This window comes from Rhinolophus sinicus, chromosome 15 (genome assembly GCF_057876585.1).
Source record: "Rhinolophus sinicus isolate RSI-liver-muscle chromosome 15, RSI-T2T, whole genome shotgun sequence".
NCBI classification, from domain to species: Eukaryota; Metazoa; Chordata; class Mammalia; order Chiroptera; family Rhinolophidae; genus Rhinolophus; species Rhinolophus sinicus.
The window spans coordinates 10556251-10626615 of NC_142515.1; the positions used below are offsets into that span (position 1 = coordinate 10556251).

The following is a 70365-nucleotide window of genomic DNA, read 5'->3' on the forward strand; positions in this document are numbered from 1 at the left end:
ATATACTATTGAGTGCCATGCAAAATTTTTATACATTTTTAAAATGTTTCAAAGAAAGACATTATTCATAATATTAACAAATAGCCAAGACTGAAAATTACTGTGGGCCAGGTAATAGATTAAAGGCTTTATGTGTATTTTCTCATATAATTGCTACAACACTTGAAAATAGGAAATAGTCTTCTTTTCATTATTACAGCACACTATTTCAGAATATGGGAAGCCTTTCTAAAATAGCTCAACTTCTATCATGGTCACATTATTCTCCTTTATGTTCTTCTTAGCACGTTTTTTTCTTCGTTGTTTTCTCCTTGCTTATTTTCTATGCTACCCCAAGCCCCTCCTCAGGGCCCAAAACACTGGCTGCCACGAAAAAGTTCAACAAGCTTTTGGCCGAGGCCACACGGCTGGCCAGCGAAGCAGCTTGGACGATAACCAGATGGTAAGCTCCACGAGAGCAGGCATCGGACCGTTTTCTGCTAAACAGAGCCTGGCATGATGCCTGCTCAACAAATATGTTCAGCAAGAAAAAAAGGGAGGGAGGAAAGGATGAACGAATGGAAACGTTCCCAGAAGGGCACTGAGCGCTTCTGCAGCTATGCTCCCTCCTTGCGGAACGAACTCAGATCAAGGTCTAAGCCAGCACCAGCGTACGGCAGGGAATGGACAAACAACAAAGCTGTAGGAAAAGACCAGAAGAAAGGCAAAAACGGTGAGAGGAAAAAAAAAAGTAGAAAAGAACGAATCACTCTCTCCAGCAGATTTAAAAGCGGAGCTGAGCGCGGCCGGTTGCCATGGCAATTCAGAGGCCAGAACGGCCCTACCCCATTGGCTGAGATGCGAGAGCCAATGAGTAGGCGCGATGTTGGCGGGGTCTTAAGATGGCTGCTGGGAGTCTGTCTTCTAACCGGTGAGTGGGGCTGATTGCGGGGTTGGCTCCCGTCTGGCTCGGGCTCAGTCGTGAGGGGACAGGGAGGGCCCGGTGCGGGAAACGAGGGAGCTAGTGTGGGCGGCCTCACAGCCTTTCGACCGAGCTGCCCCGGCGCGAGCAAGCAAACCCCCCGGCCCGGCCCGGCCCACGGGAACGCCGGCGGGTCTGGCCTCCCATTTGCTTGGAAGGGGTGTCGCAGCGCCTTCCCCAGCCTGTTGGTGGGCGAGGGGTTCTCCCCTCGAGGAGTCACACCCTGGCCAAAGTGAGAGCGTTGAGGAGGCTTTGCTATCAGGGAAACAGGCTCCAGTTTACAATTGCTGTATCCCGGGAAAGAGCTGCAGGCAATGGGAGTGTCAGCGGGCTAGACATCCTGAACCAGGACCTTCGGTGTTAGTGCTGTGCCCGGGACGGGAGTCCTTCGGTTTGGGGATCGGAGTGTGACGCTGCCGCCCAAGAGCCTGCAGAGTTCCGGGCTATGCAGCGAAGCAGGAAAAGGTGTATCTTTCTAGAGCTACCCTCTTGCAGTCTTAAACCTTGTAAGTATTTTACAGTGACATCCGACTTCAGATGAGCCTCGAAATGTTACTGCTTAACTGTAAATCTTGAGTGTGAGGAAGTATTTTCCAGGCCTTGACTAAACAGACACTCTTTAATGAAAACACGCAAACATGCAAAATCCTGGTTAATACATAAATAGTTTATCTGGGTAATTGGATTGGTAACTTAAATCCGGTGATTTTTAAGTTGCACTTTCTGTATTTTTTTTAAGAGGAAACACGTTTATTTCGTGAAAGTAAATAGGATATTTACATTAATGTTGATGATACTTGTTTAAAAGCATTTTAGTTCAGTAACTAATTCCATGTCACAGAAACATTATCGTGTAAATTATTTAACATAATCTTCAGATTGATGGGTGGTGGTTTATAATTATTGTACAAGTAAGATTAAATTCATATCAGACAAGGTTCAGATTTCTGTGATTATTTCTAATTGAATACAAAATACAGAAAATAAGACAACTTCATTTGGTGAAAACGGAATTTAAATTCTGGAATATTAGAGATAGGAGACATTTACTCATTAAATGGCCCAGATTATATCTTTTGGGTTTTGGTTATAAGAAGCTTCCTGGTCACCCAGAAAATGTGACAATATTACCTGAATGTGACTTTGATATATGCAATTTAGGGTAGCATCTTACATAACTTTGTGCGCTTAAAAGGTGAGAAAAATTTTTTCTTAATCAGATTTTAACAAGGTTAGAATTATAGGCTAGAGTCATTCTTCAGACTCACTTTCACATCTTTGTCTCTGAGAATATATTGCTACTTAAAACTCTGTCCTCTAAAAGTTTGTCATTTGAAGCCACAGAGTTCCATTTCTGTAAAATAAGTGGATCACTGTGCATTAGGCAAGTCAGTTACCTTATTTATAAAAGGTAGTAATTCCTAATGGAAGGATAGTTGTGAGATTAGTGGTAAATCAGTGCCTGTCACATTGTTTGTATACCACGTATAGCAATGACCTGCTTTGTTTCCTTTTTCTGGTTGTTTCTTCTGTCATAGCTGGGGTTTCCTTCCCTTTCTCCAGAGCACCTTTTAGGTGTCCTGGGTGAAATGCCTAGTCTAACTGAAAACTAGCAATCCAGGCTATGGCAGCTAGGTTGAGGAGAGAACTTATTTACTCGGGTATTGGGGTTTAATCACTATTGCATCTGGTTGGGAGAGAATGGAATGTTAAAGCAAAGAGTGAGTTGACTTAGGGTCTTTGGGCACATAACAACATTAAGATCCATAAAGAAACATTTTAGAGCTGCAAGACATCTCAGAGGTCATCTGATCAGACCTTCATTTTATTGCTTAAGAATGGAGGCCCAGACAAAATACAGTGGCTTGCCCACAGTTATGTTGCTCAGGACTAGAAACCTGTCTTCTGACTTTCAAAACCATGTTTTTTCCTGCTATACCAACCGTTCCCCAATCCTTTCACAACCTAAAACCCTTTTATTATAATTTGGTATATCCACGGGTCCCATATTTTGAAATATTGTGTCTACTAAAGTATATTCATTAGTTTTTTAAAAAAATAAAAATCAGATCTGTAACTACCAATCAGAGCCTCTGATCAGCAAATACGTCGTGAAGAATAAAGCTTCATTGAATTTAAATCTCCTCACCTAAAGGTGGACAATATTGTTTGAGAGGGAGAACTGTGTTGGGCTTTTTGAATATTGAAATTTGTTTAAAGACCTTCATTACTGTCTTCTTAAAACTTTGTGAAAACCTTAGATTAGGAATCTGTCATGTTCTTGATGCATTGCGATCTGCCCAAGTGTGCTAGATGAATAGTGACTATGGTTGGTTTTCAAGGGCAAAAGAAAACCCAGCCATTCAGACTAGAATGATACATATTTTGCAGCTCATAGTAAATTGTGTCAGCCCAGGACTAAAGTGTTCTGTGTACACAGAATTTTTAAAAAACAATAATTGTGGAATGGAATGGAAAAAATCTTAACTTTAAAAGTAGAGAGTATATGAAATGAAGGTGATATTCAAAACCATAGAGAAAAGAAGGAGTTCTGAATCATTTACATCTTTGGGGCTAAAGATGACTAAATTAAAATTATTTGAGTTATAGGCTAAAAAATGAAAGGTTATATACTAATACATGGACTGTTGTATAGACCTGGCTAGAATCGACACTAAAAAAATTTAAGAAATTTCTGATTCTTTAGTATACCACATCTCTTGAGAATAGCTGAGTGATTTTCATATATAAGGAGTAATTTGGAGTGATCTGCTTTAAAATAAAAGTGTGGAGTGAGAGACACTTCCAGAAATAGAGAATCCTCCTTCAGAGTAGCTAAGACAGAAATAACGTGAGGCCTAGCATAGCACCAGGTGGTACCATAGTACAATGGGAAATGTGAGAAAGACATGTATATGCAATGAATGGAAAAATGGTGTTTTCTAGCATGAGCCCAAATCATGTCACAAAACAGCCGCTCCATATTGGCTGATTTGCAGTTAAGCTGCTTCTCAAGTGGGCGGTTCCACTTTGCAGGCTCCTCTGTTACTTCTCTGTGTTTATCAGTAGCCACTGAGTTGTGCTTGTATTTAGGGGTTTTGGTTTTTTTTACAGTTACAGGAGAATGGCACATTAAAGATGTTCAGGAATTGGGTTATGAAGCATACTTTATTTGAATTTTGCCTTATGGATTTGGACACGGTCCAATTTTTTAGTTATTTTAATTTTTCTTTTTTCCCATGGGCATACAAATGAAATCGTACCAGCCAATGCCACACCAAAGGGAATTTTTTGTTTGTTTGTTTGTTTTTGTTTTTGTTTTTGTTAGGGAGGGCGCAGCTCACAGTGGCCCATGCAGGGATTGAACCTTGGTGTTATCAGCACTGCGCTCTAACCAACTGAGCTAACCGGCCACCCTGAAGGCAATTCTTAATGCCACTGAGAGATGAAAAACATGATTTTGAGAAAGTCCAAAAAGCGATAAAAAATACATAACTGCTTGAGGGCTGCTGAGGAAAGAAAGGCATGCCCTCTCCAGGATAACTGAGAAGCACATTTGGGTGCCCAAAGCATAGACTGTCCTTGGAGGTGCTGAAGTAGCGGGCCGGTGGCAGAGCTGTGCCTGTCTGAGAGCACATGCCTTTCCTGAGCAGCCACAGCTGGAGTCTGGGCTGCGTCGTACTGGCTGCTGATGTACAGAAGCTTGCCGTGTAGATAGAATGTCAGCTCCATGAACTGAGGCATTTTTGCCTGTTTTGTACACTGCTGTCCCCATGTCTGGAAGGCACACAGTAAGAATGCAAAACGCGCTGTGGACAGGGAAAAGACAGTGGTTTCGAACATAGAGCCCCAATTATGCTAAGAAAACTAAATCTGAAATTTGTTACTATCCTTAAGTCCTGAAATAGATACTGAGCCTAAAGGTATATTATATGCCAGTGTTAAAGTCATGTTGGAACTGATTATTGTTCCCCTTCCCCGCTCCTCAGAACAGTAGACATATTTTTGTTAATAGCATAACATTTGTTTTTCAGTATTGGCATATTTTACATGATGTCCTTTGTGCCAACAGAGTATCTGAAGTTGACCTCCATTCCAACTTTTAAAATCCTCAGGCCTGGTTTAGGGATGGATCCAGGTATTCTGAGACCTGGAGCATATATAATTTTGGGTCTCCTCTTTTAAAAAAAAAAAAAAAAAAAAAAAGGAATCCAGATTCTAAATAGATAATTAGGTATAGGTATAGTATTTTGGGTCTGTGCAAATGAGGAGCCTTGAAGTTTAAGTTCCATTATCTTCCTGGTATTTTGTTTCTGGTTTTATTGCTCTTCAGAAAACCAGATAGCAGTATTTTTTCTAGAAACTTCATGTCAGACTGTGGAAATCAGGGAAGTAAATGATTTGCATTAGGTGAATGCACTTCAGACATTAGAAACTTCAAAACGACCTTATGAATGCCTCCCATAGAAATGAGAAGAATGTAGTACACAGCCACAGAAATAATAATAGCAAACAACTTAGCAATGACTGAGCCCCTAAAACGTCCTATACACTGTGTTGAATGTTTTCATGGCTTATCTCATTTAGTCCTCAGAATAACCCCATGTGCAGTATGATTATCCCCATATTACAATGCAGAACTGAGGGTCAGAGATGTTACAAATGATTTTCACATACCCCTGGTATATGGTAGAGTCAGGATTCCAACTGGAACAGTTTGTGTCAGAGTCCTTCCTCTTAAAAAGCCAGGAGAATATTTTGGTTTCAGAGAGCTAACAACTGATGAGTCTGCACGAAAGCAGCAGAAAGTAAAATCTGATTCTTTGGACCTGGGAGGAAGTCCTTCAAATTATCAGGAATCTGTTATCAAAATTACGGAAAAGCCCATGATCCCTTTGTCTCAGAGACAAAGATGGTGGTTTTCTTACGTCATTGGTCACAGTAGGGGACAGAAAACTCAGCAAAAATGATTTCTAGCCTTCCATTTTTATTCCTTCAGGTTGATAGTAAATCATGAGCAGTACAAGCAACTTCTCTATTTTAGGCTTTTTTTAAACAAACTGTTTTTGGCTCAATGTATACGCTAAAATACACTGTGCCATGGAGATTAATAGTGAAAATGTACTCACTTATGATAATTTTAGCAAATGATTACAATTTCAATTTTCAAAAACCATTTTTATTATACTTAATAGTTAATGGTTCTCTCTACAAATGGGCAGTATAGCTAATGCTAAATATTATTCTGAACTTTACCATTAGTTTCCCAAATATAGTATTGTTACTAACAAAAGCTTTGTTTTTGTTAAAGTGTTAAGATCATAGTCCATTTAGTATTTTAGCGAACAGCATAAAATTTTAAAGTAGGACATCTCTTTTACCACCATACTTGCCTCAAACTGCTTGTATGGATTTAAAATTTTCCTTTGAATAATTGTTTTTCTGCTCTGTAGGCAGTAAGTCCCATGAAAGTTTTATATATTTAAATACAGTTGAAACATCCAATTTTGTTTTCTTCTCTAATTGTTATAGCTTGAAATACAGTATTATAATTCTTAAATTGCCTGCGTTGTATGTTAGGCTCTTAACATTCTTGAGCAATGAATGCTTTTAATGGGTTTTCCTTTTTTTTTTTTTTTTTTTTTTTTTAGGTGAAATTACGCATATAATAGAGAATCAAGGTCCTATTTTCTTTAGGTCATTCATCTATATGTTTGTCTTGTAACAAACTTGCTTAAACTACTTTATACTTTTAAAATTTATACAGGCAGAGATTTTAATTATTTTATTACGGAGGGCACATCCCATTATAGATTTTTAGAAAGTTTAGTCGGACTGTTCCAACTAACCATAGATGTAATTAACCATTGGTGTAATTATTAGATTCCTGGGGCGTCATTTAATGGTTTTAAAATTCTTTGCTTGTCTAGTTGAAGTCTAAATTCCTCTTTTCCACTTCAGAAGAAAGGATGTGGAGTGGACTGCTACCTCCTGGCCTAAATGAAAGTGATGTTGAGTTGAATTCTGAAGATGAAGACACACTGGAGAACGCCGGGCTTCGCTTAAAGGAGGATAAAGAAGATGGGACCGTTACAAAAGCAGAGCCCTTCGATCCCCCTCCAGATGGACCGGAAGCTGAAGCAGAGGCAAATGTAAACGCATACGAAGAGTGTCCTTCAGGAATTCCCTCACACATGTGGAATGTAGGTTTTCTCTGATGTGTCCTTACGAAAGCCATTGTTTGTGCATACTCGTGTGTGTGTCTCTGCCGTCATCAGAATGTGCATGTTCTTGGCAGGCAACGGGCAGGAAAACTGGACTAGAATTATTTTATTCCACTGTAGGTCTGTGGGCTGCCCACATCAGGTACGGTGGCGTTGGCCACTCCGATACTTGCTTTCATGTTTGTTTTGTTTTTCAGAAAAAGAGGAAGAAAACATTTAGTAAGATTAGCTACTTTGCCTAAGGGGATATAGGAGGAGTTTTTATCTTAATTTTATCTTTTCATTATCTATATGAGTCATTGACTTTTACTCTCAGATTATCAGGTTGACTTATTTAGAAATAAATGAAGATAAAAACTCAGATTGAGAAAATCTGGAAGAATGGAGTTGCTCAGGAGCTGAACTACTTTCATTAAATATATGTTTATAAATACTAGAATATAATTATTGTTTAATGTGTTTGTTAGTTTTTGAATATATGCTTTGCCCCCAAATATATTTGCTCCTTATTTTATTTTTTTTGACTTTTGTATAGAAATTTCAAGAATTGCATAAAAAACACTCTGAACAGAAAACCTCATCTTCAAGATTCAGGAGAAAAAGGAAACGCTCCAAAAAAGGTGTTTTGTTTTAATTCAGGTTAATTGTCAGTAGTGCTAATGCTAAACTATAACTGAGCTCAATAATTTTTAATAAACATAATTTTGAGAGAACCAAATACTTAGGTATTAACATTTTGTGGAATTTTTTTCAGGTAAATTGAAGAATGAAGAAGAATCTCAGAGGTAGGTAGAATTAAAAATATTTGTCTATTCTAGACAGTATTATAGAATTTGTAGAAATTCTATAATAATTTGTTGAATTACCTCTGAAACATAAGAACTGGTTGTTGTAATATAATTGTAGTTGTAATATAATTGTAATTTGTTGAATTACCTCTGAAACGTAAGAACTGGTTGTTGTAATATAATTGTAATTGTTGTAATATAATTGTAGCAACCAATTAAAAACAGTAAAAATAAAAGTGAGTACATTTTGTATAAAATGTAAGTTATTATTTATCTTGTAGTGAACAGTCCTCAAGTCAAACCCAGTGGAAGGAACTTACTCAGTATTTTGAAGTCAACGACAGATTTGAACCCCCTGTTAAAAAGAAAAAAGTTGATAAGGTAAGATCTTTTTTATTGCATCTTATGTTACCCAGTAGGAAATGTTTGTAATTACCTTGCCCAACGTATTTCTCCTCACTAAGTCATTCAGTGAAAAAGTTGAAATGCCTGCTATGTGCCAAATGAGGTGCTATATAAACAAGTAAATATATAGTTACAAATCATGAAAAAAAAAAAGAAAACTTAAGGAAATGAACAGGGTATTGGCAAGAAGTTGAAACGGAGGCCAGCCCAGTTGTGTGGTAAGGGAAGGTCTTAGAAGATGCCATTTCATTGAGACGTGAAGGATGAGAAGGAGCCACCTATATAGAGAATGCTAGTGTAGAAGTGACAAACTGGGGAAAGATCCCAGGGAAGAACGTTACCATGGGACATTTGTGTAACTAAGAAGGTCAGTCTGGCTGGAACGGAGTCAGTGAGGAGGAGGGTGGCCAAAGAGACGATTGGAGAGGCAGGGACCAAACTGTGTAGGACCTTAAGGGGCCTAGTAAGAAATAGGGTTTTAGTCACAGTGCAGTTGAGAGTCATTCAAGGGTTTTAAGTTAAGGGAATGACGTGATCTAAATTATGTTTTAGAAGATTGCTGTTATGTGGAGAATGGACTGTGAGACAGCAAACATAGGTGAGAACAGAACAGTTAAGAGACTCTTCTAGGCCTGAGATGAGGCGGCTTGAATGGTGCTGCTGAAGATGGAGAAAAGTGGCAGGATTTGAGGTCTACCAGAGAAGTAGAATTGATGCTCTTTGCCTCTGGAGTGCTTGTGAGGTGGTGGGGAGGATTTGGGCATAAGCAGGGAAAGAGCCATTCAAGGTTTTACCTTAAGCGGTGGTGTGAATGGTGATGCTAGTTATGAAGATGGGAAAGCTTGGGAGGGAAGATGATTTAGCGTGGGGCCTCTCCAAAATTCAGTTTGGAGCATGGGTGATTCAGCACGCGCGAATAGAATAGACGGTTGGTAAAGTGAGGCAGGAGCTTGGAGGAGCGTCTGAGCTTCAGAAACACATTTGGGAGTCATCAGTGTATAGATGATATTAATACCGAGCAGAGGCTTGAATGAAGGAGCAGCTTATGTCCTCACATAGGCGCATGTTGACAGACTCCAGAAGCATGACAACTGACCACTGAGTGATACGGCTAGAGGTACAGGGCCGCCTGGGTGAAGCTCGAGTATGTTGTGCCTTGCGTGTATAGACAGGTTCCTCCTTCCTGGGTCATTGCTGTGGAGTACTGTGTGTACATAGATAACATTCCCATTTTCTGATTCATCAGTATTTCTCCTGAAAGCCCCTCATTTTAAATCCAACATTGGGTAGTATTGTGTCATCGAGGGCCTGTGCATTAAGGAACTGACACAACAGAATTTTGCTTGTGAACCTTTTGATTCCAACTTTGCCAAGTGTTGTTGTCGTTTAATTCCCTAGAACACTAGGGAATTGGAATCAAGATCGCTTTCCGCCACAACTAATTACTGCTGCTGAGCAGTCTCTTTTTAATAAATGTTCAAGCAGGTGCAGAAATGCTAACTTTCTTACAAAGAAAGATGACTGTAGAGTTGAATCTAAAACTCAGTCTGCATTGCACCATTCTCAGTTCTCTGGCTTCCCTGCAGAAGGGGCTAGTAAGCATTTTAAAGTGTGTTTATCGTGCACTTGACTCCTGTGATTCTGGTGGGCTGGGAGGAGTGCTCATGCTCTTACGGGCCCAAACCTAAAGTGCTCTGAAGCGTCAGGGAGGAGGGCCGTGGGCCATCTCTGTCCTGGCTGCTTCAGAGTCCCAACCTCTGACTTGGTTGTTCTTTTGAGGGAAGAAATGGTTAACTCTTGGTTCTCATAGGAAATATTTTTTAAAGTTTTACTTGTGAATTAGGTTGGTCTTTGATCTTCAATTCTTTACAGTATTTGTTATATTTTCTCATAGCTATACTAACTTTAGAATGTCTAAATTATTTCTTAGTGAAGTTAAAGCCATGAAATTAAATTTTTAGCTATTCTAAAAAGTAGAAATTTTGAGAGTATTTTTACAATCTATCTGTATTATAACTTTATTATTGCCCTATATATGAAATTGTGTCTTCTTGATATTGGCCGGATATGGCTAACTCTTTATTGTCTAAAATTTGCAATTTGTATGGAGTAACTTGAATAAAGAATTTCTCATGCAAAATCTTTTAGACAACTCAGTTTTAGGAACTAGTGTTCTGTTTCACATTATATATTTGATGTATCCTAGAAGAAAATTATAAGTCAAACACCATTTTAAAAATGAGATTTCTGTTTAAGGCTTAAGGGAAGACCACTGTAAATTTTTCTGTTATCGCCCATTGATCTGTTTTATGTTTGGATTTTGTTACGGGTAGACATTCCTCTATATGAATGACATCTGGTTAAGAAAGTTATGGCAGTCTTTTAAACAAGGATGTTGGGCAGGCATATATCTGCCCAGGATTTTACCAGGATTTAATATTCTATAAATAAATGTAAACGTGAAAGGGAGTATTTAGTGAAACCAGAATATTTCATTTTCTTTAGTAGTTCAGCATAATTGCATGCCAGGGGGTTCACACTCATTCTTTGGTTTGGGATCGCTGTTTTACACGCAGCCCTTTTACTGTCATGCTAAAGCCTCTACTGTAAATCCAACAGAGTATACAGACATTAAAGAAGGTCCACAGTGCAGGCATCAAGATGGAAGCTAAGAGTAAATATAAGTCCATCAGATGATAGCTACTACTCAAGAAACCCAGACAGGATACTGGACAAACTAACATAGATTTCTAGTTCATTGTTTTATTTCTGTAGAGCAGAGACTGGTATGTTACCATATCTCAGAGGGCCTTTTTATTCTGTAGTCACCTGATCCTCAAGAATGGTAAAACAAAACAAACTTCTTAATCTTGTATCTTATCATGCAGTTTTTGTTTTTTGTTTTTTAACTTTTTTGTGGTGGGGAACACCGCCAAGCTAAAACTTGCTCAACCAAGGATGTGCATTTATTTACCACACTGCTGTCACCTGTTTCCATGACAAGGCAGAGAGGCTTGTGTTTTTAAGTGTAATCTTCCTAAGATCCAAAGCTGTTTTAAAGTGTTCTTTGTATTAAATACAACTGTAATTGTGTTTCTGGCAGTGGTTCTGGGACTTAATAATAATTCTGTAATCATGACATAATTATTTTGAATCTGGGAATTTCTTTAGAATAAATTTCACTCATTAATTCATTATAAATGTTTCAAGTATTATTTAGTTGAACCAATTTGATTACTCAGCAGTCATTATTGAAGTAGTTTTATGTATACTTAATGGATACTTTTTGGCATGAAAAACCAGGGGTACTTTTAATTTTTGGAGTGATTGCACAGTGTCTTTGATAATTTTTTTTTGGTTTGTGAGAGGAAATTGCTATTGTATAGTGTAGCTTTTTTCAAACTAATTTTTTTTAGCAGAATGCTTTTTCCAACCAGAATTTTACATGGAACTCCAGTACACAGATCAGATAAAAGGCTGGCTGCCTTGAGTGGGCAGGGAGGTGGGGAGGATTGTGGAGGGGGTGGAGTGGGGGTGGGGTTGCAGTGGTACCATGATGTTACTCTGGTATCAATTATAAAGTGGTTTCTCCTGATCCCTGTGACTCCTGTGCAGTGGGTAGGTAGGGCCAGTATTATTCTAAGAATATAGATGAAGAAACTGAAGGCCAGCATGATTTGTCTAAGAAAACAGACAAACAAGGTAAGAAATGAAATGAGACTTTAACTCAAGTCATTTGGTACCAAATCTAGAGTTTTCTAAAGTAAAACCCAACTTAGTTTTTACTTACCTGACTCACATAATTTTAACTGGGTAGGATCTGTATATAAAGGTAACAACACTAATTCTTAGCTCCCCGCCTCCCCTTTCTTTATGGAGAGATTGCCTAATTTTTTTTCTAGATATTTAGGTCTAATCAGAGTACAGCAAACTTTAGTGGATAATTCACTTGTATTAAGCTTTAAAAATTGAGTACATTACATACCCAAATAAACAAATACTTAGTAGCAAAATTTCTGTAGAACTATATTATGGTAGTTTGACGTAAAGAGCGTTAATCACATATTGAAAGATATTCTACGTATGCACATATGGAAGGTTGATCCTTCGTGTTAAACCTAATGTTAAAGCCATACATTTCTTAGATATTTGTAGTACCGCCTTCTTGGCAACTGCAGCAAAACTGTTAATTAGGGGTTACTTATTGCCTCATGGGAACCTGTTAGATGCTGGCCTTAGATGATTCTCCACCTGTGGCTAAATTGTCATCCCTAATTTTGTTTGTAGTAAGATATATCTTAAGCTAAATTCTGATTCCTGCCAAATGCATCTGAAAAGCGCACGAAGACCCTGACGAGTATGAGCAGTGCTTCTGTGCCTCCTGCACTCCCGTGGCTGAGAGGCGTCCTAGGTCATTCCTAAAAGGTCACTCTAGGTCAAACTTAAACCTTTTCTACTCTTACTTTCTGAGGCTTCTTGCTGACTCAAAGTTGAATTCTTGGGTCTTGTGCTTTGGTCTGAGCCCCTGATGAACTCTGATGAGGTCTGTAGCCATAGAGAGCTAAGCTTTCTCTTTGTTTTAATAATGTCCTGATGTTTAGATATAATAGTATGCGCAAGTTACTTATTGAATGACTGCTATACTGTATCGTAAAAACTTTGCCTGGTATTTTAAGTATATTTTGTTTGACCCTTATCATGGCCTTGCAGCGAGTGTGGTATTAGTCTCATTTTACAGGTGAGATCATTATGACCTAGAGAGGTTTAGGACTCACCCAGGGTTGCTTGGCTGGTAAGTAGAGGAGCTGAAATATGAACCCAGGTCTGACCTTAGCAGCCATGCTCTGTAAACTGCTGTTAACCTTTGGTGGTAAGGTGATGGAAATGTTTTCCCTGAGAGTGGTTTTGTACCAATGTAAGCATTTGGAGTGTTAATACCTTCTTACAGAAGCAGAAAGATTGGATATGCAAATGGAACTGGAAATTTTTCAGAGCCGAAAAGAACTAGATTTTACTTAATTTCTAAAAAAGAAAAGGGAAGGAAGAAACAGTTATATCTAGTGAAACTTCATGAAATAAAAATAAAAAAAACTTTTAAAAGCTAAAAACCAAGTTGGACATACAAGTGGAATTCGAGGATTTTATTTTTAGGAGAGAATTTTGGTCAGCCAAGCCAATACTCTGATTTTCTTTAAGAAACTGACACTTAGGAATTAAGTACCTCATTTACCCAGAGCTGTGACCACATTTCCTGACTTCTAGTCCCTTGCTCTCTCCTATATTATGTATCTCCCTTAGAGGCGGCTCCGAATGGCTGGGGAATGGGAAGTTAGTTGACAATGAAGAGATACGTTTATAATTTTAGTTGACTTATTTTTAAGTGAAAATTATACTTCTAAGCTCAGCAGTTCATACAAATTTCTAAAAAAAAAAAAAAAAAAAAAAGGAATGTTCTTGTTTTCCCCGTTGTGACATTAACTTGTAAACCGAGGCTCCAAGGTAGCCAAAGGGAAGGAAGTTAGCAAGTTGATGCAGCAAAATGACCGATAAGCGGACTGCTGGTGTGTTCAGGGGCATTGGCGGTAAAAATAGGGTGGATTCCGTTTTGCTCCTGCCCTGTGATGATTCGAGGTTCCGGAGGGAATGCAGCACCCAGATCTGATGGAAGCTCAGGAAGCCTAGATAATCGGAGGGAGACAACCTGAGCTGCGATGTAGAATAAGGAAAACAGGCTCAAGAACGGGCACTGTTATGTTAGTGATCAGGCCGCTGAGGTGAAGGTTGGAGCAGATTAGTCAGCGCCCAGGTGGCTTGCGGCCCCGGGATTTGAGGTCCAGGGAAAATTGACGTTTGATATTAGTATTTTGTTTTCACGTATCTCAGTGGCATTTGAGGAGATACCTAATATTCTATGCAGGAAGGAGAGGCCGTTGTTTTAACATTTCTTAAGTGAAATGCTTTATTTCTACTATAAAAATAAATACTAAGTAAAAAGTTCCAGGTGCAGGTACGGTGCCGTGCTGAGATCTAGGTGCGCAAGATGGGGAAGGTATTCCCCATGCCCTCGAGGAAGACATGATCTAGTAGTGGGAAGATTTATAGATAAGTGTGTTAAACCACAGGGCTATTAGTACCCTAATGTTACTGTATGGAATTCTCTAGAGAACTTGTGAAAGCAGTGGATATGTTTAAATGTTCCCCCTTTGGGTGGGGTTCCTTCAAGTACAATGGCCCGTGGTTTATTGCACTGAATATTAACTCAGTTACTCAGGCTGAGTGAGCGCCTCCTGTGGGAGAGAAACTGGCCTAGATGCCGGGACACCCCAAGCTGGTAAGACACGGGGTGCCCTTCGTGAGCATAGGACCCAAAAAGGCAGACAGACACACAACTCACTGCAGTGTGTCAGGTCGGCAAGTCCTGAAGAGAGGCGGGGAGCACAGCGACAGCACACAGGAGCAGTTAGGCGCTGGGCCTGGGGAGGGGGGAGGCAGGGTCAGCAGGTATATAGGGAGGAGGGCACCTGCAGAGGTAAGGAGCTTTGACGTGACATGACACTTACAAGGATGATCAAGGTTTTTCAGGTGGAAACAGCACAGGCACAGGGACGTTAAGAGAATGGTAGATGTGGCCAGAGACGCAGGAGGAACAGCATTACCCAAGATGGGGCTGAGAAAGCATTTGGGGGCCCTCTTGTGAAGGGATTGGGATGCCACCCAAAGGGAGTAAAGAAGTGATGCTGTTAAGATGGGTGATGACACAGTATCGCTTTAGAAAGACAGGAGACCAAGTTGGAGATGGTTATAATCTTTCAAACAAGAGATGATAAGGCCCTGAAGAAGCACAGAAGGGAGAAATGAGACACTACAGACAGAGTTAAAGTCAGAGCAGGGGCTTGCAGGCTTTGAAGATAACAGGATTCTGTCAGGGGTGAGGGACTAAGTGGGTGGTCAGCGCTGAAGGAGAAGCCGGCGGGACGTGATGAGCTTGTTTTTAGACATAATGAAAACGGGAGACCCTACCTTCCCTATGAAGGCCTTTGGTCTGGAGGTAACTAGCAAGCAGCTCGGGATGTAGAGCTTGACACAGGTAAGAGAGAGGTCAGGTGTTTGGACTTGTTTAGAGATACAAAGCAGCTTATAAGAATTAATTGAAGCCCTAGGATTGAGTTACTGGGCGAATGAAGAGCGAGAAGAAAAGGGGGCGAGTCACACACAGAAGCTGGAGGACTGCGGTAGTAAGGGGCAACAAGAGCGGAGGGGCTTCAGAAGAGACTGAAGATAGATATTTGGGGAGGTAGTTTTAAGAACGAGGATGTAGTTAACATAAAAAGTCAAGTGGAAGGAGGACAAATGGTGTCACCAGTGACTGTGGACGGAGCAGTTTCAGAAGAATGATGACAAAAGGAATAGAAGATTGAAAGAGAGACGACATCGGGGCATCTGATACAGTGATTTAGAAGAGAGATGAAGTACTATTAGGTTCGGGCAAAAGTAATTGCAGTTTTTAAACTGCAATTACTTTTGCACCGACCTAATAACATAAGAATAAATCAGTTTGAGGAAAGAAGGCTGAGTCATTCCATCTAGCCCCTGGTCCAGAATGGGGACGACAAGCTTGTTAGGGTGAGAGGAAGATGAAAAGAGGAGACAGTTTAAAGAGCAGGGTTCTAATAGCATGTAAGCAGGTGGGTAAGTGCAGGTGGTGCGATTTGTCTTGCTGAGGGAGATGATCCTTTTGTGGAGGCAATAGTGATGGAGGAACAGAATAAATGAAGGTAACTCCTTTTGATGTGGATGAGAGGAAGATTATAGAAAAGAGATGCATAGCCTTACTTCTTCTCTTCCTTCCCTTCCCCCTCCTCGGCCTTCCACCACGTAGGGGGTAGTTATAATCTGCTGAAAGGGAAGGACGTAGGGTTGAGGGTATTTGGAAAACTAGAAAAGACATGTAACCGTTTTTTACAGGAATGTGGGAACTTTCAAGGGCAGAATTGAGAGCCCACCCAGATGAGTTTGAAAAACAGCTTTTAGTAAAGCCATTGAATTGCTTGATTTTTGTCTGACATTGCTGAGGTAACTGGACATTAATGTAGTAGAAAGAAATGCTTGGGAATAGCCAAAACAAGATACAATGTGGAGGAAATGGAAGGTATTGCGCAGGGCAGTGGTTCTCAAACTTCAGCAGCATAGAATCAGTAGATTACTGGGCTCCACCCCCAGAGTTTCTGATTCAGAGAATTTGCGTTTCTAACAAGTTCCCAGGCAATGCTGATGCTGCTGGTCCAGGCTCACGCTTTGCGAACTCCTGGCTTAGAGTCAAGTTAGAGAAGGTTCATCATGGGTTGCAGGCCAGAGAGGGAAGACGAGAGAATCCAGGAAGGGACTAAAGGATTGTGGTAATAAGTATGGTGGTGCCAGGGTATGTATGGGGTTCCAAATGAAGACAAGGCAGGTCCCTGGCTGCAAAGACTTGGGGTACGTGGGAGGACTGAAACTTGTGCCTAGAGAGAATTCCAGATTGTAAAGCTTTGGCAGTGGAGTTTTCAGGTGATTTCTATTACACGGCCTAGACCAAGCCTCTTCCAAGAGAGAAAGCGCTCGTGTCCAAATGCAACTCGGTGTACTACTTCCTTCTTTGGAAAGGTCTTGTTCTCATCCCTTACCTCTAAAAAAAGTCAGCTGAGCAAAACTGTGGGTAGGCGTGTAGTTGGTTTGCAGTCTGGCACAAGCTCTATTCATGCACTGGCACTATTTGCAAACCAAAGCAGGTACACAGACCACACTTGGAGTGGCAGTGTCTTAGCCTATAGGCTACCGAGGAAGGTGCAGTTAGAGGTCACTGAAGAGGAAGGATGTTGGAAAAGTCAGTCCAGGGTGTTGTTTGGGACCATCTGGAGAAGGGTTCTGCAGATATACAAGAAAGGGAAATTTCTGGAGACTGATAGATGGTCACAGGACCAGAATAAGAAAAGGGCAGTAGAGCTACGGGTCCCAGGGTCAGAGACTCCGAGAGTCCCTTGAATGAAGGTTCTCAAGCTACCGTTGGGACAAGGAAAAGAAGTTTATCGTCTTCTCAGGTCCTTAGGAGGAAGTAATAGTACTTTGTTAAAAAACTTATTTTTCAGTGACAGTTGATATACAATATTGTATTAGTTTCAGGTGTACAACATAGTGAGTAGACATTGATATACCAGGTGAAGTGACCACCCCGGCAAGTGTAGTACCCAGCTGACACCATACATATTCATTACAGTAAGTGTTACTGACTATAGTCTCTATGCTGTACTTTACATCCCATGACTTTTTATAACTGGCAATAACTTTCATCCCATGTTTAATATTCAATTTAGTACCAGTAATCAAAGACTAGAAGAGGGTGTTGAATGGAGGTCTCAATATATAGGAATGGGCAGTAGAGAAAAGAGACAGAGGGAAATCATTGAGAATACAGGCTCTGAGCAAACCTTGATTCATGGACCTTACCACTTACCGACTCTATGACCTTATCCAAGTTAGTGAGTCTAAGTCTCTGTTTCCTTCCCTCCAAACAGGATAACAATACTATTTCATAGAGGATAAATGAGCTTTTTATAGTACTAACTAAGCCTAGGGTCTGTCATAATAAGCGTGCCATAATTTCCATTATTATCAACATTATTATTGTTATTAAGAGAAAGCATAGGCCTTGGAGTCACAGAAATCTGGACTAGCAGCTCTTTTTCTTAGTTCAGGAAGTTGCATGACCTTGGATAAGCCACGTAATGTCTCCGAGGTACCTTCTCCTTGTCAGTAAATGGGAGTGGTACCAACTACCGTACAGGGTCGTCATGAGAAGCAGGTGGTCTGAGTATAGAAAGTATTTGGTGTAGGCCCGAGACAGTCTTTGCTAGCAAATGTTTGTTTGCCTTTGTTTCCTGCCTTTAAGTTTTAGGTTTTGTTTCTTTCCAGTCAGGCCTTGAAAAGAGCATAGACCAGGCTGTGGAAGAGTGGAATATTGAGAAAGCTGAGGAACTCAGCAACCAGCTCGCTACCCGGGAGGTAAGTCCGACTGATGGCACATTTTCTGTATTTCCAGATTTTCTAAAATGAATGTAGATTGTTTTTATAATCACAAGTGAGTTGAATATTCAGATATTTGATCTAAGATTTTCCTTTCCATCCATTTCTTCCCTCTTATTCTTCCATTTATTTTGAAGTGCTATGTTTTATTTTTGTCTTTAATGTTTTAAAATGATGCTGTTTTTAAATTAAGTCTAAAACTTATGGTGGAAATAACCCATGATTAATATTCCACCCTAGATTTCACCTAATTCAGAGAGCTTTTTGCCAGTTATGATTAAAAGGGTAGCTTTCTTTTTCTGTTTGCATCTTTAACTCAGTTTAACTCTCCCTGAGGGCACAGTGTGTTCTAATGTCACATCTCAACATTTTTCTAACCCTTACTCCCCCAGATGCTTTCTTACTTCATATTCTGCACATTTCCCTCAGTCCTAAAGAATTCTCAGTCCTTTTTTTTTTTTAACCTGTAGTCTATAGTATAAAACTAAGAGCTATATTGCATATTCTTTTTCCAAGTGCACAAGGCTTCTAGAAGATTCCGACTTGCCCCTTCTGGGGGGAATGTTCCTCCAGTTGGGAATCGCTGCTAGGTGTCAGTAGGCAGAGGGCAGAGTCACACAGAGTAAAGAGCTCACATTGGCATATGTTTTGTTATTGTTGTTTTGTGATTCTTTTTTCTAGGAAAAAAAAGCTCTACTCTAGCTTTCATTTTTAGCATATCTCTACCTTCGTTTCATTCTTAAGCTAACTACTCTGTGGTGTTTGATTACCTAGAAAACATCATTGGTCATGTGTGTAAACTGTTGGCCACGTGTACTATTCTTTCTTCCTCACCTTCAGGTGAGCATGTTTTTTGACTGAGACCAGTGATGAAATTACTATTTCAGTAAATTCTTCTGTGGAAATACTGTTTCACGCTTTCATGTCAGATGTCAAAAAATCTACCGTTGATGGCTGTTTGTTTTCTGGTTTTGGCTGACGGCCATAAGTGTCTTGCGAGGTTTATATTTTTATGTAGGGAAAAAAACAAGTCCAGAAACGAGGCTTAGGGAGGGACTCAGAAATTACTTTTTTTCCTTCAGCTTAAGCTATGCACTGGGGGGAGATGGGGTCACCAGTGGCCTCATCCACCAGCAGTTGCGTGTTAACTCCCACCATGGCTGCCTCACCGGCGTTCCCTTCTCAGCGTTCCTCTCTCTGCCCTTTGAAGCTGCTCGTGAGAACGTGCAGACGTAGTTACGCCTCGGAGGCCTCAGAAATGTGTGTTTCCTTTGAGGATATTAGGTTTCTGTTTTTGTGTTTTGTTTTGTCATACTGCTATTTTAGAAATGGGAATTGTATAATACTGACTAGGTATTTTCCATTTTAAGGGTCCTTATTTTCTGTCACAGTTTATGACAAATGAGATTGCTTTAGAAATACATATTTTCAGCACTTGTAAGGCTAGTAAACATTTTTCTCAAGTGTTCTTTTTACTTCCATACAAATGTAATGCTTTGTTCTAGTACAATAGATTAAATTTATTTAGTGTGGGGTTAAAGAATTCTGATTAAAAGAAAAACAATAATTTGGGCCCTATTCTTGTCTTTGTATAAGTGGAAACACATCTGGAAAGTGTTTGCTGTTCAGACACAGACATTGGAAAGATACTGATGCCATGTTAATTAAGCACCCGTGAAGAATAACTAAAGTAATCAAGATGGAATTCTTGAATAAATAGTTTAGTTTGAGATTTAATTTTTTCATATTTATCCCTTTGGTGTCAGTCACCGCGGAGATGAGAGATGGGATTTTGAGAAGTAATTGTGAGTTTGGGGCAGAAACCCTTTATGAATTAAATGTATATGTGCGTGGTAGGTGTCCTTTTGGAAATCAGGTATATTGGTTTTTCATCAGTACTGTTTCCTTTTTCTCAAGAAGCAGTGACTGGGACCAGCTGATAAAGCCTTTGCTCAGAGGCACAGATCCCAGAGTTCTTAAAGCCTTTTCTAACCATAATAAGTGAAACTAATTTTTGATGTTTAGCATTTGTAAGCCCATGAAACCAATCGGGCAGCATCAGTATTGAGAAAAACGAAGCCAAAAGTAGAACCATGCTTTGAGCAGGGGCCTTGAACACAGTTCCTCAAAAAAAACACCAAGAAAAGGTACGACAGAATAAGGCTGTCAGTGCACGGTTGTCGTGACACAGCAAGTGCATCGTTTTCCAGAGTCATATTCCCTTAAATCAACGATGACAGGATGCGTATCATCTGGTTTGCGGGGCGGGGCTCAAGTTCACGTGTTTGAAGCCTACGTTGTGCTGTCGTCTTTGGTTTTGCCGTGTAGTCAGTCATGTGCTTGCTTTTGGACTGCCCCGCCTGTTGTTTTAATACTTTTTTGTTGCTCATTGTGGAGGAGAGAGGAAGTGAAAAAATATACTTAAGTGTGTGTCATACTAATGATACTGTTGGGGAAAAAAAAGTTGTTTTTAAAAAAATATCACACACACACCATCCCCCCACCCCCCACCCCAAGTACTCGAGCATATCTGTGGCTTGTTAACCTGAGGCCTGAACTGGAAGTACGTTCCATTCATTGACAGTGGTCATTTCAAAGTGTTATCATCACATCTTTGTTATCCAGATCATACCAATTTCTAGAAATCAGTAGAAGCCACTATTTTAAAATGAAGTGCTAAAGCCTAGATTTAATTAAGTAGTCAGCACTTAGGTTGAATCTCACATTTTGGAAAGAGAATTTTTTTCCCAGACATCTTCGTGTTAGCCTGCTGTAGATAAAAACCAACTTGGTTTGTCAGCAATTTCTACCAACAAATGAGTCACACCTACATTAACTACTAGATATACTGTTCAGGAGAATTTTAGTGATGGTTGGGCAGTGTCAGAGCTGAAATGAATGGGAAAAGAGGTTGCCTCTGAATTTTGTTGGAGCTTTGTGTGGCTCATGCCCTTAAAGATTACTTTTTCTGCAAGTGACTCAAATAGGATGGTCTTGGCACAGCAGCTAAACTGAATTCCTTGAAAACACAATGTTGTAACATTATACTCATTTTGTATAACCTAGAAAGAATAGACATTTTTTATAATTTGCAAGTTATCAATTTTCTCATCTGAGATATTTTATTTACAAACTGTTGCCATCTTTGCTGAGGCCAACCACCTTCAATTTGGAGTAATGATATAAAGTGTTTTCTATTTTAAAGCTCTTTGCTTGAGTTGATGAGTGCAGGCCAAAGGCAGTGATTTCTGCCATTCGTGCTGTTAATAATGTTGAAATAATAATAGTCTGTTAATATTTAAATAAAGGTAGGAATGTCCTTTTTAAAAAACGAATGTTGGAATTGATTGAGTTATAGGCTGTCCTCGCTGAATAAGTGCTGTCTAAATTCGGTCAGATTATTAATTTGTAGCATAAACTTTGTTTTTAGAGCTATTTCGTAGAAAGTCTGAAGGTGTTCTCATTGAAGAGGGATATGTATACATTTGAGGACATAGTTTCTGCATTTTATGTTCACATCTAAGAAGTGGTCCTTTCCCAGAAATGCTTTGGATGCTACAGCACTTCCTCTTGCATTTAGAATTTTTCCAGTAGAGTTCATTGTTGCACTTTAGTTTCTCTCAGAGGATTCTGGCTACAACTTACCCTTTTTATTTAGGTTATTAGTTTTATGTTGATGTATAATGCTCTGTTGTCTTGATGGAATAAGAGCTTGAATCACCTCCTCCTCCAGAACCCTTTCCAAATAGTGCAGGTTTGACAGGTTTACGTATCAGTGTACCTGGAGCATTATCACATCTAGAGTTCGTAATTGAAACATTTAAATTTTTGAAATAGAGATGCTGCCAAAATTAGTAAATTTAAAATTACTTCTCATCCATGCTGTTTTCAAAGCTCGAATATTTTAGGGCAAGTGTTTCACCACATACAAAAAAAGCTGAATTGAAAGGCATATTACAGTGAAGGAAGTCATGTGGTTCTCATTCCTTCATTCTGTAATCCAGAGAGCAAAATTATTTTCTTCCGATTTTTGTGAATACTTTCCTTGGATAGAAATATCTTAACAACCATGTTTTCAACATAGAACAATTCATTCAGATATGAACCTGAACACATATTCCAATTAATTATTAGAAGAATGTCGCACTGGAACCTGTGACCCTATGAAGGATGGCAACTACTTTTCATTTTCTTAATTATTGTGATTTCTAGATGCTGAAGATTGGGTAAACTAAGTAAAAATGCATTAAATATTGTTTGTTTATATTAAGAATTTAAAATTAAATATCTCCATTTCAGCATTGTATTGTTATAGAAAGGAGAGTATTTTGGTAATCTAGTACAGGGGTGTATAGAATACATCATTTCATACAAGGTCATCTAATACCTGTAAACTCTAGCAAAATATATTTTATGTCCTTCGAAATTTTACTACTCCGCCTTCAGTCCTTTACTTTTTCTTTCTTTCTTTTTTCCTTTCCAGTTTGACAGTTGAGTTCAGGACCATTTTCTTTGTGGTGTATTTCACTGAGTAGCAGTGGGAAAGAATATAGGACCCTGGGGGGGAGAGAAGCCCTGGCTCAGTAGGCTTTTGCTAGTCAGCAGCGTGGTCGGCTACCTGGGGAAGTTGGGTACACACTGCCACGCGAGGGGTGCGTGGGTCTGTTAAGGGTCATCTAGAACTGACTCACTTTCATTAACTGGTCATTTCTCAGTGACTTTTTAATTTCAATGTTCCTCTGTGTATTATTTTGTAATCTGTGCATAGTCGGAGGTGGGGGGTGCTTTTTTAAATGGTGATTTTAATTCTTTGAAGCCTTGTTCTCCTTAGTTCTTAGAAGTCATTCCGTTATTTCATATAGATGAACAGTTAGCACAATGTATGGAAGATAAGCTCTGCCTGTCGGGTAAGGGAAGGCCTCATCAAATTCCTTTGCAGCGAGGTTCCAGATACGTACATTCCCATAAAAAATTGTGTGCAGCCTTGAAGTGGGAGCATTTAAACATGAGAAAAATAAAAATGATACTGAGTGATGGATTTTTCTCTCAGATTTTTAGGTGTGCTTACTAGATCTCATTTCATTGAGGGTGTTTTCTTTTAACCTTTGGGCTATGAGTGGATGATCACCTAGAACGGTGTTCCTTATGCTCTCTTTTAATTATGTTTATCTGTGCTTTTAACAAACCTTAAAAAAAGATTTCAGATGTTACAAGTCTAATTAAAGAGACAGACAAAGCACAGTTTATACTGTAGATTTTTTCTGCAGTTCAATTAATCAGCATGTTTTCTCTTTTAATTAAAACCATTTTAGTAAATTAAAGCCCACAGCAAAACACATATATAATTTGTTTGTAATTAGCTCTTAATTGGTGGTAGTTGAAGCTTAGCACCCTTGGTTTCTTTCTTCATGATTGCCATTTTATTAGCAGCCAGTCATTAATTAATCTTTTTCTAATTAGCTTATAAAACTGTTGATGGCACATTATTGTAAATGTGATTTTAAGTTCAAAGCTTGTTAATAAGCTTTCTTACTTAGAAGAACAGAGATAAAGAAATTGCTGAAAACAGTACTACAGTTCTTTAAAAAAAACACTGTCTTTCTTATGGGGACTGTGTAAAGCATCTAACAGCTTATGGTTAGTGTTTTAATGCTTTTTTTCCGTTATGAATGGAAAAAGTTGCTTGAATATAAATGTCTGGATCCAGGGATAATTTCAACAGTATAACATCTATTCTCCTTCCTTTGGAATACTGTAATCTACATATAATTTGAAGCCTTGATAGTCATCATTAAAATAGGTGTTATATAAACTATTGCACTATGAAATCAAAGTTGATTATATTGAATCAAAGTACATCTTCTCACACCTCATAGACCAAATACATTTTTTAAATAAATTGCAAGGTGAATCATACATACATATGCTATATACATGTATGATATTTGTGTATAAGTAGATCTTTATGTGTTTTAAAAACAGGATTTATTTGGTTATACTTTGAAATAAAAACCATTTCGGTTTAACTGATATGAAGTTGTAAGTATAAAAATAAATAACAGGTGTTTGTTTAGTTGTACATACACATAGATATAGGTAGTACACATACATGGAAACCTGTGCATGCACATTGTATGCTATTTTCCTGTAATAGAGAGAAAATGATTTAAAGTCAGAGTTCAAGGGACTGGCTGTGACATAGCTTATTTGCTGTTATCAGAGCTCAGCATCTCAGGTATGACCATGGAGAGAAAGGAACCAGTCCAAATGTAGATATCCCAAATTTACCAAAGCACATACCATATTAAATTGTGGTTTGAGTGAAACACATTAGCCATGCCATAGGCTTTATTGAAATAAACTACCAATTTTATAAAACTCTTCAACTGCGTGGTGTTCTGAGCTGTTTATCAATGTTAGTGTAAAGTTTTGAAAGTTATAAAAAATAAAGCATTATCAGTCATTGGAAGTGCTTTTTTTTTTCTTATTTGCTTTTTGAACTTTGCATGTTATTTCAACTTTGGCTATTTCTTTGCTTGTTTTTCAGAAGGCATTTTATGATGCCATGGAAGAGACACTAGAAAGGGATAGCTGACAAGGAAAAAATTAAAAATTGGATAAAAAGTAAATGAATAATGTCATATTACCAAAAAGATGAGAGGCTAATTTGTGCCGACTTTTTGCTAATTTTGTTCAAGCCTCAAAATGAGGAGCTGTCACCCGTTCTGTGTAGCACTGATGACAGTGCCAATGATCCATGAAATAAGCTGCCGCTGGCTTTGTTCTGATAAGAATGAACAAATCTGCACCATGTTCGGCTCCCAGAATCTCATTTTCATACTTGCATGCAGGCTAAAAGAAATAAGCTGTTTGCAGGCTTGATTAATCAGACATTGGAGGGGTTTTTGTCTCTTTGATCTCTTTCGTCTCCTAGGTAACTTGCTTGACATTAATGTTGAGCTTGAGTAAAGACAATCAGGAATTGTCGACCAAACTGATATAAAAATTAAAGACCTTAACACTTTAAGCACTCCAGTAATGGTTCCGCTTTACTTCAGAAAACATCTGTTTTCATTTAATTAAAGAACAAAAGAGAATGGCATAAATATTTTTCATAGAGACCTATTATTCCATAAAAAGTTAAAGTATGATAATTGGTATTTTTAAATAAGTGCCTTGAAAGTATTCAAAAGGGAGGAAAACTTCATAAATCTGTTACAAGCTAGTAATTTTGAGGTGAGTAAAATATTTTATGAAATGGATAAGAAGTTTACAGTTGGGCTAGATTAAGCTCTTTGAATCAGATGCTTCAAAATCATTATCAGCAAACTTTAGAATGGCAAGGCTTAGCAAGAAAAACTAACTTGATTTTGCAAGTTTGTCTTTTAAAAATCTCTACTATATTACAAGATGTGCCATTATATCTATTTTACAACCCAGTATGATTTACACATGCTAAACCTGTAAAATTGAAAGGAATTAAAAAAATGTCGCCAAGCGTTTGCTTGAGGTTATGCAGACGCTTTTACAAACCTTCCAAGTGGCTGTAAAGATGAACGCCTCCAGGGTCCAGCCAGGGCCCTGCTTTTCCAACCAGCTAAAGCCCTTATCTTAAATCCAAGCAAAGTACCATTAATCTTTCTGAAAGACCTTTTATGGCTTTTAATATATCCCAAATTAGAACATTTTACACCCTTGGTTCCTGAAATATGGTGATAAAAAGCCTTTAGAGCTTAATTTTCCTTACCGCTTGCTCTGACCAATTTGCAGTTCTCTGTGATAATGTTTAGACACCTTAATTAAAATGCAGCAAAATATTGGATGTTCTATATGGAAAATGCTGATACTTTGGCTACACATACAGGAAATTCTGTATATATTTTTAGTCATTTAAAAGAATTTCTTCCCACATTGTGTTGCTGTAGTTATCTGATGACCCGAAACAGTTTTTTAATATAAAAGCCATTGACCAAGCTTTTGTGATGTTTACTTGGGCATGAAGATGCATTTTTCTTTTTACAGAAGTGAAGGGGGTTCCTTTTGGCTTATATTATTTGTTTGTAATACTGAAACATAGCAGGATATTCTTTTATCTTCTGGAACTCAGGTTAGTCATCTTGCCTGGGAAAATGTGTTTCAACTATCTCTTCCATAGAAGATCTTATTATCCTTTCACATTTCCTAATATTTCTACTTTTTAATTCTCCACAGGAATAAGTGAAACATTTATTTTAAGTATATGAAGGACACAAAATTGATAGGACTTTTCATCATCATTACAAGCTTAAAAGATTCTTTCTGTAAAATACATAGGTGAGACTTGTTTAACGTTTATCAGTTGATGACCATTCAATTTCACCTAACCCAAGGCAAAATACGCATAGAAAATACACTTTTTACATGAATGGGTCTGTTTGAAAGTGTTGTCTATGTACCCAGTTATTATACGTATTTAGTCCACAAAATGATGGAGCCCTCTCATGTCAATGCGTGTTTCTACACTATAATAAATTATTTTTAACAAGTTTATTTTATGTCTTATGGAACATACGCTCTAACTCTTTACTGGGATGCTAATTGTGCTGGATTTGGCCTTAACATTGCTAGAAAACTAAAAGCTTCTGCATTCTTAGAGCACATGACCTTGTTGGGATAAAGAGCCCATTTAAATTAAGCGACCATGTGCCCAGATACAGTGAGATGCTCTTGGGCTTGTCCATCCCGAATCCAGAAAACCCATCTTGGGAAATTTCAACAAGATAAAAATGTAAGATACATCTGAATTTACAACAGTTTGAGAAAATAACTTTGTCACATGGTTAATGGTACCTGGCAGCTATGTTTCGGGTCATTTTTGTTTTAGACCCAAATTAGCTGGAGTGGATCTTGTGTTGGAGAGTTGACTTGGCAAAATGTGCATTTGATATATGATATACAGGAATATCGTTAAGTAGAAAAAGACAGAATTCTGTGTTTTACCTTTTGGAAGTGGGGACAGGGAAGTGACTCTTCTACACAAATATGGAGAGACGCAGAGTACATCTTAATTAAACCCAGGCAGCAAGCCGCGTTTTGTACAGCAGACAGTTTGTTAGGTGCTGTCATTGTCTCCTGGTAAGTACCCCACAGCACCCCATGTCCCCAGCCTCCTTGCGGTTAGGTGGAACCGTGTGAGAACTTGTGATTAGAGGGCTGTCAGCGGAAATGCTGTGTGTCACTGTTGGACTGAAGCATTAGGAGCCAGGGTGAGACCCTCCCGCTGTCTCTCCTGCCACAGCGGACTTGGAAACCACATGTTGAGATGCTGGTGCCGTAAGGTGGAGGAGAGCCCTGCCAATCCACAGCTGACTTGAAGTGAAACGGGAAATAAAAGTTCAGCCAACGAGATTGGGGATGTGTTTGATGCTGCCGTTTTGACGAGACTCACCTGACAGGTGCTGACCTGATAGTTTTTCCGTGACTAGGAAGTCCATCGCAGTGATAAATTACACCACAGCGTCCTTCTAGAGTTAATTTTCTCTTTGGATGATGATACTATTGCCCTTTGAGCCCTAGCCTTTTTCAAGTTGACTTAGAGGAACTTTCATGAGATAAAGAGCTGGAAATGAAGAGCATCGAGAGACCAAGGCCGGCCTGGGTAAGATGTCACTGGCCGCCTCTTCCCGCCAGCCCCACGATTTGAAAATGAGCCCTTTTGTCCGGTGCTCTATCTCCAGTGCCTAGAACAGCGCCTGGCAAAGGATGCATTTGTGCCCTTACAGGATTTGTTGAATGACTGTTATCCTCGTGAAAAAAGATGTGATGGTCACAGCGGTAGTGCTGCTGATACTGGTTTGGGTTTGGAGAGGACCCTGAAGCTGGTCTGCTTTCTCAAGTCACCGCTGAGCTTCCTTCACCAGCTGTCCTGTCGCTGTGATCAGTTCAGCAAGCACCCTGTTGGACTGTCACCTGGCTTCTTAGTAAATACTTTTGAACCACCCGTATAGATGCACCTTTCTAAAATCAGAGCCCACTGAAAGCAGATCACCTCCCTGTCTTCTAGAAGACACTTGCCGAGGAACAGCCCTGCAGAGTGTGGTAACTGCAGGTTACAGCGTGGAGGTTCATGGGCTGCAGGGATAGAGACAAAGACTTGTAGGTGGAGTTAGACAAGACTTTGGGAGTGGGAGACGAGGAGGCTTTGTTTTGATTGGACCTGATAGGACTGGCAGATGGGTGTAAGGAGCATGGACAGAGGGGCCAGCTGAGGGAAGACCCAGGTACGTTGGTCCTGGGGCCAGCCTCTTTACCTCTTAGCACCCCCGGTATTGTTTTGTTTTGTTTTGTTTTTTTATCAGTGAATTAAAAGCTCTTGCCCATCATACAAAGTGCATTTATGAAGTAGTAATTAGCTTTTCCATGTTTTATTAATCACATCTCTTACTGCCAATCAGAGCTTTTGATCAGCATGAGATAACTGGTGTGACCATACTGAGTTGCTGTAATTCTAGCCCAGAGCAAAGAAACTTGATGTCTCTGTCAGTCTGTGCAGTCTTATCGGGAAATTCCTGTTAGGCCCACTGAAATGCTGAAATGGCCTGCAGATCTCTATCAAACCTTTGTGGACCCTGGAGGGGCGCAGTTTGGGAAGGATTTCTTTTCCTCCAGGAGACTGGTACAACGAGGGCAAAGGCCCTGTGGGAGGTAAGGGAAATTCGGACCAATCTCCGTGTTCACTATACTTGGGTTGTTCGAGGGGCCTGAGCGTAAGGATTTCTCATTTCTAGACATAGCTTTCTTACCCACAAGTTCTCAAGTGTTTGTGTTCTTATGTTAGCTGGAATTTTATTTTCACTTTGTTTTTTCTACTTTCGAATTCTTAGCTTGGTGTAAAAATTGCCAAAGCGATTGCCTGCCACAACTTTGTAAAAGCCAAAAAGGAAGCTGAAAATTCACAGGTTGCTCGAAAAAAGAAGAAACTTGCATGGGGGTATGTTTAAAACTTTTCGTAGTGATTCTACTAACTTCATAGAAATTGCAGAAATCCTGTGACAGTTTGTGAATCCCGCTTGTGTGAATTGTTATTCATTTGTATCTGTGCTGAATGCTTATCAGATGATAAATGAGACTTGTTTTCATCCTGTTTGATCTTTTAATCAATGGAGTATGTGAAAAAATTTTAAGTCGTTTTTACTGTGGCACTTAGTAAAGTATTGTAGAAATAAGTTGAGATTTTTATGTTCTTCGTTTTAGATTTGAAGCAAAGAAGAGATGGGAAACCAAAAGCAACATGGGATATATGTAACTTGCCAGAGTTCTTCAAGACATTGTATCTTTACTTGAGCTTTTCCTTGAGTCTTCAATTGCTCAATTTACTGAAAAGGTTTTCCTGCTTATGTTAAATAATATTTCAGGAAATTGATAGAAGTAGAAAAAAGAAGCATAAAATTTGGGACTTGATTATCAAATAAATCTTTTCAAGCTTTTTCTAACGAGTTCATCCTATTGAAGTGAATGAAATTGAGTGTTCTGTTGTTTGTACAAGGAATCTAAGCATACGTACAGGGGAAAAAAGATAGACGTTTATTTATTTATTTATGTAGACCTACAGTATAAAATCAATTTTACTTTTCATCCATTCGGTGTAGCATAGCCAATGAGCGCCTTGTACTTTCTTATCTGTACTCAGTGTAACTGCACTTATCCTGGAATTGTGTTTTTAAGATTGGCATTTGTTTATAATGGATTAGTCATAAGTGCAAGAAAATTTCAATTGATAGTATCTTTACAAATGAGTTTATCTTACTGTTATAAAAGTAATTGTTGGTTCTTTATTGGATGCAGTAGAGTTGATACCTCACAGTCACATAATAAAAGCAGTTGATTAATTTTTGTGTACCTTCCGATAAAATATTGTAATTTTTAGAAAGCACAGAATGTAGTATTTGGAGGGTGATTTAAATTCAGCTCTGCCTGGAAATGCCTTCTAAATGTTTCTCTCAGCCATGTAATTCTTTAAATTATGAGATGATTCTTAGAAGAGCAAGTGGTGTAATTATATTAGAATGTTACAACTCAAGACAATATAACTTTGAACCTTCTAAGAGTGTGGTTTGATTGTTTTTACTCCACTTCCCCATTACTCCTTAAAGATGGAGTGAATTAAGGAGCATAAAAAGAGGACTGGTGCCGTGGGGAGTAGTTTTCATTAAGTGTATGTGTCCGAACTAGAAGGGGCTTTGGGAAATCGTATAACCAGCTGGTCAGAGGACCACGGCTGGAGGCTTTCATTTTTCAGCCTTTGGTAATTTGGCGCCTCCCTACCTGGTGCTCAGTAGAGGTAAAGAACTACTTCCGTGGTTTTCATCAGTTCGCCTTCCTTCGTCAACCTTCCTGACAGGTCTTCTAGCTGCCTGGTGGGGACTTCTGTTGGGTTGATAATACCAATTCAGGAAAATAGAAAACGTGTCATTATAATTCTATTATTATTTTGTTATTTTTAGATTTACAGTAGTAACAAAATTTTACTAATCTGTAGTGGCATATTTCATGTTTTATCTATGTTCTGAAGTAAGTGAATAAGTTGCTATTTAAGAGAACAAAAATCATATCTTATTTTCACTTCACTGAGAAAAGCCAGTCTAGAGAAAGCAAGATTTTAGGAGATTGTTAATCTACTATGGAATTCATCATGAAAAGGTGTCCACACCAAATATCGAAAAAGCTTCTATTAGGTTGGTGCAAAAGTAATTTCGGTTTAGGGCAGCCAGTGTCTCAGCTGGTTAGAGCACGAGCGCTGGATAACAGGGTTGCTGGTTCGATTCCCACATGGGCCAGTGAGCTGTGCCCTCCCTCCACTACTAGACTGAAGACAACGAGCTGCTGCAGAGCTGCCAGAGGAGCGGCTGGATGGCTCAGTTGGTTAGAGCGCAAACTCTCAAAAACAAGGTTGCTGGTTCAATTCCCACATGGGATGGTGGGCTGTGCCCCCTGCAACTAAGATTGAAAACGGCGACTGGACTTGGAGCTGAGCTGCGCCCTCCACAACTAGATTGAAGGACAGTGACTTGGAGCTGATGGGCCCTGGAGAAACACACTGTTTCCCAATATTCCCCAATAAAAAGATAATAATAATTGCGGTTTAAAAGGTTAAAATTAATTGCAGAAATTGCAATTACTTTTGCACCAACCCTAATTTATGTTTTAATATTCCCTGTTGCATTTTGTAAATGACAATTATATACTGCTTACCTATATCTCATTTAAAAATCCTAACAGGTAAGTACAGACTTACAGTATAGGAACGCTTCCTCTGAAAAATCCACCACACGATCCCATGGTTTTGTCTGAAACATTAGAAGTGTTATCTTGAGCTGGTGGGTAGTATAGAATTCTCACAATAGGCCCCAAGACGGCATGTCCCTCAACTTCTGCTCATTTTTCTTTTCCCAAATCCACTTTCTTAGAGCATTTCATGACCCCTGCAGGCACGCTTCCCCACTCTGCTCATGCTGAGTGGCCTCCAGAGAGTCTCAGATGTGGGAGCCTTGGACCCGAAGTCCAGCCACAGAAGCCCTTCAGCCTGCCCCCGTGCCAGCCACTGCCCACTCTGCCCTACTGTTCCATGTAGATGGGAGCGTTTTAACTGAGTGGAAGGCATTGTGGCACAAGGAAATGTCGCAGGGGCTCATATGATAAGGGGGCTACATCTCATGAAGCCCCCACTCTTTGGGGGCCTGAGTTGTGACAAGTTCCAAAACATGGTACAGCAGAAGGTGGGGGGTGCAGGGGTTTTCAGGGAGAGGAAGAGCCCAGTCGTCTTGGTTTCTCCCTGCTGGCACATCATTTGGCACCAGTTTTATTTTACCAGCTTTAATCCGAATTAGACATTTTACTCATTAAAGCAATAAAATGGGAACATTATTCTTAGAGTATCCATGTTGCCTGAAAAGTGTAGTCATTTGTCCTCTCCATCTGGTCACAGCAAAGTAAGGATTCGTTTTGGATCAGTAATAACTTAGGTTCCTGAAGCTTTAACATGTGCATTTACTACCACCAGAATGCCTGAATTAGATTAGTAATGTAAATGTCAGTTACTGTTAACTGAGATTAATCCGTTTCAGGCCATCAGTATGGCATTAATGTAACTATGATTTATTAAGTACTTCAGGCTAAAACAACTTACTGAAGAACAGTAATTTGGAGCTTTACAGCGCTGGTTCTGAGAAGCACAGTTGGTAGTGCATTCTTGTTTGGGAGCCCTCAGGATGTTTCTGATTTTCGGCAGAACATTCTATTTCTTTCACCAAAAGGACCGTTTGAATATATAATCTCAGGTTTGCTATAATTAGTTCTGATGACAGTTAAATACCTTGGCCAAAACTATAAATCAGTAGTTAAACAGGTTTCTGCAACTGGTCATAAATCTCTAGCTCCATATTTTAAACACACTTATTTATTTTTTTTTTTTAGAGAAACAGCGAAGGGAGGGGCAGGCCAAGGACAGGAGTAAAATGTCATCTGAACTTCGAGTACCAGCTTATTAGCACCTCACATTTAAAATCTACTGATTTTCCTGATACCTTTAGTCTAGAATGTTATCTTTAATAACTTAGCTTATTCTTCCCTCTGATAAGACAAGATTGAATTCTTAAAATATGAAGGGTAATTTTCAAAACATCAAAATTTTCATTTGTTAGGTAAAGAGATCACTGTAAAAAATGGATGTCCTGCTAAACTATAAAAATTACTGCATTAGGTTGATATTTAAATAAGATTTCAATTGTGTATTCTTTATTTTTAAGAAATCAAGTTTAGGTAAACAAGGTGCTGTTATGTCAGACTCCATTTTAGAAAACTTAGTGAAGCCTAGTCAAAATTCAGAACCAACTGAAACATTTCAGGTTTTTCCATGTTGGCAGAAGTCGCTTTTATTTTTAGTATCTGGCAGAGCAATACATGCTTTTCATGTCAGTTTAATACTTTTTCAAGCCAACTGTTTATTCACTGGCTTAAAATTTACACTCAGCTAAAGTCTTAACTCTGACTTTCATGAAACAAATAGTAATATTTGGACAAAATATGTACATGAAAATCTTTTTCCAAAACCAAATGTAGATTGGTATTTGTGGCATCAGTGCCTTCTAACATGGTAACGGATGTGAAAGGACTTTGAAAAGTCTAGGGCATTATAAACCCAGGGCAGTGTATTTCAAGGATTTAATTTTGATTATGAACTACTCAGAGCGTCTTTGTAGGTTTTCACATTTAAATTCGTGAGAGACTTTCTGCTAGAAAGGAGACTATGTTAGAGTCAATGTCAATGAACTAGCAAAATATTATTTTATTCACCTATCAATTCTTGACCTCTATAGCTTACTGAGACAATCAGACCCCTTTTCCATGTTTGACGTTGGGGTGCTCTGTAGATTTTGATAAAATGAGCACGGGTGCATTCTGGAGTTTTTATTATTTTATCCTCCCTCCACACTCTCACCTTAGAAGAAAAATAAACCCCACACATTCTCAGTGTTGTAGCTGTAGTCACAGAGACTTCCTGGAAGGGGATTCGCGACCCCAGCAAGAACATGGCAGACAGCAGGGAACAGGTGGAGAACGCCATGCAGAAACGCAGGAAAGAGCCAAACCATTGCACTCGTGGGAAAATGAAGCATGCGGCTCCTTCAGCGGTATCTGCTCCTGTTCACTGGTGAGTGTTCTGGAGCTTTGTGTTCACTTGGCTAGAATTTCTTCAGGTGCAGTGGTGCTGTCAGTAGCTTCTTGCCACACTGGCTTTTGTGTTCGTCATCTCTGGGACGTGACTGTAGGTGTCTGGTGGGATTGTCCGCTAAATGCCATGTAGTGTGCTGTGTTTTTAGATGTGTTTGTAAAATCTGGAATTTGTTGAGGACTAGTTCTCTTTTTATTAGTATTAGGACCCCTTTTTAGATTTCAGTAGAAAAGGCATAACATTTTAAAAGTGAGGTCACATGCCTTTTATATCCAGACCTGGTTTCTTAAGGAAGCACAGAGTGGAAGAAATACAAGGGGAAGGGAATGTAGTACCTGAGAGAAACCTCGGCTCCTGGGGGCTCCGTGCCAGGTTTCCTCCTGAGTCTACTCACTGGCATCATTCTGGAAGCCTCCACCCACGCCTCAGGGGCCCATGGGCTGCCTCTTGCTGAATTGCTGCAGGGGGCCTGCTATGTGACAGGTATGGAATGAGGTCATCTCTTCCCACCTCTAATTTCTGAAGGGTGTGTCTGTCCAGTTATTACTTGTTCATTGAACTTAGAGGTTTAGAAACCAGCAGCTACAGTACAGGCTGTAATTATTGATGTCTGTTTCGTATTCATCTGTAAGTCCTGGCATTTGATCAAGAAGTTAATATATCACTTCATCTTCAAGCTGAATGTGCCTCAGCTAATAACGTTTTATTGTTTGATGGGTAACATACAGTTAAGATTACTCAGAATAAAAACTTTCATTTGTAATGCGGGTGATACTAGCTTGAATCTCACAAGGAATAGTGGAGCAGTGAAGCCTTGCATTTTAAAAAATTTCTTTCTACATAGTATCTGAGAAACATTTATAAAACACCTATGCATCAGACACTAAGCAAATTCTTGCTGATGCAAAAATAAATAAGCACAGTCTGATGGGAAATAGATGTAAACCATGTTGGGACAACTTGGTTCTTAGGTGGGCTGTTAGAAACCCAGTGACCTTTTCTTTGCTAAATACAAAGAAATAATCTACATGTAATAAAGCAAGTAACCTAGACTTAAACAATTTGGTTACACGGGTGTATGTTCTCTCCAAGGTGTGGAGTTTCCTTGCTGGGCGGCTAGCTGTACTCGCTGACCAGCTTAGTGACTCACCACATGTGCTCACCTCACTCACAGTGGGGATTGACACTGGACTTTCACCTTCTTTCTTAGACTCGCTGCAGAGACAAGGGTCATTAAGGAGTAAGACTCAGGAATGAATGCAGCTGTTCTACACAATATCGGTAATGTTAAGCGTTTAGTTTATCTCAGACTGTATGAACATGTCCTTTATGTTAGGATGGCTATGTCACAATGCCTGCCCTTGGTAGGGTAATGGTAACTACTGCAGGAAGTGTGTCCCCCCCAGCTATAATGACCCAAACACAGTAGAAGTTTATTTCTTGCCAGGGGATGAAGGAGGATGTTCCTGTCAACGGGCTCTGCTCCATTCAGTCATTTGGAGACCCAGGCTGACAGCCACTCTCACTTTTCCCTAGTAACGCTGGGTGTCACCATCTCAGTCACCTGGAAGGGAAAAGCGCGTGGACGAGCACTCATGGGAAGTTAGAGCCTGGCCTGGAAGTGGAACACATTACTTCTCACTTCGCACGACTAGAACTTCTTACTTCATACCTAACTGCAAGGGAGGCTGGGAGATGTAGACTGGCCATTTCCTAGGAAGAAGGGAATCAATTTTAATAAATAGCTATCAGTGTCTGCCACATTGCCTCGGTCACATCTGACCTTGACTTGAAGTGGTAACTAAGTATTACTGAGGCCTGGTATTGAATAGCACAAGTTACTATTTGTGATGTGATGGAGGTCTTTTTCCTTGGATGTGTTGACAGAGCTGATCAAAATAGCCACTCATATTACCACGTAATGTGCCTGGTAGCAGTCCCAAGGATCTCTGGTGTATGGTACGTGCTGCAATGGAATTCTATGCTCAGTGAGGCTCAAATGAGAATGTAGTTGTCACCTGCAGAAAGTCAAGGCTTCCTGACAGAGGTGATGCTTAGTGTAAGATGAAGGGTAATCGGGACTTCACCTGGGAGAGCAGTGGAAGCGAGAGCGTCCCGGCGAGGAGCCACGAGCCACACTGGAGCACAGAGGGGTTTCAGCCGTGGGGGTCTACGCGTGGAGGTGGAGCAGCAGAACGATGACACGGGAGAGGGTGGCTGGAACCCACTTGCACGCAGCGTTATGAGACGTGCCAGCAGTTGGGACATGAGCGTTTAAGGAGTGAGGGGACAGTGGCATAAGCAAGCGAGAAATGTACAGATTGGCACACGAAGAAAGGTGGGTTGAAAGGCAAAACCAGTTGGGCTTAGGTCATTGCAGTAGCCGGAGGATGAACTGATGAGAACCTGAACCACGGCTACGGGAATTGAGGGGAGGGCCTGACCCCTGGAGGTGTTAGGTGGGGGTTTGACAAGGCCTGGTGACTGTTTGCACGAGGGGCGTTGGGTGCCTATGGATGGTGATGTGGGATGACGAAGGTAGCAGAGGGCAGGTGACGTGGGTCATGGTTACTAAGTCACGCTTAGTCATGTCAAATCGGACGTTCAGTGATGCTGTGCTTAGCAGCGTGGGTCACGTTTAGACCTTCTGTGTCAAAGTACCTGAGGAATTAACTTGTGAACAGTGTACATAGAGACCTGGAGGCCAGACGAGAGGGTTGGTGTAGAAGACAGACTGAGGAAAGGGGTTTTGAAGGTGGAATGTCAACAGCAACAAATGCCGCTGAGCTGTCAAGCAAGGTAACGGGGGAGATGGCTGACAGCGTCAAGGGGCCTGGTGAGCTTGGCCAAGGCAAAGATTCGAGTCACAGCAGAGGGGTCGTAGGTCAGGTTTCCTAGAAGCCGTGTCTCGGATGTCTTGTGAAATTTATAAAGGAAAAACCTGTAAGGTTGGGAGTGAAGCCGACGAAGAAGGGAAAGCACCAAACAAGGAAAAGCCGTGGCTCTGGACCCCGCACGTGGTCCAGGAGCAGCCTCTACGGCCTCCTCTCGGGCAGGCAGTGGCTGTGAGCTGCCCCTGGGGCAAGGTGGCCTCCCTCTGTGGAGGGCCATTCTCCAGAAAGGGGGCAGCTGGGAGTGGGTACACCGACCCAGTAAAGGGGAGATGGGGGGGGGGGGTGTGAATGTGTGCTGGCGCGTGCACAGACAGTCCCGACCTTGGCTATTGGGTGGTGGCCCTCCATCTGTCTGGGGGAGATGATGTGGGCAAGCAGTGTGGGTGCTGGACTGGAAGTCAGAAGGGTTTAAATAATCCACACCTCGCCTGGTGTCATGATTAAATGAAAAACAGATCTGACTGGTAGTGCTAGATGGAGGCCTGCTGGATTTGAAATCCTAAGTGCTGTGATTATGGATTCCAAGAATAAATGCAACCCTTTAATAACCCTCCCTGAGATAATACGAAAACTAATGAGCTGTTTACAGATTTTAAAAACTCAGGACTGCCTACAACTGTGTGTACAGCAGGGTTTGGACACTGGAAAAGAGTAAAAATTAAAACCACCTCCCACTGTAGGGTATATGCTTCAATATGTAGATAAATAAATCATAATTTACACATAGATTCTTAAATATAGATATAAACACAGAGAGGAGTCGCTCCCAAAACAAGTTCCATAGAACCTCAGCCCATTAAGAAACACAGGCTTCTGTGGTCAGGTACATGTGGGAAACGCTGCACGTTGTCACCGCTGTGACACTGACGACGCACACCGTCAGCACGTCGAGGGCTCTGAGAAGTCAGTGAACCCCTGCTGGATGTTTATCACAAGGCTTCTCAAATTTCTTTAACAAGATCGTTTTAATTATTTTAACTTACCATTTATTAGCAATTCACATAGCTCGTCACAGCATTTTGGCAAACACAAATCTAACTGTTCAATGATTGTGGAATAGTCACGTTAGACTACCACTTCTGCTCCCAGAACCTTGTGTGTGGGGGGGTTCTGTGCATTCCACCTTCTGAGTGCAAGCCGACCCTCCCCTCTGCCTGTCTAGCTGAATTCTGTCCTTTATTTGAAGCTCATCTTAAATGCTCATACTCCCTATTTGTCCTTGACATCTGCCCCCAGGACATGGAAGTCACATCCTCTTAACCCTTAAATTATGTACATTTTTGAGTCCAACCCAGATCTACTGAATCTCGGAACCTGTGGTCTAGAACTGTTTTGTTTTAAAGCTCTCAACTGATTCTCATGAGCTAGCCTGGCACAGGATTACAGGCCAACGTTTTCTGTGGATGGATGATGGATGGATGGATGGATGGATGGATGGATGGATGGATGGATGGATGGATGGATGTCTTGTCTTGATGTCCTTATTCAGTATCATGACTGATTGAGAACATAAGCCTTGGAACTACTATATTCTACTGACAAAATTTTAAATATTTTGATAATTCAGTGTTGTCCATGCTCCTGCCTTAAAGAGACCTTAATTCTACATACATCATAGAAAAGTTTACAGGTGGAAAACATTAAAAAATGTTTTCATGGCACTTATGTACAGTGCTCTTGGAAGCATCCCTCTAAGGAAACCAATACACAGTATACTTGTTTCACAGAGGAGGAAACTGAGATCCGGGGAGGTTTAAGAAAGAGCTCCATGGCTATAAAAGGTCCAGGATTAGAACCCAGGACAAGCCTCTGCTCTTCTCCCTATTCCTGCGGTTCTCAAATTGTGATCCATGCACAACCTGCAAGCAGAAGAATCACTTGCTGAAAATGTAAACTCCAGGGTCCTCTGGAGCAAGGCCTGGGACTCCAGTTCAGGAAGCCCCTCGGATCGATGCCTACTAATGTTAAGAATCACTGTCTTGGAGTAACATCTCCTTCCTACATGAGGATGCAGAAATGGGAAAGAGAAAGCCAAGCCTGCCAAACTTGTACACCTTCCCACAAGCCATAGGGAGGGAGCTTGTACCATGGAGTATAAATACTGAGTCCCATTCCATCAATAGAAATGCTCATATCCCCAAATAGGCTGGCTCTACTCAGTCAACCACTTTCATTTTAAAAAAGAAAGAAAAGAAAGGTTCCGTGTCAACTCAATTGGAATCCTCGGTTGGTACTTGCTTCCTTGCCAGCCGTGCTCAAAAAGAAAAAAAGAGAAAAATCCAGTCCATGTGCATAAAAGTTATATTCCCCATGGCAAGACGGCTTAATTAAAGTCTTCAGATGTTTCCCTGCACCTTGGAAGGCATTTTTATGAAATTCATACAGTACCAGAAGTGGCTCCAGCTCCAACAATTCTTGAGGTCAAAAGCTTTGTAAATAGCATAGCTCCATCGGGAGCAAGCTGCTTTCTTCAGGTCCAGTGTCCTGGTTCCTTTCCCTCCAGCCTTGTGACGCTAAGGACTGCCCAAGGATGGCACTGGAGTGTACTCCAAGGTTAAGGGCAGGTAACAGAATCCATAGACTTCTCCCCATTTCCACAGTAAATGTGTGTTGAGGGCTTGTGTGGCAAGCGCTGCTGGAAGCACTGAGGATATGGCACTGAAATAATGCCCTATCAGAGAGGCACTATTATCTCCATTTTTCAGAAGAAGGACCAGGATACAGAGAGATTAAGGAATCTGCCTGAGGTCCCACAATTCACAGTGGCAGTGAAAGCTCTCAATTCCTCTGTAATTTGAGGCTTAATATGATAATATAATAATTTGAAGTTTATGTGGTGGTTTGTGAAGATTCTATTGTGCATAAAAATCCTAGCACGTAATGTGTTCCCCCAGGGTTACTGAGTCCCCTAGGCTGCAGCACCATGACTTAATGAACCATTCCTTTGTCATGACTGTATCCCTAGGACGTTTCATAATGACTGGTACATAGCAGGTGTTCAATAAAAAGTTTTGACTGAATGAACAAAAGTACCTACTAACAAATTCTTATTTCCTTCACCTTTTCTTTAGAGACATTTCTGCTCTAAGGTATCCTCTGTATTTTTCTGAAACCAAAAGATTCTCGACAAAGCTCCTCATTTCCTCATCTTCCTCTCTGCCACGGGCATTTAACCTTCTGGAGGCTACAAACAGACCCTCTCTCGGAAAAGATACATACACGTGAACATACACACTGCATTTTGACATAATCACAGTGGTTTACGGACCCTTTAAACCCTTCCCATCTAACGGACCTGCTTAAACACTCCCATTCTAGAGTACCCAGCCCACTAAGATATAAAGGCCAGCCCATCTGTCTGTTCCAAATCAGCAAGCTATCACGGACAACCTACAACATCGTGGCTATTTCGTACCTCTAGTCAAAGTCACAAAGACCTCCTTCTAATCTCCTTGTGATTTGGGATAGCAAAGGTTACAGCAATTTAGGTTTTGGGTTCCTTACAATAGACTTGTGGTTCTTAAGATAAGCTAATGGAAATAGTATTTGTATAAATAGGTTCAGTATTACTGACCATGTTTATAATCCTGAAAATTCTTAACACAATTTTTATAAGCATACTTCCCCTCCACCTCCATTCTCTAGTCGTGGGAAAACCCAGTGGTCACAGTGTTACCAGGCTTTGCTGGGCCTCAGGGAACTGCGCAGTCAAGACCCCTCTGAAAGCAGAAAGAGGATAAGACAAGAGAAGACTTTATAAAACTAAATCGTGTCAAGTGCTTTGCCTGACCTCAAAAAATACTTTACCAGGGTTGGTAGTTGATTGACAGGGGAACTCAAAGGGAGACGTAGGGAATTTATGAAAACATTTAAGTAGAACTGCCCAAAGGAAGACCCTGAAAAGTTCAGCCATAGATTTTATGAGAAGATGAAAGTGTAGGCATTAGCGTATTCAAGAATTAGGCACTGAGTTTTCCCCATTTGGTAGCTTAAAAAAGAATGATCTGCTGCCTAAGACAAAGAAGAAAATGATTTGGACCCAGAGGGAACTGTCATTCACACATACGCCGTCCAGGGAGCCATAGAAGGATTATAGCCACCATTTTGGCTTCTCTACAGTGAAGCAGCAAAACAATGTCTAGTGGTTGCTAGGCAACCATTTAGTCCATCGCTGCCCTTTTCCATTAAACATTATCTGCCTTCTTAGATTGTTTTAATTTATTTTTTAAACAGGAAAGGTAACGCAACAAAGAATTATCAGTGTGACCTAACAATAAGAATGCATTTAGGTGAAGGCTTTTGCAAAGAAAGGTTAGATCACTCTTGGGTAAGATGTTAAAGATAGTGCCAGTTGACAAAACCCCTTCCCCAAAATACTTCATCACTTTGACCTCATGTTTTCTGATGCCAAAAATCATACTAGTGGAGACATAATGATAATCTCTGAATATTATGAAACTTAAGGCCAAGGTTTCTACGTTGATCCAGTTCGAATAATCTTCTCAGTGCTCTGCTATGACCTACCCCAAGCTAGATCTTGTCCTAAAGCAAGTTTCTCTATCAGTAAAGAATGGGTGTCAGAGGTGGTGACAGGGAGTTCTGGCTCTGATCATCTTTGCAGACAGCACACTGTTTATGGTACCTGAGCGTAGCACATGGAAATACCACCTATTTAGGTAAGGAACACTTGCTGGGACATAAAAATGAAAAGTATCTGGAAGGAGAATATAGGAGTATCCAGAAGCCCACTTGCATTCACGTTGTAGAGATACATTTATGACTTTCACAACAAGAGGATGAGGAGGTGCCCAGCAAAAGTGTAAAATCAGGATTAGGAAAGAGTTCCTGCTAGCCTGTCATGCACCATGCACATAGTGCATCTTTTTAAATCCCAGTGGGCTTACTGTCTGGCTCAGGGAACTTGTTTAGGAAGAGATTCAGGGAAGAAAGGGGTTGATTCCATGGACTGGGGCTCAAACACTTAAAGCCACACATAGAAAGTTAGCTCTCACTCCCCCAAGATAAAGGCATGGGAGTGGGCATGTGACCTGGGCGAATGGACTGTGCAATAACTAGGTTTCAAGCCTGCTTCTCATGCTTGCTAGTTGTATAACCTTGGGCAACGTTCCTGTGTTCATTATACGTAAGTGCACGTAATGACCACTACAGTGGTACCTTGGTTTGTTAACGTCTCCACTGACGAACATTTCAGTTTACGAACGCTGTAAATGTTATGGATCTATGGTGTCATTAGATAGTAAACTTCATGCTAAATTTGCAGTTTTAGGGGTTGATTTTAAAGGTCTGGAATGGATTAATCCGTTTTGCATTACTTTCTATGGGAAAACGGTGCCTTGGTTTTTGAACGTTTCAGAACTCGAAAGGTCTTCCGGAACAGATTACGTTTGAAAACCGAGGTACCACTGTACTTTGTCGGGGCTCTTATGAGAATTACGCTATATAATGGATCGTAAACGGCAGTTACCATTATTACCATTACTTTATTGTTCCTATCACTACCACCTCCACGACTAATACTCTTCCAGTACCTGCCAGGCACTGTACGCCCCAGCAAGTTATTTTATGGCTGTTGGCAAACTGATTCCAGGGTTTATATGGAGAGGCAAAAACCCAGAATAGCCAACACGGTGTTGAAGGAGAAGAGCAAAGTTGCAAGACTGATGCTACCCCACCTCAAGATTTGCTATATAGCTACAGTAATTAAGACAGTGTGCTGTTGATGAAAGAAGAGACAAATAGATCAATGCAATTGAATAGAGAACCCAGAAATAAACCCGCATGAATATAGTCAACTAATCTTTGACAAAGGAGCAAAGGCAATACAGTGGAATCAAAGTAGTCGCTTCAGCAAATGGTGCTGGAACAAGGACATCACATGCAAAAAAAAACCAAAAAACTAATCTAGATACAGACCTTACACCCTTCACAAAATTAACTAAAAGTGGATCATAGATGTAACTATGATGTAACATAAAATGCAGAACTATAAAACTCCTAAAAGGTAACATAAAAGAGAACCTAGGTGCCCTTGGGTATGGTGATGCCTTTTCAGATACAGCACCAGGCGTGATCCATGAAAGAAAGAATTGATAAGCTGGACATCATTAAAATGAAAAGCTTCAGCTCTGAGAAAGAAAATATCAAAAGAATCAGAAGACAAGCCACAGGCTGGGAGGAAATATTTGCAAAAGACACATCTGATAAAGAACTATTATAAAAAATAGACAAAGAACTCTTAAAACTCAGCAATAAGAAAAACAACCCAATTAAAAAATGTTCCAAAGACCTTAACAGATACCTCCTCAAGGAGGATATACAGATGGCCAATAAGCACATGAAAAGATGCTGCACGTCATATGTGGTCAGGGAGATGCAAATTAAAACAATAATGAGATACCACTGCACACCTAACCGAACGGCCACAGTCTAGAACACTGACAACACGAAGTGCTCGCAAGGATGTGGAGCAACAGGAAGGGAGGGAAAAGAAAAGAAAGGAAAGAAAGAAAGAAAAAAAACCATGCAGCCTTCCCTCTGGCAGTTGCTTCGCTCTTGTAACTTACAGCCAATTGCAGGAGAAAGATTTCATCAAAGAGCCACCCAATAGACAGAGAAGGTCTGGGGTAAGTCATCTAAAGGAGTTCCCAGTATAGGAGTGACCATACAATACGGGGATGGGAGCGGGTTGAGGGCGACCAGGGGCAGTTCCCTGAGGACAGGAGAATGGAGCTCAGCTTTAAGAAGGAAAGGGGGGGAGGTGAACACAATGCAGTAGGTGATGTTTTATAGAATTTACACTGGAAACCTATGTAATTTTACTAATCAATGTCACCCCAATACATTTAAAATTTTAAAACGCAGAGGGAATTAGGACAAGAGAGGGTGGAAGAGCTCCCTGCACAGAGGGAAGAGCCCCCACTTTGCACACTTGGAGGCTGGAGAGAGGGTTGGGGGTGGATAAGAGAAATCTGGGAGGGCAGGTATAGAGAAAAGAGAAGAAATACTTGCTAGATACCTACTGTGTGCCAGGCTGGCTGAGCACCTATCACGTGCTGTTCTAGGCACTTCAAATGCATAGTGTATTTAATGTTCACAGTACGTCTCTGAGGTAGGTATTTTTATCCCCATTTTACAGGTAGGTGAACTGAGATGTTAAAGAGAAGAGGATCAAGAGAGGTACAGTAAGTTACAGAATCCTTGGGAGTGGGGAGCTGGGATCAGCCAGTTGCCTGTTTGGATGCTAAGTTCATGCTTTCTCCACCACGTGGCTGACATGTTCAATCCTCATGACTGAAGCTGGCTAGATAGAGGTCGGCAAGTCAGAGTCGGAACACCCATGAGTTGGTGTAAAATAAACACGCTCAACTGGCGATGAATGGCAAGCTCTGTAAGAGAAGGGGCTTCCCCCTTCCCCCCTTGTAGGATTTACACACGTTGTTGTTGCCTATAACAGTGGGGTTAAAACAGATCCCATGAAATAGTACCATTTATCAAGGACTGTATCATAAGTTACCTTATGGTTAAGCTTTGGCAATCACGGATTCCTTTAGTAATCTGAAAAAAAAATGTTATGGGTCCCTTTTTAGAAAGATGTACATACATGTATATAACATTTAAGGACAATCCAGAGAGTCTCAGGGTTTGGGGAGGAGTTCTGAGAACTTCAGGTCAAGAACCCTGGAGTAGACACTAGACTCTTCAAAGACAATCTAGGGGTGTGTGTGTGTGTGTGTGTGTGTGTGTGTGTGTGTGTGTGTGTGATTATACATGCTGGGGGAGCCAAGCCAGGGAGAAGCAGAGAATAAAAGTTAACCGTGTTCTTCCTGAAACCATCGGGTCGCTACGGATGGATCAGCCCTGGGCTTGGAGCTGTTTGCATGGGCACCTCCCTGTGGACCACAGCCTCTCTGAAGGGAGCCCACCTCCTGCAGCGTTTCCTGGAGGGCTTCCCAACTTGCAGGGGCTTTGGGAGGTGCTTGTTGATGGATTAGCCTGCATTCCTGTGGTTCTCCAACCGCCTTAGCCAGCCTGATATTTAACCAATGGCAGATTACACTGTCTTAACAGAGAGGTTGTGATGTCATGACCTGGGTTCTGGTCCCTGCACTGCTGCTAATTAGACCATATGATGTTGGCCAAGTCACTTTCATTCTCTGGGCCTCATTCATTCATTCATTCATTCATTTCAACTGCGTTCTGATGCACCAGGGGCTGAGCTGGGAAGTCACCGGGGTTACAGGATGGATGACCCAAGGTCTCCAACCTCAAGTTGCTTTCAGTCTTACAGGAAGTCTTGAATATTTAAAAAACAAAAACCAATCAAACAAAATGAGCAGGGGTGACATTTAAACTCTCTAAACCAGCCACTGGGCGCGCTCATACTGAGGCATCTCAGCTGAGTGTAGCCCCTCAAAGAAGCCTGGTACCAGAGACCATTGCCACAGCGTGGATGCATGCAAGACTCCGTGATGGCAGGAAAACAAGCCCAAGATCTCAGTTTCCACATGTGTAAAATGAGGGGTTACACTGAGCATAGGTCATCCAGTTACAGTCCAGCCTGTGGACCAAATTTGACCTGCCAGCTGTTTTGTAAGCAGTTTTGTGGAAGCACAGCCACGCTCATTGGTTGACATATTGTCTAGATCTGCTTTCCTGCTACAAAGGCAGAGTTGAGCAGTTGCAACTGAGACTGGATGGCCCACAAAACCTAAAACGTGCTATCTGGCCGTTTACAGAAGTTTAGTAGATAACCTTAATTTTCTTTCTATCACAAAACCCCCATAACTTCCTGAGCAGTTAGCATTTGCATAACAATTTGTATTAAGTGTGTTTTCTTTAAGAACTTGGCAGAAAGTCTGTGTGTCCTAAACAGACCGGGAGTGCCGTTCTTGGGGACCATGAGGAGAGGGGACTCACCAAGTCCTTGAAATACAGAATGTAGGCTGGGCTCTGTCCTTTGGGGAAACGATTTTTAGTCTGTACAGAAAGTTCTGCTCATTGCCATAATGAAGCCCGTTAGGGAGCTGCTCGTGTGTACCAGTCAGTGAGGGAGTCCTTGGCAACGGGAAACAGTGACGTTTCCAGGAAATCACAGTGGACACATGCAGTCAATTGTATCTCAGCACTCAGCTGACCCACGTGCAGATGGAGGGGTCTGACTGGGAGGGTTGGACATCATCAGCCCTGCATGGGTTTTCCTTGCAAGACTCCAGGAGAAAGCCAGAATCAGTGGCTTGGAATTGGGCTAGCTCCGTGAGAGGCTCTGATAACGGCAGGCTTGAGCGGTTTCTGAGAGGCCTGGATGAAGCCTTAGGAAGTAGAGAGGTTGGTGGGACTCGGCCCTGCCGCTTTTCACTCAGGTCTTCCACCTTTCTCCTTGACGGACACCCTTCCTCGTAGACCCTCCCTTTTTGATCTTCTCTTGAATGTTTAAAGGTAGACTCCAAGTCAGATCTCTTGTTGGTCTTTGAACTGTTGTGGGTGATTGCATTATTGACGCCAATTCTTGACCTGTCTCTATACTCATTCTTTCTTAGTGACTCTGTTGCTCTCCCACTATCTCCATGAGCAGAATGCTCCCTGAATTTGGGCTTGGCTACATGACTTGTTTTGTTTCATGGTATATAGGTGGAGTGGCAGTGTGCCAGCTCTGATCCTGAGCTCGTGTTTCCACTTGTCGTTTGGTACATTTACCACCAGTGCAAGAAAAATATGCCCACATTAGGTAGAGAGGTCAAAGGGAATAGTCCCAGGAGGGTGAGAGACATGTGGAGCAGAGTTGCCCCAACCAAGCAACAGACCTGCAGTGACAGCTGCCAAGGTGTCTGAGTGGAGCCCTCAGCTGCGCCCAGACTATCAGCGAAATCCCAGCAGAACCACAGATGCAAGCAAAAAGGAATCGTTGGTATTTTAAGCCACTGAGATTTGGGTGGTTTGCTACACAGTGGAGCTAACTGATACCAACCTTCCACAAGCTCTGGAAGAAAGTGTCTATTAGAAAATAAAAGAATGGTTAAATGAAGGGGCCAGGGAAAGTCTACCTACTGTGTTTAGAAGCAAACAGCAAACATGGATAAAACCCTTCTTTATTCCTGGATAAGAAAAGAAGCGGAGAAGGAGGAGGAGGAAAGGAAGAGAAAGGAGGGAGGGAGGGAAGGATGGAGGGAGGGAGGGAGGGAGGGAAGGATGGGGGGAGGGAGGGAGGGAAATATGGGGCAATGATTGAAGGAAGAAAAGATGGGCCTGTAGCTGAAAATCTAACCTGCTCAGAATATCCCTGCCTATACACTTGACCCCAGAAGAAAGCAATTGAATTTCCCAGGAACAACTGGTGGCTGCCTCTGTGGCTCCCCAAACAGAGCTGGGCTGGGGTAGACCAGGTGTAGATGGAGACACAGTTGAGGTTCTATACGAGGCCATCCTGGGGCCTCAGTCAGGTTTCGGTGTCTCAGAAGATGTTGCATTGCCAACCTTGGGGGGAAAACAACAGGTTTTGTGACAAAGAAATATAAAGTATGACTTGGAGCAGGGTGGCAGGCATGGAGGAAACAGCCTGGAGAGGACAGTGAATGGGCACGCTGCCACTTTTGCTGCTATAACGTCATAATCCTTCTTTCCTTCTTTTTGGCTCAGGAGATCATTTAACATGTGGCTCCCAGCTGACTCTTGCAGTGATTTCAGAAAATGATAGGAAGACAAAGAACACTTGGGCACCTTCATACCACTCTGTGTGGAGAGAGGATGGAGCCAGACGGACTTTCCTTTTACGTAACGAAGGCTTCACTCACTTTCTAACAGGAAGAGAGAGGGAGGGAGGGACCCTGGGATTACGTGCTCAGGGACAAGAAACAGTACGTATGAGCAAGTGGGCTCTGGTCAGCCATTGAGGAAAGGCTGGTTACTGGGGTGCACCTCTCTCTTCCAAAAACCCTTGGCTTGTGGTCCAATCAAGGACTCCTTGAAGGTCATGGTCACAGGAAACACTCCTATAGCACTTACCACTGAGCCAGGCCCTCTTCCAAGTGCAATTTGTAGCAATCTTTTGAGACAGGTTTACTATGATTCCCATTATACAGATGAGGAAAGAGATCCAGAGATTAAGTAACCGGCCCAGGTTTTTCCAGGTGTAACTGGCAGAGCCAGGAAAGCAGAGCCAGGCAGTCCGGCTCCAGAGACCATGTCACAACCACCATAAGCTCCTCAGAGCCAGAGGATCCTTGAGGCCATCGACCTAGCACTTCTGAACTATCCCTTACTCCTAAACCACCTTCATAGTCTTCGCAACATCTATGCCCACCTCTAATGTTATTTACTTAACATTCTTCTCGTAATAATTCACTGTGTTTAATTAAGCACATTCATTTGAAGAGGAATCTTGATATTCCTGCTAAAGATGAAAAATCAGCATCACTTGTCATAAATAGATGGGAACTCTAGAAATAAATTCAGTGAAAACAATGTTACTAGATTCTAACTAGGTCCTGCTACCTGGCCAAGTCCTGGAGCCCCCGGAGCCTGAGCTGAGAGATGAGAGGGAAGAGTCACCCTCACAGAACTCACCTCGGTGATGTGCTGTGTTCTTTCAGGGATGCTGAAATCAGCGTGCGTGTCCCCGCCACACACTGAGAAAGTTTAGGACAGTCCTTTCTTCTCACCACTGAGGATACTGAGGCTCAGAGAGGGAGCTGCTGTGCCCCAGAGCCGCGCCTGGACCAGCACTCAGCACCCTACTCCTCAGTGCCGTGGGCCTCCACGCCCATTTCTAGGCAGTTTCACACATGCCGCACCTAGCAGGTTAATTTCTGTGTTGATTCTTGTAATTTACATGTTGACTATGGCTCTGTCACCTACAGTTGTCCTCCAGTTCACATGTTTCTGGAGTAATTCCAAACCTCTGCTGTCCCAGCTGCCACTGTCTATTCTGGCCACATGCGAACTTGGAGTCCAAACCCATAGACCTGATGGGACCTGCCTGTCACTGTGGCGTGAGTCACTTAACTACTGTCCGTCTGCCAGCCCATCTCTATGGGGAGGCCAGTCACACTTTCTCTATGGACTTCAGAGGGCTCTTGTTAGAATCCAGGGAAGGTAATAGATTTGAACATGCTATGGTGAGAAACACTGCTCAAAACATGCACACTCGTGTTCACTCCAGCATTCACTTATCTGGCATCCACAAGTGATGAGAACCATGAAAGAAGGGAAGAGGCATTTGACTGGACCAAACAGAAAGCTCCAAGTTGGCTCATGCATGGGCGGGCCATCTACTTACCCGCTGCACAGTGTGCCAGGTGCTAGCTGGGGACTGAAGGACACAGGGGTGAGAAAAGAGATCTACAGTTGTCAAGGACAAGTAAACACACAGCGTATTAAAGGGATGGGCTTCTTCAAGGTACAGAGCCGCACCCTGCACATCAATCAGTGTTCTTTAGACCCAAGTCTAACAGTTCTGGGCGGCCGTCTGGTCCCCTAAATCGCATGACTTCAGAACTAACAGATGAGAAGGAGGCAGGGGCCATTTCAGGGGCCAGGGATAAGAAGATGAAGAGGGGCTGCTTAGAAGGCAGAATTACGAAAAAGAAGAGTCAGGAATTTGTGTCCTGAAGTCTGAGGTGACTGGAGGAGCACACAACCTTACAAACTTCACGGACTCGGAGGTTTGTTGGGTTGTAGAACATAGTAATGAATAACCAATATTCATGGCGTCTTCCTGAGTCAACGGCTTCGTATTTTCTGTTCTCTCTGCCTGGCACGCTCTTGCCCAGACCTCCGCTGGCCTGACTCCTCACCTGTTCCAGGTCTCTGCTCAAATGTCCCCAACCTCAGGCACACCCTGACCGCCCCCGTTTCTCAATTATAGCCAATCCCGGCTCTTAGAACTCTTCCTCTGTTTTTTTTCCCATAGTACTTATCACCTTCGAATATACTGTTTGTCATTTATCCATCTATGTATCTATGTATCTATGTATCTATCTATCTATCTATCTATCTTCATTTATTATGGCTTTCATTTGACTTTTGTCTCTGGAATATAAATTCCTTCAGTACAAGGGTGTTTGTTTGTTTTCCCTCTGATAGAGCCAGTGGCCTGGGCATGTAGTAGCAGGCACTCAATACATATCTGTTGACCTCCAACTCTGAGTCCTTCAGGAAAGGTCAAATTGTACTTGACATATTTTGAAAATAGAGCTCTTGATAGGTGCTTTCTCCCTCATCATCTGCCACATGACAGTATGTCAATGTGTATGTCACTTCCGTCTCTGGAGGGTGGACCCAATCCCACTCACCTTTCCTTCCAGCACCAAGCCAGGGTCCCCACGTGGAAACCACAGCCCTTCTCCAGCCAGGCCTCCTCCCATGGACTTTCCATGAGGACTTCCCGTGAAGCTCTTCTACAGAGAAATAGGTTTATCTTTTTTTGTCCTCTTTGCCCAAATTTCTTCACAATTTCCATTTTTCTTAGTATTCTTTAAAAAGTTATTTAGAAGATAAGTCATCAAGAGCTGTATGATATGATAAAGAGAAAATACAGTTAAGTCTTGCAATTTACTTATCCATGCTCATTCACTTACAAAAAAAAAAGAGAGAACAAACTTTAAAGGCAAAAGTTTCAAATTAGCAACCCAAAACGCCCTGGTGCACATAAGTATTTTTAGGACCACTATTGCTATAGCAACTGGAAGCAGATCTTGGTGGTCACCGCCCAGTTCTATGGAAGCGAAACATTACCTTCGCCTTGTGCATGAGCTTGGGCCGCACAGTTAAGACTGGGTTACAGAAAAGGAAAACTTTTTAACCAGTGAAATAAATTACTTTTCCTGGAGCAAAAGAATCCTCTCAAATCTAAGTGTGTTTCTTCTTAAAAAAAAAAAAAAAAAATGAAGTAGAAGAAGAAGCAGCAGCATAATTTGTCGGGCATTAAAATAACAAAAGGGCTTTGAGAAGGGATTACGGGTTTCTGAAGTTTCAGCACTAGAATACATTTACTTTATATCCGACTGATGTTGTAATCTAGCATTCTGAGGTAATGTTTTAGCTCTTTCTCCTCCCATAAATAAAGATTTCAATGATAGCACTTCATTGCTTCTCCAGAGCAGTCCTTTAAAAATTGTTCCCCCCTCTCAGACTTGTAAACCATTTCACCAGGGCGGCAGACAAATTGGATGCAGGACTTCTGTCGGGGGCAGGGAACTCATTACCAGAAGTTTTCATTGCTACAAGCTCAAAATGCAAAATGGTTCAAGTCTGGAGAGTTTGAATGGAGACCCTGCACATCAGATGCTGTGCCTCAGCGTGAGGAGGAGATACTCCGTTTTCGAAGTGGAGAGTTCCAAGTTCTCTTAAACCAAAATGCGTCTGGCCTGGGATTTCTGGGAGCCTGGCTGCGGCTGCCTACTCACTGGGGTAATTCTGATTTCAGAAAGCGAGCTTGTTTACAGCCCTGACCTGCCTGCTAGTCACGTGTGCCTCCTTTCCCCCCCCCGTGCAATCTACAGCTCTCTCCGGGTAGCATCGATTTAATTAGGGTGAAATCTGTTTTAAAATTCACATATATATCCCTTTGCATGTAAAGTGACTGCACAAACTACCCGGGCTTTCAATGTCTTTTGAAACCCGAACAACTGTATGTAAATAAAGGGCTGTTATTTACCAACAAGGGGACAACACCCGCCCCCCTGCACCCCCTGGGCTCCAGGCCGCTGCTGGACTTCTCTCCCTGGCAACTTCATACTTATTAGGGTGATTGCCAACTTCGGTTTATTATTCACAAACTCACCCTGAGCCCGGCCTTTGAATGCAAAGAAAAACTGGTGTTTATATTCCAGATTTTTTTTTCTTTATTCTCTTGACCAAAGTAAAGGATGAAGTATTTTCTGCCTCAGCAGAACCCGCGGGGAAGAAACACATGTTGTAATTACCTTAAATGAGCAGGCAAGGGAGACTGCTTCTGGAGCTTCTGGCCCTGGAAAAGTGAGGGACCCCGGGATGTCCCCTCTCTACTCAGCTCACTTGGGGACTAAGGGAGGGACCCACCCACCTTGCAAAGGTGGCCTGTACCCAACTTTTTGGCATTAATGCTCTCTGCAGTCAGTAAAATACCACTAATTGGGTATTACTTTTTTTTTGGAAAAATTAAAATTGATAAACATAGTTAAATGTTTTAAAGGAAAATCTTGTATTTGAGCAATACAAGATGACAGGAGCAAATCTAAACTTTACTCAAAAAAATTCCCTTAAAACATCATCACACGATGAACACTGAATGGCTCTGAAACAACGATACCTTCAGATAAAGTTTTTGATCAGGACAAATCGACCCAGCAATGATCAAAGAACAAATAGTATGCAATACTTGACTTCCACAATAATCTCAAATTCTGGTACCTGATTTGGGATCTGTTTCCAATATAGTCAACTTCCTCTATAATCACTAAAAAAGAAAAAAAGTCAGCTAAGTCTCCGTTTTACTCTCAAAAGCATTTGTCACTGGGGTATGGGCTTAAAACAAATACTTTCATTAAACGGAATACAGAGCTTCTCTATCAAATGATGATGCCTGGTTGTCCTTGCAGAGGTTGGGAGGGAGGGCGGTAGCTAAAGGCTTGCACTGAGCTCCCTGGGGTCGGTTGGGCTGTGTGCTCTCCTCTCCTCTTCGCTCCCCTCCGATTTCTCCCTCTTGAGAGGCTGCAGATTTATTTTTCCTAATTTCTCCTATACCAAGTGTGTGCTGTGCTCTTTCTACTACTAATTAATGTGAGAATAGAGAATCGAAGAGGGTATCCCTCCACAGAGTTGTTTTTTGAAGAGTGACAAATTAATCCCCTCGGATGTGCCTGGAGGCAGGCAAGATTTGTTTTGTTTTGCAAAATTCTGCAACTTTGCAGATGTGCAAAAGTTCCATTTTTAGTAAAGGTTTTTTGACAGATTTCAACCACTTCAGAAAACTAACACACACACAGCATTTCCAGAGAACAATTCTGAAGAGGATATATTTTTGCACAACTGAAAATCTCTTGTGCCAAGTTCTGCTTTTTGCCGCCCTCCCCGACTACTCCTTGTGTCCCCAGCAGCACCTGGCAGTGCCCTGCGCTCCAGATGCGGGGCAGGCTCAGAAACGCCTCAGGGTGGACGCTGCTTTAAGCACAGAACTTGGACATCCCTTCCCTTATTTCAGCCCTAAAATAACCCTGGACGGCATTATTATTGCTCCATTTTACAGATGAAGAAACTAAGACTCAGCAGTTCAATGATTGACTCGGGTTACACAAAGTCCGGTTGGAGCCAAGCTTCAAACCCAGGTGGTTTTACTGTAAATCCCAACCTCTTTCCTCCAGGTTCTCCTCACTTTCTGCAGATTTCATAGAAAATGAGGATGAAAATTGGACATGTGATAGAACTTCAAGCTTAATTGTAACCCCAATGAAATGAAGTCTGTGTCTCTCTTGCCATTTAAAGATAGATATATGAAATGGAAGCTAATCACAGGTCGTGATTTAAAGTTAAATATTTAGCTTTTGCTTAATGCTCATAGAATTTGGACACCAGTTTCTCCTAAATCAATGCCCTTCAACCAATTATGCTCTTAGATATAAATAATCCCTGGGGGTGAGCCATAATCAGACAGACTATGTTTAGCCACTGAAGTCTTCCCCGACCCCCCACTTAAAGAAGGTGACTTTCTTATTGACATGTCACTGAAACTGGAGCATGATTGCCCCTTTCTTCCCACTACACTTTGCCCCAGTGTCCCCTCCCTCTGCTACTAGTTCAGAAATTGGTGCCCATGGCACCTAATTTGCTTTTTCTTGGGGGCGGAGGGGCATTCTTTAAGTCGCTTGGCCAGACAGCATAAAATAACATCAAGACGTGCTTTTTCTTTTCGAACCTTTAAGGGGAAAGGAGGGGAACTGACGCGGGGCCCCTGAGCTCCGCCCCGCCCCGCGCTGCGCGCTAAGTTAGGCGCTCGGTCTTCCCCGCAGCTCTGGGGGGAGGGGGAAAGGCATCGTGGGTTCCGTTTCATGGATGCACAAATTGGGTCTCCAGGAGGTTGAGAAGCTAGTGTGCCAGGGTGCCGAGCAAGTGAGTCGGGTAGTGCTGTGCCCTTCCAGCCTTTGTCCCGCCTTCCGTAACAGCAAATCAAGAAATTCACACGATGAAGCTCTTGGGCAGCAGAACATCCGTACTAAAAACGTGGCTGTTACAATCTTGGAAGGTAGGTACTGTGTACACTCATGAAGCCCTTCCTCTAGCCCATTTGGAAGCTCGGACATCTGCGAGAAGGTAAAAGATTTACCCAAGGTCTTGTTACATTTACTTACTGGTAGAACCTGGGTTTAAATCGGGATCCTTTTAGTGCTAATCCCGGGCTCTTTATACTTGATACCCTATTTCTGTCAATACCATTTTAATGCACTGAAGTTGGGTCAGTTAAAGAAGAAGATGATGGCTGAGGATGAGGGCTGCCTTTCCTCTGAACCCAGCACCAGCACATGACAAAGAAGATAGTCATACATCTTTATGTGATGCGAAACAGATAGTGTTAATTGGTGTTAATTCCTTACGGAGCAAAGCATCAGTTCTTTCTTCTTACCCCAAGAGCCCTGGACATTGACTGAGTCCCCACCTGCAGCCCCTAAGAGCCCCACAACTGTTAGGGTTTTATGTATTTTTTCACATAGTTAGGCCTAATTCTCTAACCTTCAGGTTTTTAGTGTTTGTGTTTGGAGAACACAAAAGAGGAAGCTAGCGGGATACTTAGCCAAGGACAGAACACTTGACCAGGACTAAGATATTATAAGTTGAGCAAAGCCTGGACCTCAGAGGACCACTGGAAATGGGACAAGGGCACTTAAATAGTCCAGTGTCTGCTCTCTGCTATGACTAGTTCAAGGAGAGGACAGCCAAATGCAGAAATATGAAATGAGGGCCTGGCAGTCCCAGAGACCATGCCTGGGGGCATTTGTGCCACAGTCGGGCTCCTAGCTGGCTGTTGGTGCCAGCCAGGTTAGACCTGGCGAGACCAGGAGGTGATCCACGTTTCTGTTCGATGCCTCCCTTTGTGGGCCTTCTCAGGACTCACTGGGGTCCCCGTACTTGGCTGCCTGGCCATGCTCCAGCTTTTTGTGGGCTGGTCCTCTTGGGCTGTGTAAATACCAAAGATGATGATTAAAAGCAAGAGCTCTGCAATTTGACCAATGAGGATTTGATTCCTAGCTATTTAATTGCTTTGTAACTTTGGACAAGACACAACCTTTTTGAATCTTAGCTTCCTCATCTGTAAAATGGACATAATAACAATGCTTATCTAATAAGGATGATGTGAGATCATGTATACAAAGTACTCAGTGACTAGCACATAGTACGTGCTCAATAAATGGCAGATTAGCATTTTTATTAGCAGTGTATTTGGAATATACAGCTTAAAGAATACTAGGCTTGAAATTGTGTAGAGCACTGCTGCATACTACAACATGGAAGAACCTTGAAAACATGCTGAGTGAAAGAAGCCAGGCACAAAAGACCACATAGTGTATGATTCCTTTAATATGAAATGTTCGGAATAGGCAAATCCGTAGAGGCAGAAAGTAGATTAAAACTTTCCAGGGGCTGGGGAGAGGTGAATGGGAAGTGACTGCTTAATGGGTACAGGGTTTTTCCTTTTGGGGCGATGAAAATGTTCTACAACTAGATAGTGGTGACGGTTGCACTACATTGTGAAAGTACATAATGGCACGCAACTGTATTCTTTAAAATGGTTAAATGGTAAATTTTACATTATGTCTGTTTTGCTGCAATTTAAAAAAAATTAGTGTAAAGTAGACCTACTTCGCACTTATTTTTATCAAATTCTGTCTTCTCCTTTGAAGTCATAGTCACCCGGATAGATATAGAGGCAGGATCCATCTCTGTAGTCACCTACCCTAGAGGTCAATTTATCAAAGTCAAAAGCCTTTCCATTTTAAATACTGCTTCTTTATTTATTCACATTAAACCACATTTCTTACCGTACTGTGAGGAAGGCAGCAAGGAACGTTGCCCCACTTTACAGAAGAGAATCCGTGAGGCAGGATCGACTGGTTTGTTACACGTGCTGTCTTACAGTGTTGACGTTATTTCCTGATTTCACAGAGCTAATGGGTGTCAGAGGCTGGAATCAAATCCTCGTCTGCTGGCTCCTGCATCAGTGTTTTTCATTTTTTTAAACCTTTTCCATTTTCCATTACACGTATTTCTTGACAATAGATTGTATGTTACACATGTTACTTTATTTTATGTTATTCACTTATAAATGTTATCGGATTAGTGTTTATTCCTGGCTGATGCACAGGGGAGGGCAGGTTCCGTCTTGAGGTGGAAAGTTTGCATTTGGACTGGTGGCTTGCTTTATTTAACTGAAAATTACTGCCTTCACTATGGGTTATTAGCACATCAAAATGGTGTTTGCTGAGCCAGGAAAAGAGATACATTATACTTGCATTTATTCCTTGGTCCCCAAAGCCTAATTGTTGGTTTGTGTTCTTATAAAGCCCTTTCAAGTGCTAAGAGCCCGTAAGTTAAATTAACAAACCATTAGGGTTAAGAATTGAGGTGTGATGTGGGCACAGTGTCCAAATACAGTGCTGGACACCAGGATGAGACAGTCATGCAAACACTGCCAGCCCCTCTATTTCTGATGCTTTGGACCCTTGACAAAGTATTTCCTCCGCATTGCTATTCAATCCATACATCCATCCTTTCACATGGGAAACGGGAGCTGCCATTTTACGAGAGAGGTCATTAGGGACTGGACCAGTGAAGTGGTAGAAGGCATTCAGATGTGGGTTTGGGCACTCCAGGACCCCTGCCTCACACCAGACAGCACATGTTTTGCTGATGATCTCACACACGTGGTTGGGTTTTGGGGCATGTACACCACTTGTTGGGGTCTTATTACAAACTGCCCAGAGCCCGCCTCAATACTGGCTTGAACATGATGTCCCGTGATTCCACTTAAAGATCTGACTTACTTGCAGAGGCCACTCTCTTCTTGCAACTCAGTAGCTCGGAGGAGGCCGTGATAATGACCACTGGAAGCTGTTAAAAGAGATGTTTGGGGCTGTCTCTAAAATCTGATGAAGTGCTGAGCTGCTTTCTCTGAGTGGATGGATGGAAACCCCACCCCGTTTCACAGAGATAAAGCAGCAGCCACCTCAGGAACCTCCTCTGAGTGGATTTGCTCCTATGGGACCTAGGGTACCACCATTTCAAGTTAATGTTGTTCATTTTAATTATCAACATTTAAGCGTAGTTGGGTGCCTTGCACTTCGTGTATTTATGGCATCGAATCATCTCAACTCTCTTATGGAGTCTGCTATTATTTTCCTATTTTGCAGAAGAAGGTATTGAAGCTCAGAGCAGCTTTTCTGAAGGCTCAGTGGCTTCCCCTCATCCTGTCTCCTGCCACACTTGCCTGAGATAACCCAGCTGGCCTCCTCCTTTGGGTGGTTCTAGCATCATTGCTTGTCCTATGATTGAGCTCCAGATGTACCAGTCATCACAGCGTATGGAGCCGGGGCCAAAGACAGTCAGTCAGTGAGAGTGAGTCAGAAGGCGGGTTAGGTCACTAACATGCCTAAAATCAACCACAGGCAATTCTTGGATTTTAGGACATTGGGGAAGAGGGACAGAAATCACTCAAAGTCAAGGGCCTTCGCTCTGTGTTTCCATTGCATTTAGCAAAATAAATCATTGGGCCCTGTCGGAAGGTCGGAACCAAAGCCTAGTTCCCAGTACTGTTCTGAGTACTGACAGGGGCTGACAGTACTGTTCTGAGTACTGACAGGGGCTGACAGTACTGTTCTGAGTACTGACAGGCTGGTTGGTGCTAGGGGAATTTGGCTTCTTCTTAATATGTAATAATCGTTATTACCTCTCAATTACTTAACAAATAGAGAAGCACGGAGCCATGTTATTTCAAAAGAGCCTCCTGAGAGTAGGGCTAGAGATCTCCAAGTGTTACCCAGAATTAGCTGGGAGAGGTCAGCGATCAGCTCTTTTAATGTGTACCCAGGGGAACGTGCATATATTACATACTAACACTTCAGGCAGTGCCATGACTATTCCTTGCCCTTTCACTTGAAGCGCAGATCCAGAAGCCACCCGCATCCTTCTTTCCTTGCGAAGAGAGAGCTAGTCGGCCAGGAAGAGGATTTAATCCTCTTCTGTGACTGGTTCTGTCTGTTGCTGGTGACAGATGGGTTACCTTGTTCTCCAACCTAGCAGACACACCTCTTGGTTAGAGAGCAAAAAGCAGTTTGGCAAAACTGAAAACAATTAAGTGAGAAGGGGGGAAAATTAATAAATGAAGTAGTGGGGGAGAAAACAAGTTAAATTGTTTGGTATTTAAAAAAATAATAAACTGGATTGTAACATCTCCCTCTTTCCTTTGGAATTATGGCAGCTACCTTCTGTTTTGGGGTTTGCCCAGCAAGTGTTACTAAAATTGTATGAAACAAAATGCTTTGGACGAGTTAAGCATAACCCATTTTCTTGAGAAATATACTCTTTCCCAAGGCAATTTTTAGCATCTTAAGCCCTGTTTCCTATGAGAAAGTAGGAGAAAAAGGACCGTTAGTTTTATATCCAAGATTTCATTTAAATTGAATGTAGGATTGTAACTTTGAAAAGAGCTTTGATTTTTTCTGGTGACATGAGAGCTAAAATTAAACTTGGGTTTAACTAAACATCCTCAGTGCTTAATGAGGATTACATGTTAGGGACGTCTGCCTACTAAACTTTTGATTTCATTTTGATTGGCATCTCTGAATATTTAGAGTGGAAGGCATGCTTCTAATTTACAGGAGCATGACTTCAGGTGTTCCCCTGCTAGCTTTGCGTGGGTCTTTACACCAGCTGAATAGCTGTGCACTCCTTGTAGAATCAAGGACTAAAGAAGGAAAGGGGACAGAACAGATTAGCCTTTCAGAACCCCGATTCCCACTAAACCAAAGGTAAGCTCTTTGTGACTATTGATCAGGAAATAAATCCTCTTTATTATTCCATGGATGGCAGGGAAACCTCTCCTCCCTCTGCTTTTCTTCAGCTCTTTCTGCAAATACTTAGTTTATACTAACCTTGCATATCTTCTCCCAGACCTGCCAATTTGGAACTTTTCTGACCTTAATTGCTGAATTTTTTTCCCTCCTCAAGACAGGAAGTGGAAATAACCCAGCTGGCGAGTTAAACCTTTCCATCAAAAAAAAATGTTCCAAACCACTTACTATTGTCAATTCACTCAGTAAGGAAAACAGTGATATATTGCATTCTTGGTCAAGTCATTGCAACCTCTAATATATTACATTCAGTATATTTAAATGATGCGTTTCATTATATTCAAGGAGTAATGATGTAAGACCTTCAGATTTTTCTATTAAAAATGAGAGATTATGACTCTAGATTAGGGGTGTCCAAACTGCGGCCCGCGGGCCAACTGCGGCCCGCAATCCATTGTTAATTGGCCCGCAGCAAATTCCAAAAATATGTTTAGTTTACTTAAATAAACCAGGTGAGGCAATACGTACTTCACTTTGAGTGAGTGGTCCGGCTGTTTGTGTATTTTACCGCATATGGCCCTTGGTGAAAAACGTTGAAAAAAGTTTGAACACCTCTGCTCTAGATGGATTCTAAACACTTTTTGAGAAATACAATTTTTCTTACTAATGATCTGCACAGAAATACACAACTTTGCTCAACTCACTAGTCTTTGCCAGTGGTTACTAGTGATCAACCATGAGGTGGAGGGGGAGTAAGAATTAGTACGTATATGTTTATGTTATTTATGTAGAAAATCCATGTGCCATTGATGATGAATTGTAGGTTAAGTGACAACTTTTCTTTACAACCACTCTTGTTGTATACTCTATGAACTGAAACCTGGATTAACCTTTAATTACCCTCCACGATTTCTCAACCCCAAGACATTACCACTCCTACCGGTAGTATTAGCATATGGGATTTAATGAGAGAAACATCTGTTTGCATGTTTGGTATCATTACTCTATTATGCAGATGAATAGATATGCACAGTGTGATAGGCATTTCTTTATTTCTCATCTTTCTTCCTCCACCCACTGATTCAGCTGGACTTGTAGTAATTAGAATTAAGGGCTGTCTAGAGCCAACAGCCTTGTGCAGAATGCACAAATGCAATGTGATCTGAATGCCTGCAAAGCCTCATCTTATTCAACTGGGGAAAACACTGCTGGATTTTACAAAATGTAGATCATATAGAGGTGTGTTGTGTGTGTGTGTGTGTGTGTGTGTGTGTGTGTGTGTGTGTGCTTTAAACAAAACTATGTTTTCCCCTCTTTAATCCAAATTTTTAAAAAATCCTTTGTATGTCTGGTTTTGGAGACACTTGCTTTCACACACAGCTTTCCTCTCTGATGGCTATATCAAATGTTTCCTGTAAGGAGTTTGACAGTTTTCGCACTGACAGAACCCTGGGAGGCCAAGCCGATTAAACCTTTATTTTTCTTGCTAGGCTAAGCGACTTGCCTGCAGTCACCTTAGTGACTAGTAGTGGAGCTGAGTCCGGGGTGTCAGAGACTCTGGACTCCAAGCCTAGTTCTTTTTCGGCTGAATTGTGCTACCTCTCTACATGAGTAAAATTTCAAGACTCAACAGCCAGTAAACCCATTTATACAGTTTCCTAGAAATTCTATGTGGTTATGAACTGAGGCCATTTAAAAAGTATGCATACGTGCATTATATATTAAAAAATGCATACTGTAAATGAAATCTTTATCAACATGTGTTTTGATTGTTGCATATGCAAAGCTTCAACTTTTGTATTGGTCCAAAGATAATGAAAGATTCCTCAAAGATTTTCAAGGTTTTAATTTCACAGTACATTTTTCAATACTTCTTTTAATGTGAAAAAAAAAATACTGCATCTTTATGCTTTTTAAAGTGAAAGCTCTCAGTTCTAACTTAATTTCACCCCCTTCTGATCATAAGCCTGGAACCCGCACCATCACCTTTCATACCTCTAGCTTCCCAGCATATGCCATGGAAATTATTTTATAGAGCTACTCCCCAGGACTGTATTGTCTCATCGGAATGAAGAAAATTCTTGGCTTTCATTAGTGAATCCATCTTCATTAATTCGAACTAAATAGTGGTGGTGGTGAAGGGGCAGCCAGATTAACTAGCGAAGACTTTGAACCATAGAAACTTTTATGGAAATCTACTATTCTTACTTCCATGGATGCTCTGTAATGAAAGCTGGGCTGTGACTCTGACGGTCTTTAGAACACATGGTTAAATCAATTGATTTGTGATTTCATATTCATTCTTTGCAGGCAAAGGTGTATTATGAAACTATTGGAAGCAGTTTGTTCTCTAAGCATTTTCAGCATTCTTATACCCTACCTCCTTATTTATACACTGTTCATTTACACTGTATATACAATAAAAAGCATTTCTAGAAAACAAAAAAAAAAGGGCTACTTCAGAGAGAATCTGGTTATTACCATTTCCAAATAAATAAGAATTTTGCCATATTCTCTAAGTAGAAATGCATATAATGTCACGATTTAAAAAGACACTTTGAACATCTTATGTAAAGAGAGCACTGATCAGGAATTAGGTTTCTATCTCAAGTACCGTCATCCTGTACAATCATTTTAGATATTCCTTCCCGTACTATTGTCTGGCAAGTAACATTTAAATACTCGGCGCAAATGTATTCCTTCCAATTGTGACTGTAAATACTGTGTGTGAATGCCTGACATACCATAGATATTCGATAACAACAAACACTTGTAGGATAGATGGATTGTGGCAGCATGAGACATCGTGACTCTTTTAGTCATTTCTAGAATCTGAAGAAGCCCACTGTGTTCAATGACCTAAGTACAAATTCTCGTCCTAGGGCAAAGTTTTGCAGAGAGAGATGTCACTATAATTCATGGCTTCTGGCAATAGCTGCTCTAGCAGGCATCCAATATAGGTTGTAAGCACGCTAGAGTTGCTTGGGTAGTAATTAAAATTGTGTTCGTGTGTGTGTGTGTGTGTGTGTGTGTGTGTGTTGAGAGCATTCATAAGGAATCTATGGAAAACTACACTTTACAGACAATTGGAAAGTGCAGTTTAGCTTCCAGTTACATGGTGATCTATCCATATATCCTTTTATTTATGCTACAACTTATTCTTGTTATTACTTTTTATGAGACTTGAACTATGGGTGCTCTTACTGTGTTTTTGGCTTTGTTCTAGACTCTAAAATCTGTAGTATGTGCTCTTGGGTGTGTTGATTTATGGGTCATGAACGCATTCACGCCAGGACAGGAGGGAAAAGATGTTAGGAGGTGCAAGGTCAGGTTTCCCGGGGATGCTGAGGGCTCATCTGCTGACCCACTGGTGGTGATTCTTTTGGCTCCTGCTGTAATTGCACTTCACCTGTTTCTGACCTAATTAGGTCAGAACTCTTGGCAAATGATCAAGCTTCTGGTTGCCATACGAAGTGGAAGCACAAATGCCTTACTGAGATGGGCAGGAAGAATCTGGGGCAGACCTTGGCTTTCCATGGGCCCATCATCAGCTTAGGAGCATTTGACACTGTCAACAATCCATCAGGGTGATGAAAGAAAATACTAGAACTTCTATTAACATGTTTTCATCAAGTAGATAAGAAATACAATAAGCATTTCTAGTACTGATTATAATGGATTGAAACAGTACATGTATGGATGATTTAATCATAAGTATACATATAGTGGGGGCGATCAAATTCTTTTCCAGCAATGGGGCCACATGATCAAAAAAGTTTGGAGACCTCTAGTCTATGGGAAGATGCACCACATTTTCCTGGATAGCTGAGTGGGACCCTTTCCCACCTCTCCAGTTTTGTCTCCCACTTATTTTCCCATTTATTTTCCTGTAGCTCTGGACAGGCTGAATCTCTCACCCGACTTCAGGTCTCTGAATATGCAATGCTGTGGCCTCCCTGAGGGCCCTTGTCTCTGCTATTTTTTCAACCTTGGAGTTTCTTTTTCTCTGCTTAGTGAATCTTTATTTTACTTTTGTAAACAGTTTCCTGTATTTGATGGACAATGTGGATCTCTCTTTCCAAGGGCCCTACCACCTCCTCCTCATATCTCTGTTAGAGCTTTTACGAGTTTATCGTCCTTATGTCTTCTGAGCAGCTTGAGGGCAGAGATTGTTTCCTATACATTTGGGTATCCATGCTTGTAGAAATGAATGAAAGAATCAGGTGAAAGTCATCTTCATGAACAACTAGCTGCACTGTTGGGACCTTGTGACTGTAGGTCACCAGGAGGGGTCGCTGTTGGCACTTCCTGGAATGGATCTCTTCTGAGCTGCGGGTTCTCTCCCAATATGGCAGTCTAATTTCAGTTACCTCCTTCTGCTACCCCTTCTCCCACCCACTCACTTGGGAAGGGGAGAGAGACTGAGCCACAAGGCAAACCAGAGCCTCTAACTTTATAACGCAATTTTTTGTGTGTGCCTGGAATACCCTGAAAAATGTTGACTGGGAGCCCCTGGCACATGAGTCCATCCTTACTGGATGGACTCCCAAATGCTGCTGGAGAAATTGTTGATGCTGCTTTACTTCTTCTAGACCAGAGAAGCTGTTCTGGAACAAGCAGTGGAATATAAGAGGCTTTTGAACATGTCAACGTCTGAGAAATGACAACCAAAGGCATGAGCAGATTTTGTGAGGCATAAAATCACATGGCTGTTTGTGAATTGCAGCTGGGCTGGGGGATCCATTTGGCTTCCCTTGGTAAACGGGATAGAAAAATACACCAAACTCAGCGAGATCTTTGCATTAATCATAATGTCGGAGAATGCACTGCCATTTGCCTTGACAACCTGTGTTTTTAAAAGACAAGTAATTGTGAAGGAGTTGGTGCAAATAAAAAAGGGGTACAGAATGTCTCAGTCCTGTCTTATAAAATGGCTATTAATTTTTAATGTCATTTTAATTCAAGGACATTTTTATACCTTCGTAATAAATTAACATTTCAAAAGTACTCTTACCTGCTGAGATGGTTCATTCCGCTAATATGGGTAACGCTGTGGGCTCGAATAATTAGTGTAAATTGCCTTTGAAAAACACAGAGCTGGGAACAACTCTAACTTGCTGGGGTTTAATACCCCTTGCCGTACAGGATGAAGAGTCCTTAATGGGGCCTGGAAAAACAACTAATACCTACAAATCAAAGGAGAAAAGCCGTTTTTGATGCATTTGTCTGAGAGTGTGAGTTTTAAACTAAATTGTTAACACTTCCTCCCTGCTGAGGGTCATGGATTAGTGAGGCTGGGAGAGTCTTTGAGAATCTTTCACACTGACCAGGGGATGTAGGGGGTTCCAAATACAAGTGTTTTCTTAACCCTAATCCCTACCTCCCTGACCAGGACAGCTCTGCATTTCCCTCTAATTAGGTGAAGAATTAGGAGGTGGATAAATGTGTTCAGGGATGAGGATAAAGTGATCAGTTTGCTCCAGACCATGATAGCGATTTCTAGGCACCACTTAGTTCCTTTCAAGATAATAACGTTTCTCTTTTTTACAAAACCGTATTCAAGCAAACCTCAAACATGTGTTTATAAGCAATGATAATTATCTCTGGGCAAGTTTGGGGCAGCATATTGACGATTTTTACTCTCCTCTGCATTTGTTAAATTTTCATAAGATTTTTATTCCGTAGAGAACATCCAGGGCAGTTCCTAATCTGACTCGAGTGTTATAATTATATGTGCCATCTGAAGAAAATCTAATAACCTAACCCCAAAAATGTATTTACATTTAAATGATCCTTTCAGTGAAAGGGGAACAGGGACAGTTGCTTAAGAGCTAGCTGAGATGGAACCAATTTGACACTTCTGCATATGAATAGTGCTAGCTGCTGAGCATGCCTTTTCTTCTTTAAAGATCTTGTAGATAGTCTTCATTGAAGTGTAATTTTAAATTTCGGGCTGATGAAGGCAGTTCCAGAATAGCTTCAAACTTTGGTGACATTAGCAACCTTTCCCCATGTGAATATCTCGGGATCACCTAGACCTCTAAATCAGTTCCTACACACACACAAAACCCAGACAGGTACCAAAAAGACACCATCGTCTTTTACACTTGGACAATCAGTCCCAGAATTGCATACGCCAAGTTGTCCTCTGCTTTTGCCATTTTAGCTCACTTGTTGATGGAACATATCGTCCTTTGTCTCACCTAGTATGTGTCTTACGTGCTATACACGTATGATGAAAATAACCTCAGGAAAATGCCAACAAATAACAAAACGTAATGTTCTTCCACCTCCTTTCTGAGGGCGTTTGAAGGCCCAACGTGTTATTCCCCTTGGTCCTGCTTGAAGGCCGGTGAAAGACAGTGGTCTAATGGTGACCTTTTGGAACACATTCATTCCTCTTGGACGTTCATCTCTGAGGGTTATAAATGAGGCAGAGCAAAAGAGAAATGAAAAGTGAAACTGGAGATGGGTGCTGGGTCTCCAGGTGTCATTCCTGAGTTAGTCTCAGCTGATCAGGAGTAGACACCGCCATGGCCTCTGGAAGGCACATCACGATATTCTGTAAAACAAACAAAAAACCCAACTTCTTCTAAACTGCAGTAAGTTTTCCTTTCCACTCCTACAAGTATCATGGCGGGTTTAAGGTATGATGTCTGCGTAATGCCCAATTACGATATACAAGACAGATCACACTACATTAACTGGGATTATGTTGCCTCTTGATCTTATCAGCTTTGTTTCCTAAACTACAAAAAGATCTGACACAGTGCTGGTTAACAGTTGGCTTAGACAATCTCCACAGTCATCCATCACTGTCACCGGTTAGCAGGAGGCATTAGGCACAAAGCATGTGCTGACACGCTCTTCCCAAGCCAACTCTCTAATTTCTTGTCTCTTTATGTTTGTCCTTCCCTACTGTTGAAGCTTTCTTTTCCTTGGTGAGAAGAAATCTATACCTGTTGCCTCCTGAAATCTTATGCAGTATGTTACATGTCTCAGTTGTTTGTTTGCCTGTTTTCAAATTCTTGGCAACTATAGATAAGAGGTAGCCAACATATAAGGTAAAGTGTCGTTTCCTGAGCTAAAAAAGAGGCCAGTAAGTCAGAGGCCTGAGGGAGAAGGGGTTAAGTATACTAGTAGATTAAATCTGACCAGTCCCATCTTCTGGGTTTGACCTGGATAAACTCTACGCCCACAGTGGGAATTCCCAGCAGAAAGGATACATACTGAGTCTAGCAACTGAGAGTTAGCATTTTCCCCTGTCCCCATTAAATCTGGAATTATTTCAAAATTGCCCATTTCTGCTTTAAAATCTGGCTCTTTTCAATAACCCCAGCAGTTAGCGAGGACATCTGGATTCTGACCCACTCTGTATTGGAGCAGAGAGTGCCTGTACTGGGTACTAAACTGCAATTACTCAGCCATCATCGGCAGCCGCACCCAGACATGTGAAATAGCACCAGATTTGAAAACAGAATCCATTACCTTATTTGTGGTCACATCTGATAGGATCAGGTAATAAATAGGTCTCCTTGTAGAAATAGCTATGTGTCAGGTAGTAAACCTGATAATTGTAAGAATACGTTTAATGCAGCAGAAGAAACGACCAAAGCAGAAGATTAACATTACTGTTACATAATTACAAGTTCAAGGAATTCGGCCTCTTATCACTTTATAGTGAGGATAGGAAGTAGGAGTGATCCTTTTTAATTTGTAATTATTTAACTGAAATGTGAGGTCCGGCAGCCTTTTTCTTACCCTTCTGGGCGGGCAGACATTGGTATGCCGGAGCCATGCAAGAAGGCGCAGTACACTATCAGAGGAAGACATGTTTGATTATTCTTTAAAACCAACTAAGAGAAGTTAATCTCATTGAACTTCTTTTATTCAACAAAAGAGTTGGATGTTTCCAAGTCTAATGTGACTATAATGTTCATTAAATGGACGTCTTTACACCTTTAAATGGATTAACGGCACATCTTCACAGTCTAATTATTATGCATGTCATTCAAAAAAATCACAGATCTAATTCAGGGGATGATAAAGGCTTTTTTTTTCTTCTTTTTTTTTTTTTTTTACAACTATGGAAAAGACACTGCAGTAAATGGATGTGATTTTTATCTGTGCCATTTTTTTTTTTTTAAGGGCACGTGTTGCTCCAAGGAGGTGGGAGGGAAGGACAGCACTGGATGTGCTGAGGTTTTCTGCCCGAGCAATTTCAGTTTAGAGATTTAGGAGCTGACCATGCCGGTTCTTGCCCCTTCTGGGCTCGCTGTACCAGGTACCTTAGCGATTCCTCCCGCCTAAGCCTGCCCAGCTAATGACTTCAGTCTGTCTAAGACGGCTCTTAGTCAGATAAGCGATAAATTATGGACAGCCCCTGTTCAGCCTCAGGCTTTTGGGGCTTCTCTGAGTTCCTTTACCCAGATCTTTCTTGAAAGGGAGAGAAACTCTCTCACCATGTCTCAAAGAACAGCAGTGGTTCAGTTTTCACCAGTGCATTTGACATTGACTATCTTTGGGCCTGTACTTGTCTCCTGTTTTGTGGAGCGAGCATTAAACATGGCCTGCCCTGGCAGCTCATGGGTGTCCTAAGAGTGTCACAGGCATTGGCTTGGCTCAGGTGGGTACAGAATGCTCTAGAAGCTATCAGAGAGCTACAAGGACATTTCTCTCCTTCGGGATAGGAAGTCTAGAGGGGAGAGCCCCAGAACCTCACAGTGAGTGATTTTAGGCTTTCTCCCTTCAAAGCTGAAGAAGGCCCAGATTCGTCTTCATTCATTCATTCATTTCCCCAGTATTTATTGGGAAGGTATTAGAGGTCCGGAACTGGGCTTATCAGATACAGTGCAAACTGGAGCAGACACAATTCTAGCTCTCAGGGAGCATTGGTCTAAGAGGCATTACCATGTAATTTTGTAAATCAAAGGATGCCCCATACTTTCCATATAAGAGGCTTAGAGTTGGCCATCTGGTTAGAAGGTGATTCAAGATCTTGCTCTGGGGTTGTATTGCTTACAAGCTCACACTGTTTGTATTTATCTTGTACCCCTATGGAGTTGCTTTGTAGTAGTGGATGGAGACCTGGGGGAAGAAGGGGAGTACCCAGCTCCTCCCTTGAGGCCACCACTGGACACCTTCCTTGGAGCCAGTCAATAGCCTTCTCACCACTGGACCTGGCTCCTCCAAGGGAAACTGGGGTTTGGGGAGGGTGACCCCAGGCTGGATCGAAGGTGGGAATGTGAGGTGTATCTTAGGAACATCCCATGGCATAGTGGGAGAAGCATATACTGTGTCAAGGGATGCCAGGTGGGGATGCCAGCGCTGCCACCTGCAGTGATGTGACTAACAACAAGGTACCCATTTTAAGCATCAGTTTCCTCATCTGTAAACAGGCATAATTATACCCATCTTTCAGTATTCTTGTGGGACAAATATATAAAGGGTCTAGCACAGTCCTGGCACGCAGTAGGTATTTAACAAATACTTGTCCCCATGTCCTTCCCTATCAGTTGCCCCTTTCATTGTCCTCCTCCCCTGCCCTACCCCCTGCTCTGTTATTAATCCTCATAATGAATTATTTAACTCTGAGTTAGGTCTTATTTCATAAACAAAGTATAACAGCTTAAAGCCTACTTGTATTAAGGGTCTTTGCCTTTCGAAAGGAAAATCCTAAAGTAGTCAAAATCCCAAGGAGCAGAGGAATGATGGCCAGGGGTGGTGGTATTTAGGCAGACAGACACTCCGTCCACTTGAGCCACTGCAGAACCTATGACCATGGACCAGAAACTCCATTTCAGGCTCCATGGTGTCATTCTCAGCCTATACCTGAAATACCATCTTGGGCCTGCCCAGTGTCTGACTTACAGCTCTGGTTTATGAGAGAGGGTGGTGTGACCTAGGCTTAGCATGTGCTGTCCTCAAGCCTGAGCTGCCCCAGGCGCAAAGCTCAGGCAGGACATTCTGCCTGCTCCCCATTCTGCCTGCCTCCTGGTCTCCTTCATATCTGGCGTTCCACAGGGTATGGGTGAGGGTACTCTTAGAGACACCTGTACTGAGGCAGAAAACTCTTTCATAAATCATTTAAGGTCCATGTCATACTAACGTCAATTATCAGAAGAAATTGCTCCCTAAAATGTAAGGAATTGTGCTACAAAGAATCAACATTAGCTCGGGAATAGTAAGTCTCTTCCCTGTTTTCTGAAGGAGCATGAGGCAGGCATCTTGATAAAGCAAACATCCGTCCTTGGATGTGTGCTAGGTACTGTGTCCCGGTTTCCAAACTAATAAATACTGAATGAGTAAATAATTTTGTTTTCTCTCTGTGTTATAAAGATTCAGTTATATTTGGCCAAGTAACTTCAGGGAATATCATTAAATACTTTTCAAATAGTGCTTTCTCTTAGCCGTACTATGCTCTTGGAAAATGCCCACAGATCAATCTAGAAAATCGAGGTAGAAGGAAGTGGGGGTATGAACCCAACTTTCTATAAGAGGCTCCTTAAAATTGAGACTGTCCATTACTGAGAGAGAAATCGACAGTGGGAAGCATATATTGTTCACTCACTCGTTTGTCTTCTCATTAATTCCAAATGGGGCTAGAGATTCGATAGTATACAATGGAATATTAAATTATAGGAATTAAAATCTTACCCCCTAAAATACATTTTGTAAATGATAAAAAGCCAGAAAAAAATTGAATTATAAAAATCTGACTTTAGGATATTTAAGAATATAATTCTAATATTTTATTGTATATGTAGAGTGTGTGCATGGATATTATTTTCATAGCATAAATGTATTATGTATAAATAATATGCATATTATGTATGAGACAATGTTAATGCAATAGGTCTGTACTCATTAACCAGGAAACAAAGATTATTACTTCAAAATTCTTCTCTACCAGGACATTCTCTGATGATCCTATTTGTATCTTAGATTTATTTGATCTGTACGATAGGAAGAGTTAAATAACCTCATTATATTTTATGTTAATTTTGTCCTAGGCTTATCACAGAATAGAAAACATGCTTTGATTTTGTACTTAGCAGAGACCTGACACCAGCTTCGATGCTTGGAAGGGAATAGGATCTTAGTTCAGGAAGTTATTCATGGACAATTAACGTGGGGAAACTGTACCAAACAGCATGTGAAAATGACAAGTTCACATTGAAATTTCCAAGCGGTGGAGGCTCACTCTTTTTACGACTAGTCTAAGACAACTCTTGCTGATGGAATAAATGGTATCATTATATTTTAGTCTCCAA

At 41.3% G+C, this 70365-nt stretch overlaps 1 protein-coding gene across 2 annotated transcripts; it reads left to right on the top strand.

Annotated features, from left to right (window-relative positions):
• Positions 1-763: 763 nt before the first annotated feature.
• On the top strand, positions 764-30520 carry FAM204A (family with sequence similarity 204 member A). Of its 2 annotated transcripts, none has more exons than XM_019725258.3 (8): positions 764-910; positions 6923-7164; positions 7721-7805; positions 7940-7970; positions 8255-8354; positions 18327-18416; positions 29300-29406; positions 29670-30520. In XM_019725258.3, exons 1-8 carry the CDS (start codon positions 838-840, stop codon positions 29719-29721), a joined length of 780 nt encoding a protein of 259 aa, XP_019580817.3. In that variant the 5' UTR covers positions 764-837; the 3' UTR covers positions 29722-30520. The 2 variants fall into 2 exon arrangements, with proteins under 2 accessions (XP_019580817.3, XP_019580818.3); XM_019725259.3 differs by having other exon boundaries at positions 905-1467.
• Positions 30521-70365: the final 39845 nt, after the last annotated feature.

Coding starts and splice junctions, on each gene's coding strand:
- FAM204A (XM_019725258.3), top strand. CDS start 838: ATGCGAGAGCCAATGAGTAGGCGCGATGTTGGCGGGGTCTTAAGATGG. Junction 8,355..18,326: donor AAAAGAAAAAAGTTGATAAG/GTAAGATCTTTT, acceptor GTTTCTTTCCAG/TCAGGCCTTGAAAAGAGCAT. Junction 29,407..29,669: donor AAGAAGAAACTTGCATGGGG/GTATGTTTAAAA, acceptor TCTTCGTTTTAG/ATTTGAAGCAAAGAAGAGAT.